Source organism: Liolophura sinensis, chromosome 6 (genome assembly GCF_032854445.1).
Source record: "Liolophura sinensis isolate JHLJ2023 chromosome 6, CUHK_Ljap_v2, whole genome shotgun sequence".
NCBI lineage: Eukaryota > Metazoa > Mollusca > Polyplacophora > Chitonida > Chitonidae > Liolophura > Liolophura sinensis.
Window position 1 is genome coordinate 38077457 of NC_088300.1, and position 60948 is coordinate 38138404.

Genomic DNA, 60948 nt, shown 5'->3' on the forward strand with positions numbered 1-60948 from the left:
TCCTCAGCATCGAAAACATATAGTTGCTCCCGCTGAAGGCCAAAGCGTTTACGAGGGTGCCGCCCATCATCATTGCGATTGAGGCCATTACTACTTGATGATATTGGGAAGAAGGAGCCCTTGTTTAATTAGCAGGTCCTTCGAAAACATGGCCAGGCCTACATCTGCAATGACCATGCCGACGTCACGGGGTGTTAAGTCCAGCTTCGGGAGGGCTCCTTTCAGGAACATCTGGCCGAGACGAGCGTACCCAGTAGCCAGAAGAGAGACCACAGCGGCGTGGTAGACCGGGTTGACTAGCGCTTTTCCGTCACTGGGTGGAGTAGACATGCTGCTCTATATAGAAAGGGTCGCGACGTATATTCAAATGGAGATTCTTTTCTTGCGGGGCTGCATAGTGCTGTATAGCGACTGCGCCACACGCGTAGCAACACTAGCACTGTAAGGCTGCCAACGCCTAATAACGCCAGGGGCGCCCTCCAGTCGGGTGCCTTCGTAGAATCCGGTTCCTTCGGCTGTTCCTTCGTAGAATCCGGCTGTTTCTTGGTGGAATCGCCAAGCAAAGCAGCCTTTGCCTCGCAAAGCTCGTCCTTAAGCTTTTCAGCAGTGGCCTTTCTCGCTGCAGCACCCGCTCGACCCGCAGCGACTTTTTTGGGATTCTTCGCAGGGTCGTCATTCGTAGGCGTCACCCCCTCACTTCCTTCGGGCCTTCCGGATTCGTTGTACTCATGTTCCTCTGGATCATCATTTCTAGGGCAGCAGTGGTGTTCAAATGAGCAGTGCTCAGTAGTGGTCAACGCCATGGTTAAAGGTGCTAAGTACTTACTATAGCAGTAGTATAGCCAGCAGCTAGCACTGCTAAGCGTCTGTTCAACAAATGGGTCGGTGGCGAGCTGTGCCATGAGCTTTGGTCGATTCTCGGGTGGGATTGGTAGGAGCCAGCTGGCCGCCCTTACATATGATCTCAAGAATATACCTCCGAGACCGTCAACCATCCGCGCACCAAACTTAGCCTCGTACCGGGAGTGCAGCCTTTCAACGTCTTCGTCGCTCATGGCGTCGATCTCAGCGGCTGTTACGTCTTTTCCCAGATATCGCTTGACCTGCCCACCCACCGCAAGTGCCGCCAGCCTATCCCTGAGCTGCTGTGCATGTTGGCTGGGCTGTTGGCTGGGCTCCTCCTCCTCCTCCTCTGCGCCCAGAATCTCGTCTATAAGCTCGTCGGTATCCATTATTAATACGTAGGGGCGACTACGTCTCATATATAATCTTAGATGTGGCGGGCGTATTAGTCATTATCAGGGGCTTAGAATGCGGATTGTTCTTGAGCTTCTGTCGAACCTCTGCCTTTTCGCTCTCGGCCTCGATGATGTGGTTCTCCTCCAGGCATTCGTTGAACGAGTGCCGATCTTTGCAGTGGAATAAAGCCACCCACATTGTCTGCTCGCGAAAGTCTTTCAGGACGGCGTTGTATTTCTGAGTGAGGACCCAGACGCTTTGCTTTGCATGACGGCCCGAGAAAGCCATGAATGACAGCATTTTTTGTTTCTTCTTCATCGCCTCCAACGCGCTACAATCATCGATGATGTATAGGGTGGGCTCCCCCTCGAACAATCTGTAGAAAGCTCTCAGGCATTCGTTTAGCAGCTCGCCGAGATCAAAACAATAGACCTCAGGGTTAGACAGTATCCATCGCCGCCGGTACGCCTCGTTATGCTTAAGAATGGGGCACAGGATCACAGTATGATGAAAGAAACCGCGGAAAGGGCCCTCAAGCAGGTCCAGCACGAAGACTGTTTTGCCGCAGTTCGTCTGCCCACAGATAATCGCGCAGTGGGCGTCATCAATAAAGCGCGTTAACGAATCTACCATTCTTGATGTGAAGCATTGCGTCCATGATCACATAGAGATATCCGTTCAACACGACGGGATCTTCTCTCTCTTTTGACACCTGTATCGTAATCCCCTCGCTGGTGTTCGTCACGCGCCTCCCACTGCCATGCAGCTCGTCATCGTCGTTTGTCCTCAGGTCAAGCCAGAAGGCGTGCTTGTGCGCCAAGAACTCTTCCAGGGACACGTTTGCCAGGCCCAAGTCTTTTACGACCCTGGCCACCTCGGGGTCCCGCTACTTAAGGGGTGAGCTGGCGAAGAACTTCTTGACCTCGTTCCATTGCTGGTGCGCCCGCATGCCCTGGCTGTACAGCTGATTGGGGACCCCTTCTATTGTGACTTCTACTTTGGTGATCTTCGGGTTGTAGAAGGATTCCGATCTCCTCCCCCACGGGGTTCTTTTAGCCTCGAACAGCATGAGGATGCCCTTCATTGCTCTCGCGGGAGTGTTCAGGTTTATGTTCCAGAGAGTATCAGACTTGTCCTTCACAAACTTTCGGTGGCGAAGGACGCGATCATACAGAATGGAGACGCCCCCGGCAAACTGGGTGACCATATCAAACTCCAGGCTGATGTTGTCGATGGTGTAAGTCGTGTCATCGTCTGTTGTCTTGATGACACGGCTGTAATCGTTGAACGTCAGTTCGTACTCCAGTCGATCGGCCAAGGCACTCTGGTAGAATGGCATGTGGCCATCTAGAAGCTCAAAGTCTAGCGGGATGTGGAACCGGCTGCCTATGGCGCGAGCGATGGCTTTTTCTCCATAGTTATCGTTACTTGCGTCCTCCGCTCCGACTCGAAGTTTAAGCATGTTTTCGCTGCCGATGCCTGGGTAGGTCGCATTCCTCCGTTCGTTTTTGGTCAGCCATAAGTCGCCGTAGCAATGAAACACGTCAGAGTCGTCGATGGATATTACCTCATTCCTGCTGATTCTGATCGTGGTTTTCTTGACTACTGCGCGTTCGAGATTCCCGACCACTGTGGCGTTCGAGTCTTCTGAATTGATCGTAATCGGGAAGGCCAAGCGCACGGTGCCGGGCACAATGACGTCATTTGGGCCGAGGTTGGGGAAGCGGACCAAGAGTTGTTGATTCTGGTCGATCGTACTCGGATTGTTGGTGACGACTAAGGACTGCCGTACACCTTGTACCCCCCGAGGCTTACGGAGTGTTCTGAAAGGGTTTAGCTTGCGTTCGTATGCATCCACTGTGTGTATTGAAGGTATACCTTGCAATGTTCACTACGAGGATTATGGCAGAGTTTGACTTTTGATCCGGTGCCCGGCGACGCCCAAGAGGGCAACAACATCGACGACGAGCAGACCACTCTCCGTGCAGGTGTCCAGATCGGGGTGGTTCCCGAGCATCAACCCATTGATGAGATCCTCAAAACCAATGAGGGAAGGCTGTTAGTGTCCGCCGTGAATGATTATTACGATATCATGGAGGGGCGGTATCCCACCCTTACCAAACCTAATCGCTATTACATGGATTTTAGGATTGACGAAAAAGGGAAACTGCGACTCAAGGATTACCCCGATTTGGCCTCACCAGCATAAAGGAAGGTGAACCGCTGGCCCTCACAACACTTGCCAATAGAGGAGGGGCTGATGTTGTTCGGAATAAGCTGGGCTTTGAACACTGGAAAAGAAGTAAACAGCCATCGTTGCATACGGCAGTAGTCGCAGCCCTGGAGACAGCGAGTTCAGAGTTCGCATCCTACACAAGGATACCACTCTGGCCGAGCGCGTCCGCACCCTCTTCCGGGAGCAGGGAATAACAGTGGTCTCCATTCTCACGGCACTTGGGATGGCGATCTCGACACTGGGGCTAGCGATAAAGTTGGCGCTGACTGGCAGGTCCGGCGGGGGCATCCAGCCAACACCACCTCCACCCGACGGGCGTGGTCTTAAAGAATGGGTGATAAAGCATCTCCAGTCCCTGGCGCGCGCCCTTGGTAAGCTGGCTGGGAAGGCTGCCGCTGCGATTCTGGGTATTATTGGCAGTATCGTGTCCTGGCTACTGAACCTTCTCGGGAAATCAGCTGGGTGGCTGGCCGATAATGTCTGGGCTCTAGTCATCGCAGTAGGTGGCCTAATGCTCGTGGCTGTTCGCAATTATTTAACGCATAGTCGACAGCAGCAGTAAGCCGATACCAACCCCAGCGACGACGATGGCTGTCTTCTACGCATCGTGATTCTTTTCTGCGGTGGGTGGTGGGGCGCTTTCTTGTGGCTCAACAAGGGAAAGTGGTGGGACGCTTTCTTGTGGATCAACGATCACGTGGGAAGGTGGGACGCTTTCTTGTGGCTTAACAATCCCGTGGAAAGGTGCGCGCTTGTGCAAAGTGGGCGGTACTTTAGCGTTCACACCCTCATTGGCGCCTAGCTTCTGGTCCTCTGTGGCCACGACGATTTTGTTGTTGTAGTTCGCCACATGGCCGATCTGCAGAAGCATGTCGCTGGAGGCCATATATAGGCCTATGCCATACACAAAGTCTACAGCGCTCCCGGCATACTGTAGCACGTCCTGGTAGCGTTTGATAGCAGACGGAAGGTCGATCGGAGAGGAAATAGCGTCTTCAACGTTCTGGGCAATCTGTTTTTGAGCGTCGAAGGCTGTGCCCGTGCCTAGAATACGCGCCCTTGTTTGCGCTTGGGCGCCTAGAATAGCCCACACGTATGTCCGGATGGAATCGTTTAGGCACTCTACACCCGGCTGCGTGAATCCTTGGGATTTGTCGGCAATGAACGACACCCAAGCCTCCTCGGCGTCCTGCTGGATTAGTCGACGTGGAGCGCTGTAGGCTTTCTAGAGAACGACATCCTGCTCGGATCGAAGGTCCCATCGCCAATGGGGCTGTAGCCCGTTCTCGTGATATAGTAATATGTCACTCCGAGGCCGTGATTCACCCCACTGCGCCTCCAGTCTGTGTGCTTATCTACGCGGAATTCCCTACAAATCCTCTCATAGGCCCTCTCGTCGTGGGGGTTTTTGAATGCCGCCCACGCTCTGTCTTGCGGCAGGGGGGGCCTGGATCTCTTCCAAGATCCGCCTAACTTGGTAATACACATGGAACGTGTACAGGGCCCTTATTTGTTCGTCGGGGGCGAGAAGATGGTCTTTTACAGAGACGCCGCAGCCCGTGGTTGCGCCCCAGACCGCGAAGTTCACTTGGTTCTGCCAGAATTGCATAGGATAGGTGTTCCAGGCCCGAACAATGTAATTGCTGGTTATCTGTGGCAGCCGGTACTTAGGCAACACATCTGTGAACTGGACTGAAAAGGCTTTCTTTTCATCGATGTAGATGTCAAATCGCGTGAGCTGCTCTGCGTAGGTTTGGATACTATGAAATGCCCCGGCCTTGTAAGTGGCCTCTCTATTGAACCTGTAAGCCTCGCTGTTCATCGTAGCTAAAATGTTCATCACATTGTCTGACATTCTAAATGGGGCACAGCACACGCTTCCTCATGCCCTTAACAACCTCGACGGCCGCCTTAAAACCGCCCTTCGCGAGATAACATTCTACCCAGCCTAGGTGAATATCCAAACCGGAGTGGGCTTCTTGCTTGAGGGCAAACGTGTTGAAGTGCCGGCGGGCTACTACAATGTCTGTACGCTGGACATGGATATATTCCGCCCGCATGGGATTTCTCTGGGATTGAATGAAGCCACGGGCCGCTTAGTCTTTACCCTCCCTAGAAATACCTTAATAATGCCCCAAGAGCTTGCCCCCATCTTAGGGTTCTCCGACGGGATTGCGCCCATACGGGGGAATATGGAGGGTGAAAATCTACCTAACTTGGTCACACACAAAGAAGTCTTCGTGCATTTGGATGAACTGAGCACCTCAGAAAACGTGAGAATAACCTCAGATTTCGGTGGCGGTTCAACACTACTTCAGGCCGTCGCCGTGACTGGTGAAGGGATAAACTGCGGGAAGACGTTTTCATTTCCCAACCCACAGTACAAAGCCTTGCGCGACGACTATATAACGCACTTGACCGTGGCACTTTTAGATAAAAACGGTAAGTATATTAATGTAGAGTACCTCAGTTCTACCCTAGAAATACAATGAGTACCAGGTCTGCGTGCCTGTCTTTAAGCGACTTGGCAGATTTGTTGGATTTCGAATTCAAAGGCCAGGAAGGTAAAATCTACGCCTTCGAGTTTAAAAGTGGCAAGTACATCCGCAAAAATATTTGCGGGGTGGAAAGCAGAACCTGCTTCGAAGTTCATCACATTTACTGAAGTTCTAAATTATAAAAAGTACATTCTGCCTTTTGGCATTAACAACCTCGACGGCCGTCGTAAAATCGCCCTTCGCGAGATAACTTTCTACCAGAGCTGGGTGCATATCCCCACCGGAGTGGGCTGCTTGATTGATGGCGAACATTTTGAAGTGCCGTCGGGCGACTACAATCTCTGTAACCTGAACAAGGCTATATTCAACCCGCATGGGGTTTCTCTTGAAGTAAATGAAGCTACGAACCGCCTAGTCCTTATCCTCCCTAAAAATACCAAAATAACTCTCCTAAAGCTTGCCTCCATCTTAGGGTTCTCCAACGAGGATACGCCTATAAAGAGGTCTGTGGAAGGTGATAAGCCATCTAATTTGATCCCGAAAAAAGAAATCTTCTTTCATTTAGATGAACTGAACCCCTCAGAAAACATGAGAATAACCTTGGATTTCCGTGCAGGTTCCACACTACTTCAGACCATCTCCGTGCCTTATCTAAAGAGTAAGTGCTGGAAGACGTTCTCATTTCCCAACCCACAGTACAAATCCTTGCGCGCCGACAATATAACGCACTTGACCGTAAGGCTTTTAGACAGACACGGCGCGCATATGAATATAGGGCACCTAAGTGCTACCCTAGAAACACAATAAGTATGGTGGACGCAGCCGGCCCCAGGTCTGCGTGCCTGTCTTTAAGCGACTTAGCTGATGTGTCGAAGTTCGAACTTCAAGGCCAGGAAGGTAAAATCTACGCCTTCGAGTTTCAAAGTGGCAAGTACATCCGCAAAAAGATTACGGGGCAAGCAGAACCTGCCACGTTTGCGTTCCTTCAAGATGTCTCATCCTCTGTAGAGCAAGATCGCAGGTCGCCGTCTGAGGTAATTGAAGAACAAAAACTCTGTTTAATTCGCTTTGAAGACCGCTTTGTTCTTGCCAGAGCTCGCGACCCCGATTGGTTGATAGATGTGAAGGTGACCCCGATGACGGTCCAGGCCACTAGGGCCCTGGTGAAAAAAAGTTTTCCGGAGCCTCTTTCGTGTCGTGGGTACCAACCCGCGACTGTCATATAGCTTTGGGTGGAAGAGGTTACTTCACACTATCTGCGGCGCCTGGTGTAGAGACCGTGCGTCTTACCGCGCAAACCGAATTTAAAGGCTCACTACTACTAACCCCTGGATCTATACTTATCTTCAACCTCATACTTGGCGCGGCCGAACAACGCCGTTGCACTTTGATTACCGGAGTTAAAATAAGGTGGCCTGCGGAGCACGATACAAAGGATCTCAGACTGATGATTAAATTACAGGCCCAGGGCGACCCAGTCATCCGGAGCTCTCTCGAGGATATACGAGTCGTCATAGGGGGCGTTTTAAATCTCGAGGCATTCAATTTAGAGTGCGGTATAGGCCTTCGCCGCTTTCTTGTTAGTAGCCCCGATGACAATTTAGAGCTAACCGACGTTATTGATTCGTAGGATAGACAATATGGGGCGACTGTACCCGACGATCACGGATGAAGAGCCGACGGATGACCACCCCTTGACCCCGACCGCGCCGATGGTTGAAAACCCCCCGGAGGGCGTGGCGCACTTCCATCGCCTGTAGTATATCAGCGAAATACAGAGGCAGCTTGAATCTGAGCGAGATCTCCGCCGGGTCTTGTACAAAAAGTACCGGCGCGGTGTCTTAGCCGCCGAGGCCCTTGATTCGGCCATGCTCACGGCCGGTTTGGGACTAGGGGTTGCAGGTGTGGGACTACTCACAACAATAATTCTAGCCCCTGCTGTCTTGGCTATGGAAGCTGCGGCCATAGCTTGCGGTGTCTTAAATGCCGCCGGAAAATTAGTTAGCCGCCGACTTCACGCAGAGGCAAAGAAACATAACGATATACGGCTGTTGGCTGAGGCCAAACTTAACAGCATCCGTGCGCAGGTATCTGCGGCATTATCTGATGGTATTATTTCGGACGTAGAGTACAGGCAAGTCGTTCAGGAGCTCCAGAACTACTCTGATCTGAAGCAGGAAATACGCGCTAAGTCTCGTAAGACATTCAACGCCGTAGAGATCGATGAAAGCACGAAAAAACAGCTTATAGATCGCGGCCGAAAACTAGCTCGACAAGAGCTGAAAAACGCTCTTTCCGAATGATGTTCTGGGGGTTAGGGTTGTTGCCTCATTAGCTCAGGCAGCAGCCAGTTTTCATAATACTGCCGGATTGGCTCGGGGTGATCCACCGAAGCGCACACGTCGTTGGTGAAGAGCTTCAGCACGAGCAGCCGGCCCGCGTTGACGCGTCCGTCTTCAAACATGCTGTGGGTGACTTCTTTGTAGCCTCGCAAGTCTTGCACCGTGCCGACTAACTTCGCCCAAATAGGCTGGCTGGTCGTTTCCATCGTGGGAGATCCCATGATTATTCATTGTATTCGCTGTATACCTAATAAGGAATTTCGATAGCTATCAGGCCCTCCGCTGGGGACCTCTATTTGCCAAGGGGAGGGTGTGCCAGAACCTATACTAGTATGTTTATATCTTTTCACGAGAAGGGGTTGGGGGCCTCTAATTTGTTCTGGGGAGGGCCCAGGGGGAGGGTGTGCCAGAACTCCTATTCTGTATACTACTCGACCATTAGCTAAATCTGGGCACTAATCCTTTAAGTCTTGAGTATGGTGTTAAACAACAATCAACTAAATAAATAAAGAAAATCTATGAAATGATATATCACCATTTTAGTTTATCTACTCACGGGTCCTATTAGTTAATCTATCCACCTTCACACGGACCGCATTTATAGTTAAAGAGTTCATTCTTAATTATTGTAGTGTGAAATGGCATTTACGTTTCAGACACGTACTATTTTTCATTTTTTTACCTTGACAGCTTCAAATCCAGCAGAATGATTTGCTCTTGATGCTAGATTTTGATACTAGATCTTGATACTAGATTTTGATACTAAATCTTGATACTAGATTTTGATACTAGATCTTAATACTATAGATTTTGATACTATAGATTTTGATACTATAGATTTTTATACTAGATCGATACATACAGAAAAGTTGTAAAAGTGAAAGTAGATTAATAACATTCGCATCACTTTCATCACTTCTAATAATTCTAAAATGGTATCACTAGTGAGCAAGGAAATATATGTTTAACATATCCATGTCTAAATTTTCTGGACTCTCAATAAATGTACAAATGTATTAACATTATAGTTTTATACAGAGAACGTGTATTGCCATCGCTAAGTTTCATTTTGGGCAAGAATGTGCTGTATGAAAGTGCGTGTGAATAAACTGTAACAACTGTACATCATTTGTGAAGCGTTTTACAACAGTATTTACTTTGGACCAATTTATTTTCCACAGTCAAATTCAATGATTCTTCCCAGCGTTTTTCAAACTTTATCAAATAAAAGGTATTCTGTTATTGTATTCGTACACAACTGTTTTTACCGCGAATTTTAAACTCATGACAAGATATGTGTGTGTGTCGTTAGATCGTTCGGAATCGTTTACCTCTTGCGCTCTAAAGAAACCAAGAGAACACATCTGAATTCCATATGCAACAATGTAAAACCTATGTAGAAACTATTCAAGACGGTAAAACATGGAAAACTAATTTCATCAAAATAATCATGGAGATAAATAATATCATCTGACCATAATTTAGTGGAAACATATCGAGCAAAGGTTATTCCTAAAATTGGCCCCTTGCACACAGGTAGTTCCAAAATTTATTCATAGGAGAAGAAAACATAAAAAACGATGCCAAAATCAGGTGAAAGAGCATCAAAACCGGCAAATATGGTCTTTGATATTGTATTTCGAATTTTTTTTGTTGCAGAAGAAAGGTGTACTTAAAATTTTGTATGGTGGGTATTTGGGACCACCTTTTGGTATTTACCGTCGTCGCATAATAACATTCAAAATAAAGATGTGATGCATGTGTAATAAATTTATTTGAATGTAAATTTGTTGTTTACATTCAAACATATGCACGTGAATTTGAATTCTGATAATATTTATGAATATATTGAAAATATAAATATGAACAAAATCCGGGTTGAAGGTGGTCCCAAATACCCACCATACACAAATGATTGCCGAGTGTCTTTTTACCTACGAAGAAAAATTTAAAAAAAAAAAAACTGAAGACCACATTTACAACTAACTTTCCCACCCTTTCATCTGAACTTCATGTATTTTTTTCTGTTTTCTCCACCTTTAACGACATTTTATCTCAATCTGGGATAAGTCGCAAAACTGTTGCAATTTGTATTCATTTGACTGAGTTTTCATAGAATTATTTCTAATGAGAATGCTTACTGCAGGCAATATAAATGTAAGGTGAAATGGGTTCATCCTTTCTGCATTCACCACCAATTAAAAAAATCATCAGCTGTATCACCACCTTGACATGTTCTACATTTTAAATTAGCACAGAAAGTCTCCATGCAAACCCAGCCTATCTCTATTGAAGGAAATTCCGTGAGACTGAATCAAATGCCTTTTCAAAATAAATCAAAGGAACAGTGCTAGTCTGTCTATACAAAGTTTTTTTTAAAAAGAAAACCTGTATGGCTTCGAGAATGTAATTCAGTCTCACAGCTTGCTTTGGGATTTCGCGAAACCATGTAAATGCCCTTTCATGTTCGTATCAGTGTTTCCAGGCAACGGTGAATTAAATTAATATCGTCAATCAGTTTTAGTACAATCAGGAACTTTGGGATTATTTATATGGCGATATTTATTACAACTGATTTTTGGATCCCAGTGTGTTACCAGTTTCAAACGAAGGTCACAAAAGGATTTTGTTTATCACCTGTAAAAGTTCTTCTGTGTGGAATCTGGGTGTAACAACATTTGGTTGAAATTAGTATTAATTCTTATACGACCAAGCACAGTGCGTGAAATATTAGAAACGTTGGCACAAAGCATTTAATACCCCATTTTGCTCCACAGGTTTAACCACGCCTTCTGTTTAATGACTATTTTCAGGACAGGAGACATATTAATTAGACTGACTCAGTGAAAATATATTTTAGCGTTGGTTTGTTTATTGTACTTAATCATGATAATTAAACTGACTGATTTTAATGACCATTTGCCTTGGAATATATTTTGGCACTTGTTTTGATTCGTGTATAATCAGCCATTGTAATTAAACTCATAACGAAAGTGTGAGGTTTGGTATTTTAACTTTTAAAAATTTCTTATGCAGTTTCTGTACATGATTTAAAATCTAAGAAAGGCCAAACTACAATCAGTTTACCCAAAACAACAGTTTAACGCTGGTTTGGTTGATTGAATCGTCTATGCTAAGTAACCTTTCGGTCAGTTTAAACCCTTGACCTTCTATGCTCACCAACCGTCCAGCCCATGTGAACCTCTGTTCGGATTACGGGAACTAACAGAGCAGTCACATGACCTGCAGCAGCTCGAGTTCCACTTTCTTTAAACACATCGTATTAAAAAGACGGATTGCCAGGGAGCCAGAGTTTGCCCCCAAAGCTGCACTCCGAGAAGCATCACGCAAAATATGACCAGTGTCCAGGTATGTATGTCTGACTTGACTTGATCTACTGCTAATTTTAGCGAGTCAGCGGCGGGAAAATGTTTGTTGACCTAGAGCTGAACCCGGGTCTACGCCTATGATCCTTTCAATGTACAATGCTCTGTTCCGCAGGACTTGCCTGAAAATAAGTATATAAGTAATCGTAGATGGTGACTTTATGCTTCACTGTCATACTTCACTGTCATGCTTCATTGTCTTAGAAAGGAAACGTCTAAAATCGAAGAGACGAAACGTTTAGACGAAAAATATTCACCTAGGAGTCATTGCTACAGTCATCAGTTTACTTTAAAGCTTCTTGGCGTAAATGGTTCTTTTCTTCGCGTGACAAGTTGATATTTCAATCCTAGTTTGGAGATTGTCAGTTAGTCTGATGTAAAGCTACGGCCAAGGAAAGTGTTACACGGCATGGGGTTAACATGATTGAAATCACGAATATGTATATTATGTATTCTTTGACGACCATTGTGCGCACAAGCAGATTTCCATTACCACGTTCGCTTTCATGCTGCTTGTTCGCTTACATGTTTTGTCCTACTTTACCGTATAGGCACGTGCTCCTGTGTGCAGGTGTTGACAATTAAGCCAAGTCAGTAAACAGAGCCGTGAATGATGAGAGCAGTAATAAATTAGCTTAGAGATGTTCCCATACTCTTGAGTCAACTGACACGAGAAGATGAGAAGGAGTGTTTGAACGGGAGTTCTTCCCCACTCTCTCATATTTACTCGCTGTCTCTTTATCGGGTGTTAGCATAGGCTTACCAGAGAGACGATTTTTTTCACTGCAGAGAACAATTTCACTGAATACAACAAAGACAACTTCGGAATGAGTTCAAAGTATAACAAACATAGGGTGGAACATATCCCTAGTCTTATTCTTCATGCAATGAAGGAATTGAGTGAACATTGCATGCACACTCAGTTTAAAAGTGCCTGTAGAACATGGAGTCGTCTGACGTAGCCTACAAGGACCCAATAAAGGGGTGACCCCGAGCATATATACTTATCTGTCATCGTCGTGGATACAGTGGCTATTGACTGGAAAAATTATTGAATACATATCATAGAATGTATCAGAATCACCAATGATTCTATGTTTGGGTTGATGACGCCTTCTGCAGTAATAGGCTCTTATAACGACAGGCTCATACAACGACAGTATAGTTAATTTATAGAGCTGCCTAACGTAAATGCCATCGTCTTTCGTTTTAAGGCGGACGTCTTACACACACAGTCGAACTCTGTAACTGTTGATTAAATACTCTTGTGATTCACTTTGTTTACTGGAAACCAGAGAAAACTTTCATTACCTGAATGATTTAAGATACAAGAGATACAACGTAATCGGCATTCCATGCGCCATATGTATAATCAAAGAATGGTATTTTGTGTAACGATGCATTGCTTGCATGGCGAGTATGTATCTGTGTAGCTATGGCTTTCCGCCACTGCTACACCGCTACGTTTAGTGTTATTGGGGTATATGTAAAAAAATGCTATGTGTTTTAAATAAAAGTGATGTTCTATGTGGCTACATCTGATGAAAATTTTACTTCTTTAATGCCTTCATATTTTAGAAAAAGGAGTCAATTTATATTTGTTTATTTAAGATGGAGCCATTCAAGATTAAGATGGTGGAAGAGATGTCGATATCATCCCGATCAGAACGAGAACGTGTGTTAAAGGAGGCCGGTTATAACCCTTTCCTTGTTCCGGCCAAGTACGTAACATATGACCTTTTGACCGATTCTGGGACCGGAAGTATGAGCTGCCTTCAATGGGCTGCCTTCATGAAAGGCGACGAGAGCTATGCAGGAGCCAGGAGTTTCTTAATCTTCGATAAAACGGCAAAAGACATCACGGGCTTTCACCATGTTCTTCCGATCCACCAAGCCCGAGCAGCTGAGAGAATACTTTTCCACGTTGTAGTCAAAGAAGGGAGCCTGGTGTTAGGGAATGGATTTCTGGATACAGCTAAAGTGCATCTGGAGCGGTGCGGCGCCATCCCAGTCAACATTTCCGTCAACCCGTCCAAATCCGGTGACTTTAACGGCGACATTCAAATCAGCTTACTAGAACGTTATATTGCCAGGGGTAAGCCAGAAGTGTCATTAATGTATCTCTCTGTGACCAGCCACAGAAATGGCGGCCAACCTGTTAGCATGGCTTGTGTAAAAGCCATCTCCCAGATCTGCCGTAAGAATCAGATACCCTTTTACCTTGAAGCCTCTCGTCTCCCGACAAACTGTTGGTTCGTGACATCAAGAGAAAGAGCGTTCGCGAAGCGGCAGCCGCTGCAGATCGCAAGAGAAATGTTCGCTCTATGTGACGGCTGCCTCATGTCTGCGAAGAAAGACGGTATTTGTAACACTGGGGCCTTCCTCGCTACAAACTCTTCCGCGCACCACACACTCTTCTCCCAGCATCTAATCCTGGCCGAGGGTTTCGTCACTTACGGTGGTATGACCGGCAGAGATATGGAGGCCGCCGCTGTCGGTCTAATGGAGGCGCTAGACGAGAACTATTTGCGATTTAGAGTGGAATCCTTAGCACGTTTCGGTGAAATGCTCAAAAAGAGAAGTGTACCGATTATAGAACCCGTTGGTGGTTATGCCATCTGCATTGATGCCGGTACCCTTCTCTCGCACCTTGATTCAAGCGCCAATCCCGCTTGGGCGCTTAACTGTGCTTTATACCTGGAGGGGGGCATCCGAGGTTCGGAAGAAGGACATATTATGAAAACTGATGACAGTCCTGGTTCCAAGCAATTGCTTCGCTTGGCCCTGCCGGGTCGCGTCTACACCTACACGCACCTACAGCACATCAGTGATGCCATAGCGTCTGTAGTGGCGCGCAGAACCAGAGTATCAGGAATGCGCTTGATGGAATCCTCATCGCCATTACGGCATTTCACGGCCGTTCTTGAGCCCATCAATAGGGAAATATTTCCCAGCGCTACCAATGGAAAAGACACGGCGCCCCAGCAAAATGGTTACAGGCGACACTAATGCATTGATAGGACTACTGGGAAGCTGAATCACCACCCCTGCAAAATGGTTACGGGCGACACTAACCCACTGAAGCATGGTTAGTACGACTATTGGGAAAGAGTCGGCACCTCAACAGAATGGTTACATGCGACACTGACCCTCTGATGCATTTTTAGTACGACAATTAGGAAAGAGACGGCACCTCAACAGAATGGTTACATGCGACACTGACCCACTGATGCATTTTTAGTACGACAATTAGGAAAGAGACGGCACCTTAACAGAATGGTTGCATGCAACACTGGCCCACTGATGCATTTTAGTACGACTATTGGGAAAGAGACGGCACATCAGCAGAATGGTTACATGCGACACTGACCAATTGTTTTTCAGCTCGACAAACGGAAAATCGTGGCTCCCCTTCAGAATTGTTTACAGTGACTCGATACAATGCATTTTCCTCGATTATGTCATAAAAATGTTTCAGTCCAAAATACTAATCACTCCTCGACACTCCCCGCTCTCTAACGCAAAAACGAAAAAATGAAAATAAAATGAAAATTTTGGTTTGTAAGTTATATTGAAAAGAGCATGAACCACAGAAAACTGCCATAATTTATGTCACATCACCACATAGCATGCAATCGTCAGCCTTGGGTAATTATAACGCCACGTTATAAAAATACATAAGAAAGCTGCACAGGTCACGGACATATGCAATATCCAAAGAGACTGTTTCCAGTAACACACATTTTTGTGAAGTAGCTCTTATCTTGAAAACTGTACAAAGTTTTGCCCTTTCAGATTTCTGGAAACACCCTTTCGGTCGTCAATTGTTGAAAAGTACGTCTCAGTTATTTTACTACACAAGGTAAGCTCAGGGCTGTGAACTCGTCACGGGTACAGTACAGGTAAGCACGTTTGCATCATGTGTATGCCTTGCCAATGCCCAATCCCGACCTATGTATGTCTATGCCAGGGATTAAGGTCATGTGGGGACACAACCATGGTAACTGAGGATATAACGTCGTCGAGTTAACTTGACTGTACTGAACGACAGTTTGGCTGATATACAATATTCTAAGCCCGTATACAGGCTGATGTACCCAATTCTCCACACTGTATAACCAACCACACGTTCTCTCATATGTTTCGCAGCAGACAAACAATACTATCTAAGCTAAACGCGTATCGTGGAAAGTAAAAAAAGAAATGAAACGATGTATAGACATTTAGTAGAGCGTATTTTATAAGGGCATGAACACACTGTGTCATCATGGCTTGGCATAAGTAACATTTTAGCCTCGCCTATTCGTGCAGCTATTGCAATGTTAGCATTTGTCTGGACCTTACTTAAAATGATAGCAATCACGCCTATGTTTTTTGTTCTGCAAACATAGACCTCGTCAGCAAGTGTAATTGGGTTCGCCAGCCTATTTCAAAAGGAAGCAAATCATAACTGATAAAACAGCAGTGCCCTCCATATATTAGAGTAACAATGTCAGCTTTTATTTCATGATAACTGGTTTTTGTGTTGGTATTGAAATCAGTGGTTTTGTTATTTAAGTAGGTAGAGGGCGCTGCTGTTTTATGAGTTACAATTAGATTTGCTTCCCTTTGTACAGGGCTGGCGGACTTCATTCTTCCATCCGCTGCTATTTTTAAGCCTATCATCCCTCACACAGACATAACCGCAACTTAAAACCTTACGATAGTTCCGCATGCAATCACCAGATAATCGCCATATTAATTATCCAGACATGTCTATAAGTTGCAATGGAAATCGCATGCATCAATCTACAACTTTGATAGAAATTACTTCAGGGAGCACTTCAGACTATTCCCCTTAGACTTAGACTGAAGTCAAAATTTCAAATCTCTTTAAAACTGTTATGTTTTACGTAACAAGGTCAAAATATTGCTTGACTACGTAAATCCCGGATAAGTTATTGTAGAACAAATTTCAGCTAAAATAACGGAAAGAAACATACCAATGTTATTGAATGAAATTTTGACTTAAGTCTAAGATCGCTTGGTCATGGCATGAGCCAACAATAGCGAAATCCCAGTCCCTATGTCGATTCAACTAGGTCCCGGGAGAGCACTTTAGGTTAACAGAATTCTACAAAATCTTTAGCGTATTTAATTGTTCAAGATCAAGGATATTTGACAGCCTTCCCGAAATCTTGGTGACCTGTCCAAACGACCAATAAGACAATCGACGAACAGAAACCAGTAACAGCCACAATGGCGTAAACTGTGCTGACACTCGTAGAATTGGGTCATCGTTTCCAAGATACAGGCCATTTCCCAACGTTCTTTTCTTGAATATATATTGGATTTAGAATTTAATTATTGTATGTATCTGTTTACCATTGTATATTGGTATAATTGTGCTTTATTTCCACCTCGGTCAAGTTTGAGGAGCGAATATGTATTTAGATGGAAAGATGTTTGCTATGATTGTAGTTGCCATTAATAAAATATCGATGCAAACTAATTGTAAAACTTTATGTCCTTGTTGTTAGCAATGTGAAGTTATTAAACATATGAAGCAACTTTTCACGTTTTGTGCTGTTTGGCCAGTCACGTGTTTTAGCGGTCATTTTAAATTTTATTGATAAGCTTAAAAATTAGTCTTGTCCAAAACAGGTAAACCCAGGTACACCCAAGTCTAAAAACAGCACAGTCATATCGGAAAGAAAAAGCGTTTCTTGAGAATACCTTGACGCAAGGATTATGAACTCAATAACAGTTTGTGGTTTTCATATAATTACCAACAAACTTTTCAGAAATCGTTCGATTTTTCTCCAAAGTTCAACATGCCAGCTGTATGCAAGACTGAATAAAACTTGTCACTGCAGTCTACTGGGAGAACGGGCATCAATTTTGCAACAATGTATTGTTTCTATCTTGGTTCTCGGCGACCAACTTTGAAACAATGATGTATCGTTTGTTTCAGTATTTTGTTTTCGTCTGTCAGCACAAGACCAAAGCCACCTAATCTCTATGCTATTCTTCAGTACTAAGCCCATTGTAAACTATGTTAGTACATTCTTTTTGGTGAGTTTTCATCTTTTTTCGTTCTTATATTACTATTCAGCATAGAATTTATGCAGAGCGTACATAGCCGATTCCTGGACATGCTGTTCGCGACAGCTATACAAGTGGCGCAGGACTGCTGTCTGAGAGTAATGTTTATTTTCTTTTCACTGGTCTTCACACAAGCCTCAATTTACTTTGTATCTAGCTGCTTGTGGTTCAAATCCAGATAATTCCTGCCAACCTTTTTTCGCCCTTTTTCGATTACCATAACTTTACAGTCATCAAGCTACAAGAAGCGGTAAAAGACTAGTACCGCTGTCAGAGCTTCAGTGTTAAAAAACCTACAAGAGCATACAGAATTACTCATCGAAATGGTTTGCTATTCTGCGTACGGTTGTAAAAACAGATCGTAGAGGACCCCTGAAGTTAGTCTTTTCAAGTTTCCAGATGATCTGATCCTCAGGAAGGCGTGGAATGACAGAACAAAACGAAAAGATTTTTGTACCCACCAAAATCAGACCAGCAGAGCGAAAATAGCGCATGGAATTACACATCGCACATTTTTCACATTTTAAGGATTTTGAGTTACCCTAAACGACATCACAAACATGTGTGTCACCAATCATTCATCAAGGTCATTCGTTGGGTGGTTAATAAAAGTTAGGCCAGGTCAGTCGTACTGAGCGGGAGATAAATAAAAGAACAAAACACAGATAGCGAATCATATAGATGTCTAGTTATTTAATTTTCTTTAAGATAAATCAATTTTGTAAACGGAAAAAGGCCAGATCAGAAAACTGACGATAGCTGCAATCGGTGCCTATATTTCCTATGGGATGAATTGCCCCGATGACGTTCATTATGGCAAACCCTATTTGGAAATGGTTCCGGGATGAACGCTCTTGATGTCGAAAGTGCCACAAATGTTTCTGCATGAAACCATGTTTAACAAAAAGAACCCTTTGGTAATGGTTCTATACAGAACCATTACCAAAGGGTTTCTGCAGGCGATAAAAGCCAAAGAACCTTTACTAGTTCCACATGGAACCTTTTTCTTAAGAGTTGCTTATAAGCTGATTCTGAAGTAGTTTTCGAAGTATTCAAATTACAGTTTAGATCATCAAGCAATATACAAATTCCCACAGACCAGTTTCAGTAATAAAATTATCATCACAATTTCTTAAAAACAATACGCTTTTAAAAGAAATACCAAGTGAATGTGCATCTGTTTCTTAAACTAATTAGACATAAAACCACATGTGTTACAATACATTTTCCAAAGCGTTCGTTTCTGTGGACTGGCTAAAAGATCTGCATTTAAATGTGGCTCATGTGTGTAAGCGATCAAACAGACTTCGTCACGGCCCAAAGGAATTCGCCGCGGTCCAGATGATTTCTCTTCCTGAGGCAGTTGTTGGGTCCAGGATTAGTTGTTGTAATTTAACGCTCATAATCCTTCTCATAGATATTTTGATACTATAACCACAACGGTTCTTGTTAAAGGTTATCCTCGGGGAATTTTGATGTATCATCGGCGAATTTGGCTGCATCATGGGGGCCAGCTATAAAAGCAAATATACAGCCACATATAAAGTCTAGCCATTTTGAGAACATACCAAGGCTATTCTCATAACGAGAAAGACAGCGGTCAGATGTGCGAATGAGATATTGCCTGGAAAATATATCTAGGACCCATTTCATAAAAGTTTAAAGGCTAAGCTTAGCCGACTAGCCATCTTGTCTTACTCGTTTCACAAAGAAAATATTTGGCTCTCGGCCAAAAACTTCTTGTCGTATCTTTAGAATGTTAGCTCAAAATCGCTAGCCAGCTTCGTTGTACATTGTGATTTAATATATTTATATTTTGGATATAATTTATAATATATAATGTGAGAGTTATTGCCTTTTGTCATTTTGGAGAAATTATCACCTTTCAGTTATTCATACAATGTAATTTAATATATTTATATTTTGGATATAATTTAACAATTATCAGCACTGATTCAGCCATTAGACAGGCGCAGAGCGGCCACATAGCTATGGTAAGCCTGCTGAGATTTAGAGAGTTTTACTTTTGTGAAGTGGCCTTTTCAGTTTTTTCGTAGCCTACTTACTGTAGCCAGCTAAATACCACTTAGCCTACTATAACAGACCTTAGACGGCTACATAAGTTTTGTGAATGGGGCCCCTGTGCTATAATTGTCGAACGCAGCAAGATACCCAATCTATATTTTTAGTAATATAAGATCTACGAGAGGTAATTGTTTCGGTTGGGAACAATGTTACTGATCTCTAAAGATTTGAACGGCCTGCCAGTGTCCGGTTGTCATTTGACAGTTACTGCAGTAATATTAGAATAAATCCAACTGATCAGTCATCATTTTCAGTTTCAAATTGCACTGAGCGTTTAAAGAGGCTATGCGGGAGATTTTTGGCAAGAACGGAGAGCCAAACCCAACGGAATGCTTTCTATTAGTTTAGAACGAAAGATAGAGTAGCTATAAATACTTACCTTTCACAAAATATTAGGGTGTCATTGTAACCTCTTAAAACTGTGTTAATTCTATAAAAAGTACGAATCTGACGTTAACTGAAAGGCAATAATTTAAGCTGTTCTTGTTATATACAGAAAGTTTGATTACATGATTAGCGAACATGGATTTTTTTTTGAGAAAAAATCTCCGGGTCTCAAAAGGCCTCTTTAACACTGCACACACTTCGGCATTTCGTTCACACACTGTCGAAAGCCCAGAATCTGTATGGCACTGGCTGTAAGGATGTAGGTTACACGAGCGCTTTGATCTTCCTTACTATTTATGTATTGAAAGACCCGGTACGGTAAGCGGAGAATCGGCCCCAGAAAGGTACGATAAGAAAGTACAACTTTCAAAATTCCAGCACAATTCTGTAAATTTCCAAATCAGAAGTACAAAACTTGGTCGATGGTTGCTTATTAATAACTCGCCCAAAATACACTCTCGATCAAAAACGCCAATTTTGGGTTCAAACAAAGGAATGTGTCTTTGATTTACAGTATGAAGATCAACATTAACCAGTTTCATGTTTGTATTACTACGTGCTGTCAAAGTGTTGTTCTGGTTAACGTTTGTCTTCATATGTAATTTTTTTTTTTGGGCAACACACTTTTGTGTGAGTAAAGATAAAGGCCGTCTTGAATTAAATAAGAGTTATCATTAATTAAAGTGGATAATTATTAAGCCATGGTATTACGTAACGTCTGACAACTATATCATACGTGAATCTTGGATGACAGCATTTGTGGTCCTCTAGATATCTTTAACATTAACATAGCGTAGCGGAAATATAAGGCTGAACATTTGTTATACATGTACTTAATTCATTGGTGCATAACTACGTGATCAAGAATTTTTCAGAAAAGTTACATTTGTGGTGCACTTATTTTTCCCACTCTTCAGTGTCTAATGCCAAAAAAAATAAAGGATATTTCAGTGTGAGAATCATAGCTATATTCAGTTTCTCTTCTTGAGGTGCACAGTGTCTTGCACTTGGGCCAATTCCCCGCCTTCCCATACCAGTTCTTTCAGTCAGCTTCAGCAGAAAACTATATATCCCTTAGGTACCTTGCCATACCACCACATGCAGCTTGCGCTTTTCTCTACGACATATGAAAAATCTCTTCTTTTTTTTGCAGTTATATCCAAACCGACAAAATTTGGAGTGAGGATAGATATCTTTGCTATTGACCTAACTTGGATTTCCTGCCTATTTTATGGAAAAATTGAAAGATGTCGCGTTAATGTTAGTGTCTCATATACTTTATACATGTACATGTATCACTCACTGAGACGAGTCTTGCTCTCTTTCCTTGAATGGAGGCCCTATTAAATCTGACCATAACTATATATGCAAGTAGCTTAACTGCCTTTTCATTGTGCGAATAAATATACCTATTCCCGGGCCAGGGAGTTAAGGGGATAGACACTATTTTACGTTACAGGCGCCTGGCATTTGTCTGTTGAGAGCTGAGCGGTATTTGTGACGCACTCAGAGGGATCTGTCCACGGACAACTACCATGGGAAAAGTAGGTACTTTAACGCTGATTATATACCATCGTTAATATAGGGCATAAATCACTTACTGCTTAATTCCGTGTAAATCGAGTGCTAGAAACATATACATTACAAACCAAACATCGCCTTTTATGGATTGTGAAAACTTTTCCGCCTTCCTTCATTTTTATTTTAATTTTTTTTTTATTTATTTGATTGTTGTCAATATTCAAGAATTTTCTACTTCCACGATTGTTTTTTTTTACATGTATGTTAATTTGAAAGGTATAATAGCATATAGGCTGTGTCATCAAACAGTTCCCCCCGAGCCCGATTTCCTCCCACCATAACGCTGGCCGCAGTTATACAATTTAAATATTGCTGACTATACGGCGTAAGACACTACTCAAATAAATAAATAAATCTCATTGCATAAATGAACGTTTCAAATTTTACGTCAACAAATTCGATAACTCCTTTGTTGCAATATTCTTGTCACGCTGTATACGAGAGGCCATTCATCTAGCAGTTCACTAGTCAAGGCTTTTTACTACTTAAACAAGGTACTGAGCCCTGTGAAAACATTGCAATGATTGTACAGCTTTAGCACACAATATATCATCATGTGAACAAACAGTAAAACTACAAAAATCTTCACAACCTTATTTGTGTGAGTACACAACTGGGATAGTAGCACAGGTGTAGCTGGACACACTGTTATGTAAATAAACAAAAAAAAAACTACATTTTCCACAATCTTGTTTGTGTCAACATTGCATTGAAATTACAATATGAAGGTGCACATATTATCATATCAATGAACGTCGCTAATACAAAGGGGGTCTGCAATGCATGGCCAAAAACGTCTCCTTCCTGCAAAATCTAATGGTAAATAGATTTAGCGTGGGTTCATGGAAGTTGTTTGGTCATGGAATTGTCTGAAGTCAACAGCTGAGCAAGATCATATATACATTTATGTTTTACAAGAAAAGTATTAAAACCTGGCTTTTGTTGTGCAATCACTGACCTGCTTTATCGGGAATTGCGACATTACGACTAGAATGGAGTCGGTATATTTAAAGCAGATACTATCTCTTCGTTGACAGTCTTTTCGTGGCTAGATCAAACGATTCAAAGTATGCATTAGTCAATTAATGCATGTGAACTAATGAAGACTAACTGTGTGACATGCTTAGAATACAAATGAAACGTATCTATAGTTTGTCATCTTCAAAACAAGAAGATAACGCACAGCAGAGAGAAGATGTCCGCTGTTTGAACCCATTACCTGCGGCGCCCATTGTCCATAAAATGTGAACTACCCCTGTTTGCTATATATACATGCAGATAGATGCATGTGGATAACAGACAGGGTGGGCTAACTGGAGACATACCTTACAAAGGACAGGTTGTAAGTACGATTATTACCTGTATTCAGTTGACATAAGGTGCAGCAGATGCCCTACTACGTGCATATTTCGAATCAGTCATTCTATTTGTTCAACTCAAAGTTTATACAAGAAAACGTGTTGATGCTACACTATACAGCATAAAGTTCGGCTGGAAGTACGGGTTTAGTATGACCGCACAAAAAAAGAGAAAAAAATCCATGGTGAATAAACTATGACCTTTTGAGCACATTATACACTGTCCATAAATAATGAAGAAAATGACACAGTCGTCACTATGCATTATTAAATCTGATATTAACTTTCACTTACCTTTGCAGTGCACTTTTAAGATATTATTGATCACTAAGGGTAAATATTTAAAAATGTAACCCTGTCAAATGAGTTACTATTGATAACGTTCTGATTCAGTACCCCGTGCTGTCTAGCATTCGATAAAAGCGGATAACATTGTATCAACTGGGAAATGATATTAGTATATCTCGCACCACTGGTCATCGCCTTCTTCAGCAAAATATACTTTATATTAATATAAAATAGTACATGTTTATTTACTTGCTCAAGTGACTTCTTGAAACAGTCAGTCAGAACTCAAATGCTTCTAAAATCCAAATAAAGAAACGGGCCTTTCTGAACTTGAAAACCATACCATAATCTGGAATCATTATCATTGTACAAGTGTAATCATTCTTGAAAAGATTGTGTCATTATACTGGTATTTATATAACCACCAGTAACGCATCTGCGTAAGTCTCTTTACATATGAAAAGCATTTCAGAAGAAACGGTAAATTTAACATGCACCTTATATAGACATTGTATTTATTTTAAATTCTCAAAATAACAACCTATATAAGTTCTTGGTATCTGTAGCTAACTTTGAAACCAATTTTTATTAATCTGCTGGTTAAAAAATGAAAAGGCAACAACAAAATTACTATTAATACATAAGACGGTTTTTAACAATTGAACTATCAGTGTTTTCTAAATCCCCTCTTATCCCTATGGATAACAACTGCAAGACTCACTTCCGCAAGAATGTTGCATGTTTGACGATCCCCAAAGAATGATTTTTGTCGTCTGTTGTTTATATCTTGAGGCAGCCCGTATTGTCAAATTCAAGACTTCGTACATGAAGGCTACATCTGTATAATATAGTATCTTATATAAAAATCAATTTTCGTGCCTAGGGATTACGTGAAAGCGCATGCGCATTCAACCATTCATATTTCAACTTGTCAACGGATGTAGTTCATAATTAATAGTTCGACCTGAACAGATTTATTATATTATTTTCTGAACACAGATGCCCTACTCTGGCCAGTGTTAGAAAGAAATTCTTTAATGGCACTTTACTTTGGTGAGCAGCACTGCATGATGCAGATCCAGTTGAGTGAGGTTTAAATATACTCATCTCAATTTCTACCATATTCATTACTGTTCTGATGCAGCTTGACATAGAGTCCTTGCAAGAATGAGTGAGTAAGTGCGTGCTTGGGGTATTTAAACTATGACAACGAAGGAGTCCTCCGAGTGCACGTAATGTGCCCCCTTGTTCCTGGACGGATTTCCTCTGCTCTTTTATCCACTACTGCATCACTGAGCCGAAGGCAAGTGAGCCGACCCATCCAAGCCATTATACTGATACGGGTCAACCATCGTTGCCCTATCCCCATAATGCTGAGCGCCAAGCGAGGAAATTACAACTTCCAATTTTAAAGTCTCAGGTGTGAGCCGACCCAGGATTGAACCTGGATCTATCGCACAAGAAGTGGACGTTCTAATAAATGAGCCATCGAGGCCGGTTTTCAAGAATGACCAGTGAAAACAAAGCAGAACGAACAGTATTGATTGTGCTATCATTAATTAACACAGGAGAGTCAAAGAGTTCTGTAAAAAAGTCTATTACACTGTTCACCATGATGAAATTGGATCAGTTTTCTTTTTATCGCAAAACTGCACCCATCTGAGGATATACGACCGATACTGTTTGTATGAGTTCCCACTCCCCAGATTTTGAGAATAATGTCGGAATGCCTTTTTCAAACGCTTCGGCGACGGAGTGAATCCTGGATAGTCTGCAGGTACACATTTTCAGCGGCAGATGTCGTCGGTTGGTGCACTGTACCAGGCGCCGTATGTCGCGGCCCATCGGTAGTATTCGTGGGTGATCCACCAGAACTCCCAGGGCTGGGTGAACCATGGCTGTGTTACCCACAATGGGAAGAATAGAATGGCTTTTGCCCGGTTTGGGGTGATCTTTTGAAAAATACGCCCTATTACATACAGGAAAGATATAGCATTTAAACTGTCCCCAGTCAAGTGAGAATGCATCCACCGCATATGTTAGGGGGCCTGGTCTCCACGAGACAACGAGGCACCTGACAGCTCAATCGAGATGCAAAGAGATCAATGTTTGCACCCCAAATAATGATAAGATTTGCTTACAAATGACAGGTTATAGGTTCCATGCAGTGTCAATATTGTCTCCACTCAAAATCCGCTTGAACATTGTCAACACCTGAAATGTAAGCAACGGATATCCAAATAATTTCGGTGTAAAAACCAGCCCCACATTTGACTTACGCTTCAGTCACAAAGAGGTTTTGTACTACCCATATTATTAATACATGAGACAGCAGTTCATAATCCGAACATGAATGTCCAATTTTCTACAAAATAGTTGTAAGCTCAGAAAGGCCGTTAAAGAGTTCGAGGTAATGTGTGTGATAAACCAGGAGCCCTCGGTTCTTTGCTCACTATACTAACCACCCCAGCCAGAGTCTGAAGCTTCACTAAGTAGAGTTATGTCTGGTTTCGTCTCCAAGATTGGTTTCACACTGTAATGTATATTGCCTATCCACCACTTCAGTTCCTCCACAATAATTTCAGACATTTTTCCCACACAGTTACAGTCTCTAGAATTCTCTCTGAAGAATCTGTTTCTCTCAATCTCTGATGCCCAATGGTGTAATGGGGCGAGCTGGACTCCAGGCTCTAAGGCAACAATAAGCGCCCACCCAAAGCGAAGATACTTCCTAAAAATCCTTCCTCAGCGGAACTGAATCATATGCATCTTTTAAGTCTATGGACGCGAAAAGCAATTATGTGAAACCATTTGTATGGCAGTTTTCAATGAGTCTGTTTTAAAATGGTGATAATTAATAGTTTTGTTCAAGAACTTTAATTTCAAAATAAGCCTATAACTGACATAATTGTTGAGCAGAATTTAAAATTCACCCTCTTCAGGTGTTGCTCTTTCAATCACATGTTTTTGCTTAAGTCATTTACTTCATTATCTGTCAGTGAAGTCTCCAACTCTCGGGACAACAGTTTGGTATGGCATATAGTCAAAGTCTAAAACAATACCCTGTGTGTTATGTAACACCCATTTGTCTGATTTTAGACATTTTAGCTCATTTCAGGTTTATTTATTACAGTAGCAAGTTAATTATGTCCGCTTACCCGTGGCATAACATCAGTTTTTACTGACTCGATTTGGCCTTCTGGTTTCTGCAAGATAGTGATCAAACGCTGATCCCATCTGATAGCAGATCAATGGATATAAAACTGCACGGAAGTCAGAACTTCGTGGCTAAAGGAATAACACCACTTCTGTGCTTGATGGATAAGATGTTAGCGGTAATGAAGACTCATGGAAAAGATAAGCGGGCCTTAGATGTGAAGAGTTTTGCACTGCTTTCCCTCTCGATGTCATCTCCATGCCATTTGTGTGTACGAATGGCGGAAGCAGCATGCTATGCTACAGTGAGGTAAAATCATAACTGTTTGTTTTGACCCGACATCCGCTTTACCAAGCCCGGCTTCCTCCCACCATAATGCTGGTCGCCGTCGTATAAGTGAAATATTCTTGAGTACGGTGTAAAACACCAATCAAATAAATAAATAAATAATACTACTAATATTTATAAATCATTGTAGAATCAAACAATAATACAGTTCATTATGTACATTAAACATAGTATTCTTAAATAATGTATAACAATACTTGGTTAATTATGCACAAGCGTGGTCAAAATGGTCAAGACCTATGACCGATGGCTTCCATTCAGACCGGGTTGATACTTATAAATAAATAAAGATTGTTTAACATCTGACAAGGCCTGGTTTCCACTCTGAATCTAGTAAAATGGAAAAACTTTGAACGGTGATGTTAAAGAGAAAGAACATTGTCTATTATCACTATTCAGAGAAGGGACACAATTTTGTTTGAGCAAAAATAACTTTTTGTCGTCTGCTTTGATCATGGCCAACGTAGGAAAAAAGGAAACGTTCTTTGTCTCGCACTAATAAAAAGAATGTGGTAAAATGGGAAAGTGTTATTCCGGAATTACGAAAAAAATCAAATGAGCATGGCGCAATATTTTTTGTTCCTATCGTGATGAAAAGGGCAGTTAAAATCTTTTGAAGAGTTTCCCCCAGGAAGATTGGATAAAGTTCCATGACACTTTTGCCTGGATTTGAGGCCTGAAAACAGGATGGGACTAGCCTACATAAACCTTTATTCTTTGAATGTCTTCCTCATTTGTCACTGAGTTTTAAAAGGATACAATTTTCTTTCCTGATTACGTGTGGAATTCTAACTCTGTCCTGTAGTTGTTCGGTGATAGTGCTGGAGATAGTCAGGTCGGTTGTGGTGCATATCTGGATGGCCAGTGGGCCTTTTTCCCATGGTCAGAAGAGTGTCAAGGGACAAAGGTCATGGTAAACATAATATTTTGGAACTTGTACTTGTCATTCTGGATTCTCTGGGAAAGACAGTTAACAAGCGGATAGTATTAAACGTAGACAAACAAGCGGTAGTTTCCATCATCTGGGACTAAAATCACAGATATCTGTTAGGTTAGTCCCAGCCATCATACACAAATAAACAAACATCAAAATCACGAAGAGGCATGGGTATAATGAGAGCGTTTGTGTCGTACATCGTGGGGTGCAATGTTACCAATATGATAATGCATGTTTGTAGGGAAATAAATGTAAACAGTGGGAGAGATTCAGGTCTGTAGACCCGTCAGCCAAGACAGTACTGGACCATATCAGAGGAAGAGGAATACTTGATATTAGTGCAGGGACAATAATAGTAAAGTTACGCTATATATACAATAAAACTAAACAATTAGGTAAAAGTGTATGCATTCAAATTAATCAACCTGGAGATTGTGTATAACCATTGTCATGAAACTGCGAATAGTTTCTTTAAATAAGATACATGTAGAATTTTTAAATTAAACAACGGATTCGAACGGCCTTTGTCCACGCGTGTATACATTTATGCTGAAAACTCTTCAAGGAAAACTGCACTTACTTCAAAGTTTCAATATGACGGGGTACGGAGGCATTAATTTAAACCTCTGCTTATCCATAAACAGTCGTTAAAGTTAGCCCATTTAGTGACCCCAACATAGAGCATTGATATCTACTGTGTGTTGATCGAACAGTCGAACAGACAAAAGGGTTTAAAACAATCAGCTGAGATCAGATTACATTATTTCAGGCGTCATTCAGGGCGTGGATTTCGTTCAATATTTTGTCCCGCTTAAACAATAACATAACTTGGTAATGTAAGCAAAATGTTCATATAATGTTTTTAATTTACTTTTGTAGCACGACAACGTTATGGAACCCTTCAAAATCAAATCCGTAGAGCCACTTCCCCAGAATACTCGAACTGAACGACTGAAGATATTGAAAGACGCCGGTTACAATCTCTTTCTAATCCCCGCCAAAGACGTGATCATTGATCTGCTGACCGATTCAGGAACTGGTGCTATGAGTGCCAACCAATGGGCTGCCATGATGCACGGAGATGAGAGCTACGCAGGCGCAAGAAGTTTTGAGCACTTCCGAGACACGATTCGTACCATTACGGGCTTTAATTATGTCCTTCCTATTCATCAGGGTCGGGCGGGTGAGAGAGTGGTCTGTCACGTGATCTGTGATAAGGATCATCTAGTTCTAAGCAATACGATGTTTGACACAACACGAGCTCATGTGGAGAGCACAGGCGCAGTAGGCATCGACATGCCGGTGGAATTCACCAAGAATGCTCCATTCAATGGTGACCTGGATATCATCAAGCTGAAGAAATACCTGAAGAAAAACCCGAATAAGGTGTCCCTAGTGATACTCACGGTGACAAACAACATGGGCGGTGGTCAGCCGGTGAGTATGCAGAATATCAAAGAGGTTTCTGAAGTCTGCCGAGAACACAACGTGAAGGTGTATATGGACGCCTGCAGGTTCGCAGAGAACAGCTGGTTCATCAAGACACAGGAATTGGGTTACAGTGAGAAGTCTCCCATGGAAATCGCCAAGGAGATGTTCTCTTTCTTCGACGGCTGCATCATGTCTACAAAGAAAGACGGTATATGCAACAGTGGCGGGTTTATCGCTACTAACGACCAGCAGATGTACACGCAGTTCTCTCACGAGGTGATCCTCAACGAAGGGTTCGTCACTTACGGCGGACTGACTGGCAGGGACATGGAAGCCGTGGCCGTCGGTCTAATGGAGGCTCTGGACGAAAATTATCTACGACACAGGATTGAGTCCATCAGGGCGTTTGGTGATATGCTCAAACAAAATTGTGTTTCTGTGTTAGAACCTGTGGGCGGGCATGCTGTATACCTGGACGCTGCCGAGATCTGTCCTCATATCAAGTTTAAGGAATTTCCAGGATGGGCCCTGAACTGTGTCCTGTATTTGGAGGGTGGCATTCGGGCCTGTTCCCTTGGAAACGTTATGAACGGAGTTTTTCCAGACGGCACGGAGCGTCTGTGGACAAAGGAGCTGGTGAGACTGGCTGTTCCAAGGCGAACATATACCATGTCCCATTTCAAGTACGTGGTAGATGTCATCGGGCGAATTGCAGCCCACAGCCATCTTGTGTCGCCCATGAAGATTGTCAAAGCTCCAAACGTTCTTCGTCATTTTACAGCAATTCTCTCTCCTATCGAGGATCATTTGTTCGAGGTGGAAAAGACAGGCACAAAAACTGGACTAATCAAGGAACGCCCTTCATACGGGATTAAATGAGGATGAGGTCCAGGTCCAGGTATATCGCTGTATGGGGAACACACAATACAATTAAGACGTACAGCACAGAGAGAAAACCAAAGCAACGACAACAGTGTGTTTGCTGGCACGCAACCGGTGAAATACGGTCTCTTGCCGATTTATCTCAGATAGAGTTTTATTCTAACTGTTCATGTAAACGCATAAATAAACATAACACTACATATATTATAGACCAAGAAAACGACACAAGATCTTGGAAATGACCTATCCCGCGGCACGAATGTATAATTAGGAGGGGGGCAAGTCCTGTAATACCATGACTGACAGTTTGCTATAAGTATATAAAACGGTATCGAGTGCAAGGTCAGGCTGAGGTTATGGGACAATTGCACACCAGGATCAGTAAAGAGAGTTTTTATAAATGAACCAGTGATAATAAATAAATCTTCTCATTGTGGTTGACAAAACATATCTCTCTGTTGGTAAAGAATTGAGAATTTATATGCTCAAAAATCCGCAATTTGGCCAAAGGAAATGTGCAGCATTACCAATTCACTCTTACGTACTGGCGCTAGTATTGCCCGTGAGTGATTTGTCCAGTTTCTGTTTCCGCGTTTTCTGATATGTACTGGTAAAGAGAAACAGTACTAGAGAGACAGTTATTGGTGTCTAGCACACAATGAGAAGTACTATTCCTTCTCCTTTTACACAGAACAGAAATGACCCTTTCCCGCCTCATAGGCTCTGGTAATTTGCATATTACCCTACACCCTAAGGAAAGTTTATAGGCTTCACGGTTTGATTATGGATGTGAAGCGTACGATTCTGCCTGTGCTTCAGTTAAAGCTAAGCTTGACAGTATTCAATGTTCAGCGCTCTGTATTGCAACAGGTACGCTGAAAACAACTCCCTTAAATGTACTTCAACATATATGTAATGAATGGCCTCTTTTTGTTCGAAGACACTTTCAATCGCTGCAATTTGGAGTGAAGTTGATGGCTTCACATGGGAAGTCAGCAACTGACATTTTCAGACCATCCTATTATGATATTCTGTTTGAAGGTAAAAGCAGAAAAAGAAAGCCTTTTAGTGTACAAGCGAAATGTATGTACGACACAATGCAGATCGCCGACATTCAAATCTGGTACAATCTTATTTCCGCGTTTCCTCCATGGAAGTTACGTTTACCGAATATTTCACAAGCGTTACACAGAGAAGTGCAAAAGAGTTTATCTCCCTTTTCTCTAAGGATTATATTGCCAGAACATGGAGCCACTATCTACAGGTGTTTACAGATGCCTCAAAGTGCCCGGATACTGACAAAACCGGCTGTGTATTTTGTGTCCCAGAAATTCGTTTAGACTTACGGATGCAGTATCAGTATTTACTGCTGAACTGGGATTCTATGTGCGTTGCTTTTTAGCAGCTTTTAAGCCAGCAAGAGCCATTATCTTCACGGATTCGCTAAGTGCGATACAGGCTTTACAGAATTTTACGCCAAGGAAAGGCTCTCCTATCATAGTAAATAAGTAAAGTTTAGTTTTTAAGGCTGTGGGGAATTATTTATGTAGGATCCACAGATTTTAGGCTACAACCTTGTGGCAATAGTTCTCTGTGGAATGACTACGGTTGATTAGAGCAGCCTAAATCTCTGAAACACATCTTATTGCCTTGGCGGAAATCATTCCATGGAATAGAGTCGCCATGTAAACTAATGTATGTAAGTAAAGGACACAGAACCAACGTATTTAAGCGTTTCTTAATGTCACATATAGAATATTTTTTATTCTACCATATTTTTGTAAAATGTAAAAAGCAAATATACACAATACACATGACCTAATTATGTGCTGAGAATAAATGAGTGATTATGGCTTAACGCCACGTCGGCAATATTTCCGCCATATTGTGGCGATATGTGCCAAGAAATAACAAGAGCAAGCATGCAAATTTCTTTCATTTCTCACGCATGAATTATCACGCAGAACAGTCTCATATGCATCAAGGGTACTACATTTGACGTTTCAGGAAAATATCCAGGATCTTGGAACATTTTATTGGCATCAAAAATAATAATTTTTCCAGAAAGGCCAAAATGTACTTCTAGGGATACAAAAGGCTTGTATTGCGTCTTAATCTCTGTCGATAAGTGGAGAATTTAAAAAAAGCTCTTCATTTCCTACCCAATGCCATTGTTTTACAAGAAAATACGATAGAATTTCTAAGGATTTGATAATTTTCTAGTCTTCTTTCTGTATGTTGTGTATGTCACATGTCTTTTAGGGTCATTTCAATGGATTGGATGGTGTCCTGTGTTAAATAGGCACAAAGGTAGAGTGAAATCCAGATATCTTAATCATAATTTCACTTGTCATCAGTTTCGATCCAAACTAGCTTCCATTCGAAGACCGTGTTTTTCTCCCAGACTTCTAGTCGACTTGAATAGTGCCAATTTATTTAGATTGCATAAAGGTTTGGAATTTGGTGTCGCCTTACATGCATCATTACTGTACACATCTGACGTAAATACATAAACTGCCCAGAAATCAAGTTTATTTCTGATGCCAATGCATGCCCTGAGAACTGTCCGTCGAAACTGCACATTACGCAAAATAAAGCACTCGCGGTCATACAATAGTGTCATTATGTATGTAGGTTATCGCCATTCGCATGAGGTGTTTGATCTTAGTTTATACGCCTGGTAAGCGGGAACATAATAAACCTCGGGCTGAAGCTCTCGGTCTATTATGTAACCGCTTACCAGGTGTATCACCTCGATCAAACACCTCAAGCTCAGTGATAACCCCTACTTAAAGATAAGTTACATGTATTGCCATAGAAATAAAAAATAAACTACAAAAGACAGACCTGTACAAAGGAGAGGCATTCTAATGTATTTTAATGTTCAGGTTGCAATGAAATCTATCGATTAAACATGTGCTAGCATATCACTGGTCGTATGAGATTTGTTCATTTATTTGATTGGTGCTTAACGCCGTTATCAAGAATTTCTCACTGATACGACGGCGGCATTATGGTGGGAGGAAATCGGGCAGAGCACGGGGGAAGCCCAAGACCATCCTCAGGATGCTGTAGGCCTTTCCACGAACAAAATACCGATCGTGTGAGATGATTTGGAATGTGATACCATCGATGTCCATATTAACTGTTTCTCATACTTATACATTTTATAGGTAAATATAGTGACTGCCCTGACATATTATTATTTCTACCGCGATCAATAGAAGGGAGTTGTCCACACGCAAAATTGTATACATGTATTTGGTTATAAGTAAATGTTAAAGCATCAAATGAACTGAGTATAACAGGCTTTTACATCAAGGACTGACATCAGGACCACGTTCATTTGTATTGTCTATAGAAGAGAATAATTATAGTTAGCATACACATTTTGATAATAAAAGACTTCATCATCACCAAAACTACTTACTCATGTGTTGTCAGTATAACGTGTAGAAATGTTTTGTTTTTCTGAATTTCACTTGTACGAAGGTGGCCAAATTAACTCGCCTTTGTATACAAGGTAAAACATGGGAATTAACGTGACCTGATTGAACAACTGCCTTGGCTGTCTTTGCCAGAACCCAGTATACGGCTCGACCAGCGAGTGTCATTTGATCACTTGTTGGTTTGTTTGCATCGGTTTTAACATCTTAGTCAAGAGTATTTTTATTTCACGAAACCCCCGTGTAGCAGACCAGCATCAGTGACAAGATCTTTACAGTGTTAAGGTCTCGTTAGAACACCATGTAGCCAGATCTGACCTCAGTTATATAATATACTGACACTGGGTCGACCATTACACGACGTATCGTATAACAGAGTCAAGCCAAGCCTATACAGTACATCGCTCGGACTGCTGTCAGTCTATATAGGGTTAGGGTTTCTTTAAAAATCCGACTGAATTTTGGTAAAATTTAAAACAAACAAAGGCAAAAAGTGAACAGTGCTAGCTATCGTTCACCGCTCGGGTTGCCATCAGAATGACTCCCGCTTATAGGGTTTGCATACTCGTTAGGTTTAGTGTTTTCTTTTTAAAATTAAAAAATAATGTTCGCGTCAGGGTAGTCTAACGGTAGTCTTACATGAAATCGATGTGGAAGAGTTTATATTTTAGGTCGAAGGCGAAGCCTGAGACCTAAAATTTGTAAACTACAATAGACCCGTCCAGAAGTCAAACGTTTCTGTCTCGTGATGGGGGGTATCTAACGACTCAGATAATGAACTCTTGGCACAGAGCCAAGCAGTGCGTTGTATGTAATAAAAAGGAATCGAAGAGTAATAGAATACACGATATCGGGTCCACATTAATGAGAAAAGAATAATACAGCAGCATTTGGCTTTTACAGCCAAGTATACAGTGCTAGCTAGAGTGCATCGTTCGGACTGAGTCCATCTACAGACTAAATATTAGCTCACACAATTTGGTCATTCCGGAAAAGACGATGAAAGGAGAACCCCAACGAATTTATTTTCACTCTAAATGTTCGCCAAACACAAAATTTATCCTATGTTAGTCTTGAACTGCATTTGGACAACTGTCCAAATAAATAATTTAAAAACTATCTTCTCTGACCGACAACAATATGTAAAGTTTAATAACGCCCAATCTAACCCAGCTACCATCACTTGTGGTGTCCCACAGGGATCTATTCTCGGCCCGACTTTATTTCTGCTCTACATTAGTGACATCATTAGAGCATCAAACTTCCTGGATCTTACTCTATTATTATATATTACTATACTTTCCTTAATTGTACATACTATTATTAAAGTTGTGAAACACATCTTATGACATCAACGTACGTGTAAAAAAGGTTTATTTATAGAAAAAAACCGGCGGGCGAAGCAACATCGTCCGTCTCGGACAAACGTGTTTTGGTTAGAGTCAGAACACTAGCCCGCTCAAGCTACATGATAGTGAATAAAAATACGAAAATCGGACTTTCGCCAGTAACAATTTTTAGAAAAATGAAAATAAAGATACATATACAGTATAACAATGTTCATAGATAATGATATTACCCTGCCACATACATAGAAATATCAACTTTCCATACCTATCAACTTTCCTGATATCGTCGGGACCTTCCTGATTTGGAGAGATATTTCCCTACCTCCCCATCAATACTAACAATCTCCCGATATCAAGGTCCACTAGTGGGCTCATTCTGACATAGCGGTTCCAAAGCGCCAAGGCGTCTGCGGGGGCCGCTGACGGGATAATCTGGCTCCCGACAGGTGTTTCTGTCTGCAGGTGAATGTTCTCTGTTGTCTCGCGTGAACGTCTTCGCGAATCGCGTTCTGTACATTTTCAAAATGGCCTGTTGATGAGGAAAACGTGGCGATGGTGAACAATCTGAGAAAACAACGAAAAAGACGAAGTATTTGTGTAAATTTCAACAGGACTGGTATGCATTTATTGCTAAGAGTCACAAGGGTGGCGGAAGACCACAAGAAGAACTACACTGCGGCGGTGCAAACCCCAAAATCACTGGTTTTGTCACCAAAGGAGCAGAGGAGGCAGAAAAGATTATTTACACAGAGACTAAATTTGCAATGTTTTTCACTAATAAAATCTGCCGGACAGTGACATGGTTAAGAAGTATACTGCAGGAAGAACTAAGACGACACAAGTTATAAAAGGAATGTTTTGTCAAAATAAAACCAGTGTAGGTTTCATACAAAACTTCCATGCGATGTTTGATTTGAAATACAAGGCTTCTTTCTCATTGGCTGTCTGGGTCTCACTTCCACGTAGCCAACGTTTGTCTCTTTAATTCGCGGCCCAGTCTGGCGTTCATACCACCCATCCCAGGCTTCCCCCTTATATCCACATCACCAAAGCAAATCTATATAATTGGAGGAAAACTCATAGCAATTTCTTGTTCTTTAAAACTTTTCCTCTCATTTGCACAAAAGCAATACAATAGAGTACTATAATAGATTCATAGCAAAACTTTTGTGTTTCAAACACCAAGTTAAATGATGAGGATATCTATCCCACATTATACAAAACTTACCAGGTATCAGTGAAGTCATGGAGGACATTGCAAAATTAAAACCTAAACGTTTCTAATGATTTAATTTTTGCTCAATGGTACATCACACAAGAACATGCACAGGACGATAGAGAAAGCTAACATGAAGTTACAAATGCTATTTACCATAATATCTACATGTACCTAATTCAAACATCACATCTGTGGTATTTGTTTAGCTTACATCAGGAAAACTGAGTGGAATCAGAGGCAACACCAGTATAAAATTCTATTTTACAGGCATAAAAAATCTTTTTTCAATGTCGGAGCAGGGAATAAAACCGTTTTTCTGAATATCGATGAGTTCTCATTGCAGGTGAATCAATGCAACACTGGAACAGCCCAGAAAATAATCAAACGCTGATTGTGACACAGGCTCCACTCTACTGAGCCTTGTTTTGTGCCTGTGTAAATCATGTTTGATAGATGACATCCCAGTGCCTCTTAGTGGTACACTTGCATGTTTTAGTTTCACATTTAAGATATTTTGACTGTTTGGGACAATGCACAAGTCAGCTGAATAACAAATAAGAAGGAAATGAAACATCATGCACCTTACTGAGATTTGAAATATGCTAGAAATATATGCACAAACAATTCCTGTTACTGGTTTTATACAACGTTTTTTTAAGAGGAGAGCAGATTTTGTTCTGCAGAGCAAAAGTTAAGGACGTGCTGTAAATACGTATATTATTATTACATGTATTTACTGTGGTCGTCCTTTCCTACTGTTGGTTTAGATGATATTGATATATGTTCTGAATAGGAACGATTGTATGGGCATGTATGTGGTAAACAGTTTTAATAGTAACACTGTACTATCTCTTTCCCATTCTTCATCTTGATTATTATTCTAACTTGTGCTACAAATATGAAGTGTATCTCGAATGAAAGACCATTATACATTGTCTAAGAATGGTTCGATTCGGTTTTCAGAATTTTTTCATTTGAGTTAAATGCACTGGAAGCAGTGAAGTATATGGTGGCTTTTTCTAACCATACTGTGACCAGTGATGTCACATCAGGTTTTTGTCATGTGATACATATGTAGACTGCAAAACTTCTGCAAAAAACACATACATGCAAAGGTATAAATATATGCACTGAATGGACCTTGAAACGCAACATTTTAAGCAAAAGAATATGGAAGGGGCACCATTGATGCCCACTGACTGGGTCCCAACATATCACCGTAAAATCAGATGTTTGAAAAGCAATCTCTCCAGTTGGGAAGGTTGTGAAAGAATAAATCAAACTATTTTCCTGGAAAGTGTCTTTTAATCTGACATACACATCATATTAGTGTTTCCATTACCGTTAGACATTTTGGCCATAGATCAGTGGGTTCCACAGTCAAAGCAAAACTGCATGCAAGTCTCTAAATTATTAGGCACATTTTAACAAATTATTCCCCCCGGGCTGTGCCCGGTTTCCACCCACCATAATGCTGGCCGCCGTCGTATAAGTGAAATATTCTTGAGTACGGTGTAAAACACCAATCAAATAAATAAATAAATACATTTTTAAAAATGCTTATGACCTACTGAACAAATATATCATAAGGGTACGTTGACTGTCAACTTTCTGTATCTTTTGAAATTTTAATAAAATCTCAATAAGGTTTTCTCCAGAATTCTATCCTCGTACATTTATTATATTTGCACAGTATTTGTGTAAAGCCATGTTCAACAGCCGTATAAAGAGTGTTGACAGCGTTTTGCAGCCATAGTGGAGGATTTAAACATTGCTGCTAGGAAATCCGTCACACTAATATTGCTTATCAAATGGCTGGTTTCTGGAATGCTATTAAAGCCTGTGGGGTGTCATTTCTCTCATGCCTAACATCCATTAGTAGTGTGTAACAGTGCATTAAGTAAGATAAAACAGTGCATTAAGTCCAAATAATAATAATACTATCTGCCGTCAGTTCTGTAATTGAGTTGTGCATCACATTTGACACATTTGGCATGGCATTCCGTTGAAGAAGCACGTTATTGTGTCGACACTGAGTGAGTGAGTGAGAGGGAGTGCTTAGGGTTTAACATTGTACTTAACAATTTTTCAGTCATATGACGATGAAGGAGTTCTTTAGAGCTCATGTATGTGTAATGTGCATCCTTGTTGCAGGATGGATTTCCACTGCTCTTTTATCTAGTGCTGCTTCACTGAGATGACTTACCAAAGACAAGTAAGCCAACTCACCCGAGCCATTATACTGATACGGGTCAACCAGTTGTTGCACTATCCCCTTAATGTTGAACGCCGAGTGAGGAAGCTATAACTTTCTCTTTCAAGGTCTTAGGTGTGACCCAATCCATAATTGACCCAGGATCTACTGCCCGTAAAGCGGGCGCTCTATCAATTTCTAAACATTGAAACTGACCTGGTACAAAGCAGCTTTGTTGTAATAGGACTAATATAATATTACCAGTAACACAATCTCCAGAGAAACAAAATGGTCTGAGCGAGAGTTGAAATTAGTATTTATTTCTATATTGCAGTTTTAAGTCATACCGAAGAACATTTAACTTATACGATGGAAGCCAGAATTATGTGGGTTGAGGAAAACAGGTTTAGGGGTAACCATTGTCGGAGTTATACACTGCTTACCTGACCATCAATCCATGTATACGATATTAAGCCTTTCATTTTTAGCTATTAGAGTCATGATAAGCACTGTTTAGAGATGAGTTTAATAAAAGTCATGATACAGTGTTTCTTACCTCATGTTAAGAAGGTAGAAAAAAATATTAAATGACCATAAATTTCATCCATGGCTAACCTACCCCTTTATCCCGATTCTGTGCGTTTCACTGATTTTAGAACGGTATTTTGGGGTTTGCATGGAACATGGGATGATGTTTTACTGAACAATTGTTTCAGCACCAAAAATAATATTTTGACATTTATTTGCCTCAAAAAATGAGCGATTCTTTGCGATATGTTAAGTCATTTACGGTAGTTTGGCTGCATGCCCTACACTTATTATTATTTAATGAATCAATGGGTCTGTATTAGTGAAATTGGTGCCATGACTGTACAATTTGAATTGATGTGAAACCTAACGGATGTGTTGGTATAACCGTAATTTCACCAAGCCCACTTCATTCAGGTATTTGGATACCTTGCAGAAATCAGGCACATTGATATCACCATGCCTTATACTGAACATGTATCTTCCATATGTCTGAAGTCATTAAGGACCAGCTCGTCTTCAAGCTGGGCCTATTTTTGCAGAACCCTTCTGTTCTACAAACTGGCTCATATCTGGAGTTTCAGTATTATCATTGGATGTCATGGATTCAAGTCTTGGGGCTTTTGTATTTGCCACACAGACACCAGCGGCGCAGCTTTCTCAGTTGAGAAGTACTGGAGGCTGGAGAAAAGGAATAAAAACTAAAGAACCAAACATAAATATAACTATCAACACAAACACTTCAAAATTATGCTCATAAAGGCAAAGAAAACAAATACACTGGTATGAAGTACATGCCAGATGAAAGACCCTTTAATACTGCCCGGGAAAATAGTTTGATTAATTTCTTAAGAATGCTTTTCGACCTCGTAAAAGGCTTTTAATAAACGTTTGATTCTACTGTGACCTTTTCTGACCATATTGGGTCAGTTTTGTTCATAGTTGTGAAATATCACCACTAAATATCTACAGAATTACAGTCAGTCGTCTTGGCAACTTCAAATTTTCCTCAAAATTTTTTTAACCTGGTTGTGGATCACCTGAAGACCATGTGGTCCTGGTGGTGGTTAACATGGTTGTGGATCACCTGAAGACCATGTGGTCCTGGTGGTGGTTAACATGGTTGTGGATCACCTGAAGACCATGTGGTCCTGGTGGTAGTTAACATGGTTGTGGATCACCTGAAGACCATGTGGTCCTGGTGGTGGTTAACATGGGTGTCCATCACCTGAAGACCATGTAGTCCTGGTGGTGGTTAACATGGTTGTGGATCACCTGAAGACCATGTAGTCCTGGTGGTAGTTAACATGGGTGTCCATCACCTGAAGACCATGTAGTCCTGGCGGTGGTTAACATGGGTGACCATCACCTGAAGACCATGTAGTCCTGGTGGTGGTAAACATGGTTGTGGATCACCTGAAGACCATGTGGTCCTGGTGGTGGTTAACATGGTTGTGGATCACCTGAAGACCATGTAGTCCTGGTGGTAGTTAACATGGTTGTGGATCACCTGAAGACCATGTAGTCCTGGTGGTGGTTAACATGGGTGTCCATCACCTGAAGACCATGTGGTCCTGGTGGTGGTTAACATGGGTGTCCATCACCTGAAGACCATGTGGTCCTGGTGGTGGTTAACATGGTTGTGGATCACCTGAAGACCATGTAGTCCTGGTGGTGGTTAACATGGTTGTGGATCACCTGAAGACCATGTAGTCCTGGTGGTAGTTAACATGGGTGTCCATCACCTGAAGACCATGTGGTCCTGGTGGTGGTTAACATGGGTGTTCATCACCTGAAGACCATGTGGTCCTGGTGGTAGTTAACATGGGTGTCGATCACCTGAAGACCATGTAGTCCAGGTGGTGGTTAACATGGGTGACCATCACCTGAAGACCATGTGGTCCTGGTGGTGGTTAACATGGGTGTCCATCACCTGAAGACCATGTAGTCCTGGTGGTAGTTAACATGGTTGTGGATCACCTGAAGACCATGTAGTCCTGGTGGTGGTTAACATGGTTGTGGATCACCTGAAGACCATGTGGTCCTGGTGGTGGTTAACATGGTTGTGGATCACCTGAAGACCATGTGGTCCTGGTGGTGGTTAACATGGTTGTGGATCACCTGAAGACCATGTGGTCCTGGCGGTGGTTAACATGGTTGTGGATCACCTGAAGACCATGTAGTCCTGGTGGTAGTTAACATGGGTGTCCATCACCTGAAGACCATGTAGTCCTGGTGGTGGTTAACATGGTTGTGGATCACCTGAAGACCATGTAGTCCTGGTGGTAGTTAACATGGGTGTCCATCACCTGAAGACCATGTAGTCCTGGTGGTGGTTAACATGGTTGTGGATCACCTGAAGACCATGTAGTCCTGGTGGTAGTTAACATGGGTGTCCATCACCTGAAGACCATGTGGTCCTGGTGGTGGTTAACATGGGTGTCCATCACCTGAAGACCATGTGGTCCTGGTGGTGGTTAACATGGTTGTGGATCTCCTGAAGACCATGTAGTCCTGGTGGTAGTTAACATGGGTGTCCATCACCTGAAGACCATGTAGTCCTGGTGGTAGTTAACATGGTTGTGGATCACCTGAAGACCATGTGGTCCTGGTGGTGGTTAACATGGGTGTCCATCACCTGAAGACCATGTAGTCCTGGTGGTGGTTAACATGGGTGTCCATCACCTGAAGACCATGTGGTCCTGGTGGTGGTTAACATGGGTGTCCATCACCTGAAGACCATGTAGTCCTGGTGGTGGTTAACATGGTTGTGGATCACCTGAAGACCATATGGTCCTGGTGGTGGTTAACCTGGTTGTCGATCTCCTGAAGACCATGTAGTCCTGGTGGTGGTTAACATGGGTGTCCATCACCTGAAGACCATGTGGTCCTGGTGGTGGTTAACATGGGTGTCCATCACCTGAAGACCATGTGGTCCTGGTGGTGGTTAACATGGGTGTCCATCACCTGAAGACCATGTAGTCCTGGTGGTAGTTAACATGGTTGTGGATCACCTGAAGACCATGTGGTCCTGGTGGTGGTTAACATGGGTGTCCATCACCTGAAGACCATGTAGTCCTGGTGGTGGTTAACATGGTTGTGGATCACCTGAAGACCATGTGGTCCTGGTGGTGGTTAACATGGGTGTCCATCACCTGAAGACCATGTGGTCCTGGTGGTGGTTAACATGGGTGTCCATCACCTGAAGACCATGTAGTCCTGGTGGTGGTTAACATGGTTGTGGATCACCTGAAGACCATGTGGTCCTGGTGGTGGTTAACATGGGTGACCATCACCTGAAGACCATGTGGTCCTGGCGGTGGTTAACATGGGTGTCCATCTCCTGAAGACCATGTACAGTGTGGTCATTGTGGTGGTTGACATCGCTGTTCACCGCCTGGAGACCATGTACAGTGTGGTCATTGTGATGGTTGACATTGTTGTTCATCGCCTGGAGACCATGTACAGTGTGGTCCTTGTGGTGGTTGACATTGCTGTTCATCGCCTGGAGACCATGTACAGTGTGGTCATTGTGGTGGTTGACATTGCTGTTCATCGCCTGGAGACCATGTACAGTGTGGTCCTTGTGGTTCACATCGCTGTTCATCACCTGGAGACCATGTACAGTGTGGTCATTGTGGTGGTTGACATTGCTGTTCATCGCCTGGAGACTATGTACAGTGTGGTCCTTGTGGTTCACATCGCTGTTCATCACCTGGAGACCATGTACAGTGTGGTCCTTGTGGTGGTTGACATCGCTGTTCATCGCCTGGAGACAATGTACAGTGTGGTCCTTGTGGTGGTTAACATCGTTGTTCATCGCCTGGAGACCAAGTAGTCCTGCAGGAGGTAAACATCACTGTTCATCGTTTGGAGACCATGTAATTTTGGAGGTGGTTAACATGGCTATTCATTGCCTGGCGTTCGTTGCCTTGAGACCAAGTAGTCCTGTAGGTGGTCAACATCACTATTCATCGCCTGTAGACCACACGATGCTAGAGATGGTTAACTGCAGTTCATCACCTGGAGACCATGTAGGCCTGGAGGTGGTTATCTGTTGTTCATCGCCTGGAGACTATGTAATCCTGCAGGTAATTGTATGAATTATTATTTCTACATTAGGTGTACATTCGAGTATTTGTGAACACTGACAAAGGGAGATAACTGCCACATGGTTAAAAACCAAAGAGAATCAAGATTATCTGCCTTTAACAGGCATTTTATCATTTGATAAATGTGAACAAACTTTATAGTTGCAAGAATTCTAGGATGCATCCAAATGGTTCTTATGTACTGATTTTGGACACTGTCAGTGTCTGTAAGAATTTATACAGTGTTCTTAAGGTTTTAAGGAATTTACCATCAGGGAGTACATTGGAACAAGCAGTGATTTCTTCTGACTAAGGGGTCCAGGATATGTGATCATCTCTCTGATGCTTGCATTGCTGGAAAGTGACTTTTGCCATATTAACACACTGGGTACTTTAGTCATTGTCTGTTGAAAGCATTTTTGTATATAATGGCCTATCAACCTGAAGATGGTTGAAAAAAGTTCTTAAAAAAAGTCTTTAAAGGGCCCTTTGGGACCGGTCCAACTTAAGAATTAACTTGTATAGAACCAAAAAGTGTATAGAGGTCAAAAACAAATAAAATGAGAGTGGAGAAAAGCCTGAACAAGTGTCTTGGGTCATGGAGCTCTCTCATAAGTTCATGGTTACATTACTGTTATTCTTTAAACTTTTAATATCTTTACAAGATGTCTATTCAAGCGTATTATGAGAGCATTATTCTGAGCAGATTAATAAAATTATAGTTCTTGTGAAACCCTGAAATCGGCCAACTCAATCAGCGAAGCTTTGTGTCAAAAATCAAACTATAAAGATGCATTAAACTTTTTCTCTTTCATATTTGAAATGGAAGAAGAATTAGGGTACCGTATATACAGTTTGATGATTATGCCAAGATATTGCTGTGCTGGTTTATTTGATAAACCGGTTTGGAGAATGCATTCATATACATATCCAGAATTACAAAATCAGGCATCTTGTGTGTTAAGTGTCAAAAACCTTATGTCACTGGTCCCAGTATGGCCAGAAAAGGCTACTGGTACCATAGAATCTGATATTTCAAATACATTTTACTCAGTTGAAAAAAAATCTGAAGAAAAAGATCCAGATTACTTTGTGGACAGAGTGTAATAGTCTTTCATCTGATATATATTTCTTGTTAATGCCGGACCTAATGTGTTGGAAGCGAATAACTAGTACAACTGTTAAGAACCTTACATAGCTGTTTAGTTGTTATTTGGATTGATCTTTTACAAAGTTCGCGTTTTTTAGTGCCCACAGGAAATTTAACCAGTGCTGTGAGTAAAAGTAATGAAGACCAGAGGATAAAAGACAGCTCCTAGGAAACCAGACAGAGCTCTCAGGAAATCAGAGCCCAGCGGAAACCAGATTGAGTCTAGCGGAAACCAGATAAAACCGAGAGGACACGAGAGTCTAGAGAAAACCAGGCAGACCCCAGGGAAAACCAGACATATTCCTGCAGATACCTCACCACCTGACAAACCTCAACCTAAATTTGACAACACATCCATTATGATTGGTCAAGGAACCCATTTGACAGCATGGCCAGCCTGTACAGTAGATATACAGGCTTTGCTCCTCTTAAATTACATTGGGTAGAAGGCATACAGAATTCATTGCTCTTCAGGGTAGCTATGGGTCCCTTATAAACTTGCCCAGATGAGACCCATATAGATGTTGGGTGCAAATATTCTTGGGCCCCGCAGGAGTAGCCCATATTGGTCCCATATTATTTCCCATAAGGGCACCATATGGGTCCCTTCTGGCTGTGTTGTCTGGGCATGACCCTACTGCGTATGGTTTTAGAGTACCCTATATCTTTGCGTCCAAAATGATATTTAATATTCGTTCCCTCATGATCAGAATAACATGTCAACCAAGTTCAAACCTTGACATGGGCTGCAAATTAAAATTTCTTACACCCATGTAGAGGAATACCAGATATGCTGGTGAGTGACGCATATAGATTTGTTTTGTCATGTGGTTGTGGACACGTGACACGAAAGCTGAAAGAAATTCCCCGACTGGTGGAGACTGAGTCAATGGTGTGCGCATGCGGATAAATGGCTGACGGAAGAGGTAGCTACTGGCAGAAGGAAATTTTTACTTGGTTATAAAATTAATTTTAAACAATATACACGCAGTCCAGGATGGCAGATAGTGAGCAGAAGGGTATTCAGCTTGTGGCTGAAGCAGAGAAGAAACTGAAATCGTCACAAGGCTTTTTGTCTTCGTTGTTTGGGTGAGTGAACAGCTTCCGAAGCACACTCCTGTCAGTGTCAGTTAATATGTATTGGCTAGAGACACATATCATATGTACATAGCATTATCAGAAATCTACTTGTCTGTGACATAAGTGGATGGTGTTAACATTTTCATAATTAGTTTGTCATATAGTGGACACTGGCCATTTGCTAAGCTGTCTTCTACAGGTATATTTCAAAAAAGATGATTATTGGCTGATTTATAGTCACTAAGATGTAGTGTAAAGGCCATACTCAAGATAGTGACATACTGATATATTCTGTCTGTGTTAAAAACACTTAGCTAGGAATTGTAAATATATAACATGTTTATGAATAAATCATGAGCAGTCTCATTGCAAGAGTTATGAGCAGGAGGTGGGGTTGGGTAGGGTTAACGTAGCTCTAGATAGCTCTCTACCTTAACTAATAGTATTGAGTAGAGTTATAGAACGTTCAATTTGATTCTCCTGTAGTAGTGCCAGAGTTCTGCCAACTCGCATCTCAGGCACTATTCTCGTGTCTCCTGCGAAAGAACAGGCCAACACGTGTGCTAAAATCGCAGAGGCCTCACCTTCGTTGCTTAGGAGACTCCCAGCTTCAAAAATCTACCCCACATTAAAAAGGAAACGAAGCCATGTTTATGATGGCGCCCTGTCTTCCTCTGCTTGCACTTCTGGTTGTGACACGTATAACAAAACAGCGAATCTGAAAAAAACGAACCGCCCCTGTTTAAAGCTTACAAGTATCTTTTGAAAATGCCAAATATGTGATTTGTTCCTAATGGCAGAGTACATTCGGGCATGTGCAATTTTCCTGCCATTTTTCAGGAGCATTAATTTACTTATGTCAGCAGTTTTCTTGTTTTATACTATAATAAATTTATGTGGTGAAGCAGCATGTAAATATTAACTTAAGTCATTGTCCTGTTCCACTTTTCCATTGGCGTGCCAGTTTCTGGACTGGTTCTGGAAATCCATGCTCTCTGCCATGTTGTGGGTTACAGAAGCAAGTTGCGGATTTCATGTTAGTAATGGTTGACAGGGATTGATGCCGTGGTTGTCTGGCTTTATCTCAGTACCAAATTTATGAGGTAGGTAGTTTTCGACCAGGAATATAAGACATGGTGATGTCTGTGTCAAGTCTGGGGCCGCTTGCTTAAGAGAGATTGTAAGCCTGAACTGGTTGTGAATCATTAAGATTTCAATCATAGCCTTAGCTTACAATCGACTCCCTCGTCGACCCAGTTGTAAATATTTACAATCCTCCCAAAATTAAAGTACAAAATACTTGCCTTAGCTAGATTGTTAGTAAGTACTTTTTGACTCTGTTTGCAAAGATGTGCAATCTAATTCAGTTAAAATGCTATTATGACAAATTCACTAATAGCAGACAAAAATATAGCTGCTAAAGTTTCTGGTCTATGGAGTGTCACTTCTGGTTAATTGAATGGTGTGTTTATGCATTTGTACATAACCAACTTAATTAGAAAGAGTAAATTCTTCGTAGCCATCAGTTTATTACATGTTCACCTATATAACTTGTACATGTAAGTGTGCCAAATGTAGACGGGTAGATAGGCCTTTGGGCAACAAATGAAGGTGGGCATGTCCTGTGGTTTTGAACACAGCTGAATGATGTTCAGCATGCATATAGTACACATATAGCCCTTTTTACACACTGATTTTCAGTTTTCCATCTGTAACAGTTTTGTGTCACATGACCTGCAAACATGGGGGAAATTGCATACGGCCACAGACCCCCATTAGTTTTCCATAAGCGACAATGTTAACGTTTAGCGCTGTAGCTCAGTCCCAAACATTCCGAGGCCAATAAGCTTTGGTGCATACCTGGCCCAGCCTGTGAGAAAGAAGCTGTAAAAATCTTGACATAGGTTGACCGTCAAAATCTGGACCTTTCCATGCCGGCAGCTGGGAGGGGTGCCTAGCAAGGCCAAGGGGACGTCACTCGCAGCCTCATCACCACCTGTCTCCTTGTGTCCTCTCGCCCAGAATTTCAAACTTTCACCATTAAAACTCATACCTGCCCAAAGCTTAGACAATTTCCGTCATTTTGATACCAAGCATGTACCTGTACACCAAAAACGGCAGGCTGGCAGCAAAAAAAGACTTTACACCCTAAAATACACAGAACTACAATCGTCCCTACTGAAAAACAGAAGTTGTAATGGGGGTCTGTGTCCATACTCTTTACAGCCCATACAAGGGAGATAAGTACTGACACTAGCAATTAGTATATTTTATACATCTTGTTTAATCTATTTTTTAATTGTTGGAGAAATTTTTTATTCATCAGTGTTGATTATGGGTTCCCTTTATTTCATTACTGTTGAGACTGATCCTAAACAATTATCCAGTATGCACGTCAAAAGGTCTAATAATGGCAGTGATAATTGTATACATGATTTGCCTCACTTTGAGGAGTATGCATTCAAACATGCCAGTCGGAGACAGAATTTATCTAGTTTCCAATAGTTTCATATTTGTGTGGATTTTTTTGTGATGACACATGGGACACCTACCTTGTATTAGTAGCTGAGACTACTATGACTACAGAGAGACAAATTATTTGGTGCTGTGCAGCAAAAGCAAAAGAACTACAAGGCGTTCAAGGTAAGCTTATGGAACCGGACAGGGCTGTGATAGTACACGTAATCACAGTTCTACAGAGTCAACTATATACACTCACATGTAGGATGTATATGTAGATACCGGTTTGTCTGATGTAGTAAATCGTTTTTTTTCACAATATTTGAAGGTGTGAATGTCCCCTGTGTTTTTAACACAGCTGAAGGATTTTCAGCATACATACAGCATATATATATAGCCCTTTTCACACAGCAATTTCAGCTTGGCAGCTATAAGCTGTTTTCTATCAAGTGACCTGCAAGTAAGTGGAAAATTGCTTTTTGTTTCATGATTTAATCGTTGGGTTTATGGCATGTACTTCTTCAGGTTTGCTGACGTCATTTCCGGTTATTTAAATTTTTCTTCTTGCCTTGGGATTTAATTTTCAGTTCAGTTGCATCAGCTGTTCTGGAGAAGAAGATTTTTGTAGGTTTGGCACAAACCCAGTATGGCCGCCAAGTCACCCGACCAGATATTACCAAATGCCAAAATGCACCACTTCAGATTCTTTCCTAAATCATACTGAAGTTTCAGGAATGTGCCATTTGTCGTTTCTCATAAAATGTATCACAAAGTGGGCGAGAATAATAATAATAAATATAGTTGCTAAACCAGCCATGCTGGGGTTCAAGCCGATATTTCAGGGCCTGAGCAGCGTCACTTCCAGTTAACTGAATTCTCTTTATGCATTGATATATAACCAACTTAACTAGAAACGGTATATTTTTCGTAGCCATCCGTATATTGTATTACACAAGGTAGTGAATACATACACACAGTACATGTATAGCCCTTCATACTCAGTGATATTCAGCTTTAGAGCTGTAACAATTGTTTGTCACGTGAACTGCAAAAATGTGGACCTTGTTGAGTACGAAACTAATTCTGTTAGCGTTAAGACTCCGATGACGCTTAGCCAGTGTAAAGAAGAAGTTGAAGTCATTCAGGTTAGGGTTTGCCCTACATTTACAGTGCTGTACAGCTACGGAGTGAAACCCGACAATGTTCAGCTAGCTGCTTAAATGTTTAGGGACGAGTCCTTGGCTAAGCATTTACAGATATAAAGTTAGGGCATTGTGGCTCAATAAAAACGCCTGTTTTCAATAAAGCTACATGTGCAGTATGTCTTGTACTTGATTACATGGTATGGTTATTCACCACAGCTTCCAATATCCTGCTAATATTTCGTCTCCATACGAGGTACCTCCCGTACGTTCTGAAATTTGCCAAATTGCCATACACTTTATAGCCTCTTTTTTTCGATTGCACTGGAAACGACCAATTTCTGCAGCTGTCCATCACTGTATGAAAAAAGGAGAGCCTGCGGTTCTGTGTCTAGGGTAGCCTTAGCTCAGATTCTAGATGCCAAAGTCGCATTCTAGATGCCTTTTTAGACTAGCAAAAGTATATGTAAGCAGATCATGTGATGTAGCCTATATGTTAAAGACTGTGAATGAAGAGGGAATGCAGAAATGATAATACCTTATAGTGCTGAAGTATGTCACATACTGCCACTTTTCTGTTCACAGGAGCTCAACAAAGGTTGAAGAGGCTGCTGATTTGTACATACGGGCTGCAAATGCTTTTAAGATGGCTAAGAGTGGTCAGGTAGGTCATTCATTGCAAAGTATGGAGATAGGCCGTGCCAGGTGAAAGAAATTAAAGGAGAAGAAAACATAAACAATGACACTGTAGACTGAAAAGGGCACATTTTTTTCTATTTAGTGGTACCTGCATTCATCATTGCAATTTTTCCTCGGCATACACATAAAGTCTGAAAACAGCAAAGCTGGCATAAATCGCATCCATAGCAGTTTCATAGCATCCGCCATCTTTAATGCCCTGTAATTTATGCTGGGGGTGTGTTGCCTCTCAGCCAGTGAGAGTCGTTAAAACTGCCGGCTTGTTCGTGTAAACTTGGAACCTACGTCTAACATTCCGGTTTCCGGTTTGTCAAGTGGAAAATGAACTGTACTGTTTGCTACCTTCTGGAAAGAAGAGTTCTACCGGAAATGTACGAACTGCATTTCGGCGGTTTCGGACGGCAGTTCTCCTCTGAATACAGAAGACTTCAGGACTAGCTCTTGTGCAAAATGAAGTCGCCCAGAGCGGATTTTGGTGCTGATTTATAATTTATCACTTGAGGTACATATTAGAATGTTTTTTTATGGCATGCATCTGCGAGGGAATGCATACGCTTTTCATGGTATTGGTTTGATATTTAAATTTCTTGTCCTTTAATTATTGGGCTGAAGCATAGAGAGTTGTATTTCCCTCTGCTTATAGGCCAGTAGGGAGCTAATCTAGCTAATTTCATTCGAGAGATGGAGGAGGACTATTTTATTGTATTATGTTATTATTCATGTTTTGTACTCGGCTCTAAGCGAGCATTTTATTACAATAAAATCAGAATCTAATGCGATTATTAATTTTCTTCATTTTAAAGAATTTAACTTTAATACCACTGTTCTAAAAAAGGGATCATGTGTATATACAATAAACACTCAACAGAACTTCAGAAAAGTTTTGAATTCAAAAAGCATAGTATATTAAAGAGTTTGACACTTGTGTTCTCTTCTTGTATTCTATTCATCGTTCAGTAAAACTACATGTAGAAGGTTTTCTCAGTAAGATTTCTCTTTTTATTCACAAATCCTTAACATTTTAAATGTTAAATTCCCTGGTTTTATCCCATGTTGGTTGGACTTGCTGTACAAAGATATGAGTACAATGGAATAGACAGTTTAGTCCAAGAGCCTGACCTGTCATTGCAGTTGAAATACCACATTATGCCATTCTGGTGAAAATCACAAATCTGTTTTGGTTATGACCTACAATTTTCTGTTAATCTGTGTAAAACTGATGTGTGGCATTTGATTTTTAGCTGGTGGCCAGGCATTTGTTGAGGCAGCTAAACTTCAGCTGAAGTTGCAGAGTAAACATCAAGCTGCCACTCATTATGTGGATGCGGGGAATTGTTACAAAAAGGGAGATCCCAATGGTGAGAATTATTAATGTATTTTATAATGAGGATTTCAAAGAATGTGTGACCGGCCTGGATAGCACAGTTGGTAGATCGTCCTCTTCGGGAGCGGTAGATCCAGGATCAATCCCAGTTCAAGTCACACCTAAGACTTTAAAGAGGAAGTTGTAAGTTCCTTGCTTGGTGTTCAGCATGAAGGAGATAGTGCAATGACTGGTTAACCCGTATCAGTATAATGGCTTGGGCGGGACGGCTTACTTGCCTTCGGTAAGTCGTCTCAGTGAAGCAGCACTACATAAAAGAGCGGTGGAAATCCGTCCTACAACAAGGTGGTACATTACATACACCCTAGGGATTCTTTCGTCGTCATATGACTGGAAAATTGTTGAGCACGACGTTTAAACCCCAAGCACTCACTCACTCGAAGGAATGTGTAAAAAGGATGGTGTGTCATACTGGTCTCAACTTTGAAGTTTCTTTTGGGTTGTAATGAAATGATTATTACAAGTTACATTTCTACTTACATTACTTACAAGTACTGCTCGTTAGATACTACTGTAAGTCTTCAACCTTTTAGCTTGTTTGCAGAATTAAGTTTATTCAAGCATATTCTGAGGGCATTATGTGTAGATTGACAAAATTATACTTTTGTGAAGCCCTGCAATTGGCTAACCCTATATATTCAGTTTTTGTCGCTAAAGTCAGGTTAAAAAGGAACATAAATACATGTACCAGTTGTAGACTTAAAATTTCGCCTATGACCATGTTTCCACATTTGACCTGATTCTAAGAACTCTGCTGATCTATGAAAGGTGGTTTGAGAGTTATTTAGGAAGGTAGGTATGATGCCTACTGAAAAAGTGTATGTTTCAGCACCAAAAGTAATATTTTATAACATTTATAGGCTTGTAAAAATGCAGTTTTGGGGGCTAAATTATTGGTTATTTACCATAACTATAAAAAAAAAAGTGTATTTGAGATGCATATTGTTGTACATATTATTGTACATGTCGTGGTGAAACTTGCCAACAACGTCCCATCTAAAAGCTGACTTCCTGTCAACACCAACCATGCCATGTGGTCGCTGCTTGTATCTCCGTTTACAACCCATGTTGTTGTTGTTGATTAAACTGACACGTGTTTATTGTGAATGCCACTGGATTTCCTTGTCCCCATTGTATCTAATGCATTTGAATCTACTTTATAATCTGACACAGCATGCTGACTGTCTGACTGTGTATAAAGGGCTATGTACATATACTGTGTGTATGGTAAAAATCTTTGACCTGTGTCAAAAAGCACCAGGATTTTTGTTAAAAAAGTTTCATCTTGGGGGTATTTTTATATCTGTGAATTACTCCTCTGTATGATGAATATTTTCCATCACTGGTCAGATTTTTTTCAGAAATTACATCATCGTTGATCTTGCTCGGAACTCGGTGAAAACCTCCAAAGTCTGTTCCCCACACCCCCGCCTCATTCGCCCAGACTTTTTCTGCCCGTCCGACACAGAAATCTTTTTAAACAGTAACCATTGTTGATGTCAACGCTGCAAGCTACTTAATTTCCGGACTGACTGCTGGATCATTTTCATGTATCCTTGAATGTGAACATAACATTAGGCTGTAGTAAACCAGTATCAGGATGTATTCTATTACTGGATCTAATGAAAGTTATGTTGTTTCTTTTTCAGAGGCTGTCAATTGTCTTCTGAAGGCCATTGAAATATACACAGACATGGTGAGGAAATGCTAGGTCTTATCAGTTGTACTACATGTATTTGTCTGCATCATGTACAGTATGGTACAGAAAAAGCCATTTTAAGTTTTTGTTTCTAGTCAGGCAGTGCGAGGTGTTGACAGATAGTGTTTATAGTGATAGATGCATAACATTTTGCTAATCTTGGTAAGGCTGTAAAGGATTCTTAGAATGCAGAAAGATTGAGGTGGTTGTTGTCAGATTACAGATTAATGTTAGCCCCTTCCATGGCTTTTGTACTTGCCTTCTTTTTATCTGTAGCCATGATTTGGCTTAAAGATTAATCCTTAATCATTCATTCTTTTTCTCTACAGGGAAGGTTTACAATTGCAGCCAAACACCATGTGACCATTGCAGAAATCTATGAAACAGAATTGGTAGATTTGGAAAAGGTACATTTGTGTGTTGGCTTTAAACAGTTAGTTAGAATGTAGAAGATGAGTGGAACTACTACCCATGTGGTTGTGGATCTCAGTGCTGGTGAAGGGACCTCCATGGCTCAGTCGGTTAGCGTGCTAGCGCAGCGTTAATGACCCAGGACTCTGGGCTCTGCTCGGTTTCCTCCCACCATAATGCTGGCCGTCGTCGTATAAGTGAAATATTCTTGAATACAGGGTAAAACACCAATCAAATAAATAAATAAATAGATGCTGGTGACAAGTGTTACAGTTTGATGTGGGTACTCGAAAGTTTTCTTTGGCCTCTGTGGGGTTTCTTCACCATAAACATATTGAACTGCCAACCTGTCAGTGAAATATGCCTGGAGAATTTCATTGTAAATACTAGTGAAATAAGTAAGTAAATCTGTTTCTTCATCATTTTGATCATCATTCATCATTCATGAATTGTTGTATTGTGGTATGGTATTGTCCATCTGTCCCTCTGTCAATCTGTCCATCTGTCCCTCTGTCAATCTGTCCATCTGTCCCTCTGTAAATTTTTCATTGTTAACATTTTATCTGCTGCTCCACTTAGAGCTTTGTAACTTTAGGCTATGACTGGCCTAGAAGTCTGTTGAAAATGGACATCACTGGCAAAGATTTTACAAGTCTACATGTACGCTCCTTTTTATGATATATTGGTTTCTAAATAAGCACTTACCTACAAACAGTTGGAAGCCTATTGAAAATGGATCCAGACAGGCATATGTGGAGACTCTAGAATCTTGTGTGTATGTGTGTGTTTTTTTTTTATTATTTGTTTTTTAGGTTGTGTATTTCTAGATTTTTGTTGAAGTATATAAGATGTTTTAGAATGCCTTTTTTTTGGCTTTCAGGCTGTGGTAAATTACGAACAGGCTGCCGATTATTACAAAGGAGAGGAGTCTAACAGGTTAGTGATGAAGCCTCTTGTAACATCAACCAACTGATTATCCTCATGTTTTTATTTTTGTGCAAAAAAGGTACCTAATTATAGCTGATGATTTTTTAAAAAAAAATGTATATTTAGGTTGTGAATCACTATCATGGAGAATAATATTCCCAATCTAAATATAGAAATGTTCTAATGTGTATATAGTATGTAAATGTATGAAAATGTCTAATTAAAAGCATGTATATTTGCTACATTTACTTATATTGTTAATAATGCGGGGGCCTCCGTGGCTCAGTTGGTTAGCGTGCTAGCACAGTGTAATGACCCAGGAGCCTCTCACCAATGTGGTCGCTGTGAGTTCAAGTCCAGCTCATGCTGACTTCCTCTCTGGACGTAAGTTGGAAGGTCTGCCAGCAATCTGCAGGTGGTCGTTGGCTTCCCCCGGGCTCTGCCCGGTTTCCCACCCTCCATAATGTTGGCCGCCGTCGTATAAGTGAAATATTCTTTAGTACGGCATAAAACACCAATCAAATAAACAAATAAATAAAATTATATTGTTAATGTGCCTACTAAGGTTCCTTATGGACTATTGTTTAACTGTAACCAAATGATGAATTAAGATCAAAGTTCTCATTTCTGTTTAGAATACATCTTTTGTGTTGTATTTATTGTCAGTTCTGCCAATAAATGCCTGCTGAAGGTGGCTCAGTATGCAGCCCAGCTGGAAATGTATGAGAAGGCAATAGAGATATATGAACAGGTTGGTTCAAGCAAATACAGGGAATAGTTTGTGTATACATTTTTGTGTGTACAATATAATTTATTTCGTCATTAAATAGATCAACTAAAGTATAGTTTGGCTTTTCAAAAACATGGCAGTCATAATTTTCGGATTGTTGATAAATTTGGTGGTAGATTCAGGTAATAAGCAATTTTTTTGGTCATCTCCCTTTCAAGACATGAAAAAGAAATACATTCAGCTAGCATATGGGTCATATTGTCTACAGACAAAAACCTGTTGAGATTTATCCCTATGCAATAACATTCCAGACTTTAGCAACATCTCAGGATTTAGCTCAGTTTGTCTTTTGTTTGTTAGAGTCCGTGTAAAGTTTCTGGTACCACAGTGTTTCATATAATATAATGGTGTGTTACTGCTAAGGTTTACAGTGCTTTAACATAGGGAAACAGGCCATTGTTCCCCACTCCCTCCCCTCTCAAAGATGCTGATGTCTGATGCACACTTACATACAAAACTATGAGTACAGTTCATATTGACGAGTAACACATGTCACATATGTCACACATGTCACACATTTGTAGAGTTATGGCCAGGGAAGTTATTTGACATTCCCAGAATTGGGATTTTGCTGATTCCAGGTGGCCACATCAGCCATGGAGAACACCTTACTTAAGTACAGTGCCAAGGACCACTTTTTCCGGGCTGCTTTGTGTCACATGTGTGTTGAGGTGGAGAATGCGGAGATGGTGGTCACCAAATACGAGGAGATGTTCCCTCAGTTTGCTGACTCCCGGGAATGTAAACTACTCAAGGTAAATCTAAGTTAGAGATCGTCAGCATGATGTTGAAAAGTTTTTCAAATGCTTCACAGTGTCAAACCCATTGCTTTTCCCATTTAAAAATCTCCTCAACGTGTTCAGATAAAAGGTTGATTGACTGAAATAATGATAAAAACACCTAAGGAAACAAACCGGCCATGGAGAGTAATGAAATAAAGTAAGATATATATTTTCTGAACATCAGTAAATCTTAAATCATTAGTTATGTGTGTGAATCTGGACTATCACAATTTTTAATACTTGCCTTTGCTAGTGTATACCTTAAAGTATAAGACACCACCTGGTTATTATCTATTTTCAATGAAATACTAGTATTTAGAGTATCTTAAACCAAGAATTAAATATTTTTTGGGGATTTCTTTCAACTTAGTAAAAGTTTAGTGAAACTTGATTTTGACAGCACTTTAACACGTCGCCATTATCGAGAGAAGAGTGGCGTCATGTTTACTCAAGCTTTTAAACATCAGAGGTGTTTTCGCTTTTATCAGCGAGGCTGTATATCGGCTGGAAAAAGCTGTGTATGTTGGCAATGAAAGCTCAAGTAACCAACCATGTATAGATAACGTATATGCAATATTCCAAGTTAAGCGCCCCTATTGCATAAAACTCTCGATCAGACTGTATAAATAAAATAACTGTTGGTACAGTAGGTCTAGTACCATTTATAGGGATTGCTGGCTCCGTATGGCCAGATTCACTGTGGGCACCTCGGTCATGTCAGTTGCAATGTGCGATAAAATGTACAGCCAGTGTGGAAGGTTTGACCTGTGACCCAGTTATATCTCAAATCATCTGCAGGTGCAGTGGGCATTCCTGGTTCAGATCACTTTCTCCAAAAGGGCGACTCTGCTCACTAGGAAATGCTTACAGCATCATTGTAGGCTTATGTTACAATTGCATTCATGCTAAATTTTTAAAACATGGAAATAAATCTCAGCCCAACTTGAGCTACTGACATAGACCAACACATTCAACTGTGGCTGATGAGTTATCAACAGTCTTGCTTTTTTACGCATGAAATAAATATTTTTGGGACTTACTCTGGGGCAAGATGTATTTTCCTGTGTGGTGTTTGCAGATTCAAATACAACTGTAAGTCATAGAGTAAGGCGCATGTAGATTTGAGAGCAGGCTAGGAGGCATGCATGGATCATCAGGAGAAGTTGATGTTCTTGTCAAAACTTATCAGCATAGCTGTGCTCAATTACCATTAAGTCAGTGTTAGAGAGGCACAGCTGTATGGGTACTTTTTATGGGTCAAGAATTGTATGAACTGTTGTCATTACATATAAAATGCATTGGTGGTAGATTGTAAGATTAGCTCTCTTGGTGACCCTAGTTATCTGTCGCGGACTTCCGAGAAGGCACATCGGCTTCAACAGCGCACTTGACATAAACATCCCTGGCATGCAAGAAAGATAAATGGGCCAAATTAAAATTCTTCAGTCATGTCACTTGTGATAAATTTAGAGAAAAAAAAAATTTTTTTTTTAAGAAGACTTAATTTAATTGTTAAACTGTCGGTATCCCAAAGATGTTTTTTTTTCACTAACTCTGATAAAACTGTATACTAAGCAATAAATGAACAAGGTACCAGGAACATATATTTGTATAATTTGAACAGCGTGACTAAAGACATGAGGCCTAATTAGGAGATGAATGCTGTTGTGGTCAAGACAATATTCGACTGTCGGGCCTAATCTTTTAATACACGTAACTAAATGATAATGAAATGATTATTATTTAGTAGTTCAGTGTTATTAGCTATCACTTCATGGAGTGAATGGCTAAAGGCAACGTCACATCCAACACTGTGCAATCAAATTGCAACGCGTTTGATTGGATAAAATTCCCAAGATGTCTATCTCGATTCATACCACCCATTAGAGTAGTATTGTCATTTTTTTTTTCATCTCTGATTCGATGAAATCACGTTGGAAAAATAAAGTATGATACTTTTTAGAAAGCTTTAGCATCCTGCTTTTGGGTGAAATATGTTTTAGCCAGGTGCTGTCTTCTCATTATTATTGTTAGAGATTACACTTTCTGGTTATAACACAGATTTTAGTGCTGATGATTGACAGAAACCAGCGCAGGTGTGGGACCAATGACCTCAGGGTCAGCCATCCAAGTGGGAGCAATACATGTCAACTGTCTAGACCCATTTGACAAATTACTTGATATCATAATACTGCTTCTTAAAACCGCATAGAAGTAACATCTACCAATTTGAGTAAATATGTCATCAATGTTTGTTTGGTCATTTTTTTTTAGACCCTACTCTCAGCCTGTGAAGATCAGAATGTAGAGGCGTTCACGGATGCAGTGAAGGATTTTGACAGTATATCACGTTTGGACCAGTGGATGACAACTATCCTGCTTAGGATTAAGAAAAACAATTAGTGAAGAGCCGGATCTGCGATAAACAAACTGAGATTTTTTCCTGCTATCTATGCTAGCAGTTCTGCTCTGTTCTCTTGTAGAATACCGATATATAAATTATGAAATCAGTGATATGCATTTTTATGTATATTTTAAACTGAAGTAGCTCCTTGAAATTCAAGTGTTCACTTTAATCTTGATAGTTGTAGAAATACTTGTAGACATTTTTCCGATATCGAAAGTTTGCCACTCAGGTCTTTTTTTTTTTTTGGCCCAGATGTAATTATAATAACATGTAAAGGTGCAAACCAGTGTATTCACATTGGTACATATATTTGAAGCATTGACAGTTATGATTTAGTTTGGTGTTCTTTTCACTGTGGCCACCCCCAAGAGATGGCATTAGTTATTTGCTAGACTGTGCTTAAGACTAGAGCATGTGTATGAAATTTCCTCTGTTACAGTATCCCCCTTTTTGTTGTGTGCACTTTTTTTTTGGGTCGCTGTTGTTGCACTTATTTTATCAACAAGGTGTATGTGGCATAAGAGGAGAAAGTCAGTTATGCATGTGAAAGTGAAGATGTCTTTTAATTTAGATTATATCTCTAAACTATACCCATTACAGCATTAGCATTCACAAACCGGCTCTTTCATCTGAAGGCACCATTTTTCAAGTGACATATTTTGCTGGATTTGGATTCCTTCAGTTACTTTATGGTCACCAACACTTATGGCATCAAAGTACAGTGTCTTTTTTTTTTATAGCCTTTATTGATATGTTCTGGTGATGCATTTTTACATACCAAACTTCAGGTGATATACAGTATTCTATACTTGTAGGCACAAAACCACCCTTTTGTCAACATCAAATACATGTAGTATCACTGGCGAGATGTCCTAGTAACATCAGGTTTCTGACAAAAACATTGTATTAAGTTTACATCATTCAGTATGGACACAATCTTCTATGATAAGGAATCACATCTTATTATCAAAGCTCTCCAATTCACCGTCGTGACGTTGTGAATACTAACTTTGTTTTGTAGTTTTCACATGTTGAAATGCATACTTACAATAAAGTCTGGGTTTATACGGTTATACCCCAAGCTATATCCTACATTCTAATATTTCACCACCCATATCCTAATGCATAATTTTTTTTTCCAAAAGTCTTTCGCATTTCACCCTGTGAACATTCCTGCCAACAAATAACACTGTGTTCTGCCTGTAGAGTTAAGAATATTACCCTTTAGGTTTGTTATTGGATTTCCTCCTTCCTCCATTCTCATACTTGCTTGTTTTGTGTATGTGGTACAGAGCACTAGCCCAACATTGCAAGGGACACAGATTTTTTCAGTAGAAGACACATCCATTACACAGGTTAGGGGAGCTTTGGTGTAATAAGAAAGGGGTTGGACTTGACAAAAAAAAAAGTTAGCCGAGAATAAGACATGTCATGTAGCACACTCAAGTCTTCGCATCAGATTTTTATGCACTGGTAAGGACGTGTTGTCTTAAATTGTTGATTCAAACTAATGAACATTTTGTCAGTAGCAAAATCTGTGTACATTAAATGTTGTGTACGTTTAATCTTGTGTACATTTAATAAGTAATGAGCAGAATTATATTTGTGTACATACCCCCTTTTTTGTTTCACTGTTTATATCTTGTTCAAGAAGTTTAATAAATGTGAATATGTACATAAATTTGTCCCCATAATACTCTTGGTATTCTAGAGAACATGTTTATGAATGGTAGACTGTAATGTTTTCATTCAAGATAAACCTTATAGATTGTACATACTGCTATTTTCAGTTTATACAAGATCCATTTGTGTTAATACAAAGTCTTCAAGAAACCAATGTCATCCCAGTGCTGAATTATCTTTATTTTTTTCACGATCTTTTACTTCGTTAGTAATTGTGTGTAGATAAAACACAGAATAGAATTATTTTGGCAATATGTGACACCTCAAGCCATCCAAGGACTTAATTCAGAAGATTAATTTAATTTTGTTTGATTAATCTTTTAACTAAAACTTGTGTGGCTGACGTAACCTACCTTTCCGCAAGGGGACATCACACTACAAAATGTCAACTATTGTAATGTATTATGCTTTCATACATGTACAAGTGATTACGTGGACAAATAATTCAATCCTTTCATTAATGGCTTCCCAAGCAAATGTGTACAAATGTTCCCTCATTTCAACCACTGTTTCAGTGAATACTGATAAATAACTACCATGATTTTTTTAAGTGTTTCTGGTCAAGTAGCTAATAGTATTACTATTAAATTATCTGTAGGTAAAGTCTTGTAATAGTCATGTAGTTTGTTGCAATAATGCAGTGGTAATGCATATTGAGGGACTGTTTTTGTGTACAGGTAGATTTATTTAGCTAAAACGCTGCTAAATGATGATCACATCACTTAGTAATGGACACCATACCAGATATCCAAAAAGGATGTGTCGAGTCGGCAGATGTACCTGTACCTATTAAAATAAAGCTTATCTACATGTACCTGTATGAGCCATGTCCAGTCAGATTGATGTACCTGTGAGTCCTGTCTATGATTTGTCCAATCAAGCCATGTTCTTCTATCAGATTATATCATGTCTTCATTGAATTAAATGGACATCATCAGATGGATGCTTTTGGACTGCTATTTCCTGGTTCAAAACAGATTCAGGCATTCCTTGTGCATGTAAAGAACCAAAATGATTTAAACTAAATAAAGGCTATATGAATTAACAATATTGTTGACAATTTGATTAACACCAGACTCAAGAATATTTTACTTATGTACTGGCAGTCACTTTGATTTGTGGGTGGAGGAAACTGAAGTATCTGGCATAAACCATAGACCTCTGGCATGTTTACTAACAAACTTCCCCACGTGATAAATGGATGAGCACACCATACTGGTGAAAGACAAGTGGTCTAATGAACAATGAACTGCACAAACGGCATCGTC

The 60948-nt window shown here is 40.9% G+C and overlaps 4 protein-coding genes across 4 annotated transcripts; all 4 read left to right on the forward strand.

The window, feature by feature from the left end:
• Positions 1-13312: 13312 nt before the first annotated feature.
• LOC135467172 (tryptophanase-like) lies at positions 13313-14710 on the forward strand. Its single transcript, XM_064744937.1, has one exon. The coding sequence runs from the start codon at positions 13313-13315 to the stop codon at positions 14708-14710; it is 1398 nt and encodes a 465-aa protein (XP_064601007.1).
• A 7046-nt stretch (positions 14711-21756) lies between these two features.
• Positions 21757-30639, forward strand: LOC135469188 (tryptophanase-like). The gene is made up of 2 exons (XM_064747731.1): positions 21757-21801; positions 28806-30639. The coding sequence occupies exons 1-2, from the start codon at positions 21793-21795 to the stop codon at positions 30234-30236; spliced, it is 1440 nt and encodes a 479-aa protein (XP_064603801.1). The 5' UTR covers positions 21757-21792; the 3' UTR covers positions 30237-30639.
• An 11664-nt stretch (positions 30640-42303) lies between these two features.
• LOC135467173 (uncharacterized) lies at positions 42304-42813 on the forward strand. The gene has a single exon (XM_064744938.1). It carries the CDS (start codon positions 42304-42306, stop codon positions 42811-42813), a length of 510 nt encoding a protein of 169 aa, XP_064601008.1.
• Positions 42814-45130: 2317 nt separating this feature from the next.
• Positions 45131-58015, forward strand: LOC135467174 (alpha-soluble NSF attachment protein-like). The gene is given in 10 exon segments (XM_064744939.1): positions 45131-45305; positions 49484-49566; positions 50839-50955; positions 52631-52677; positions 53010-53087; positions 53972-54027; positions 54685-54769; positions 55390-55563; positions 57865-57987; positions 57989-58015. Coding segments are annotated over 10 exon segments (882 nt in total). The 5' UTR covers positions 45131-45213.
• Positions 58016-60948: the final 2933 nt, after the last annotated feature.

Bases quoted from the DNA above. Each gene is read 5' to 3' on its own strand.
- LOC135467173 (XM_064744938.1), top strand. From the start codon at position 42,304: ATGGGTGTCCATCTCCTGAAGACCATGTACAGTGTGGTCATTGTGGTG.
- LOC135467172 (XM_064744937.1), top strand. From the start codon at position 13,313: ATGGAGCCATTCAAGATTAAGATGGTGGAAGAGATGTCGATATCATCC.